This window comes from Zea mays, chromosome 5, assembly GCF_902167145.1.
Source record: "Zea mays cultivar B73 chromosome 5, Zm-B73-REFERENCE-NAM-5.0, whole genome shotgun sequence".
NCBI lineage: Eukaryota > Viridiplantae > Streptophyta > Magnoliopsida > Poales > Poaceae > Zea > Zea mays.
Window position 1 is genome coordinate 4,361,704 of NC_050100.1, and position 55,614 is coordinate 4,417,317.

The window sequence follows — 55,614 nt, forward strand, 5'->3', positions numbered from 1 at the left end:
GTTCGACAAGATGCTCAAGGATTCGTGCCCCTATCACAAGGGTCCCGTCAAGCACACCCTTGAAGAGTGCGACATGCTCCGGCGCTACTTCAATAAGGCTGGACCCTCGACAGAAGGGGGCAAGGACCAAGGCAACAACAAGAAGGGGGGCGACAAGGAAGAGGAGTTCCCGGAGGTCCACAACTGCTTCATGATCTACGATGGGCAAGTGGCGAATGTCTCGGCTCGACACAGCAAGCAGGAGCGCCGGGAGGTCTGCTCGGTGAAGGTAGCAACGCCAGTTTACCTAGACTGGTCCGACAAACCCATTACCTTCGACCAAGGCGACCACCCCGACTGCATACCGAGCCCAGGAAGGTACCCGCTTGTCGTCGACCCTGTCATCGGCAACACTAGGCTCACCAAGGTCCTCATGGACGGGGGCAGCAGCCTCAACATTATCTACGCCGAGACCCTAGGGCTCTTGGGGGTCGATCTGTCCACGATCCGGGCCGGCATAGCGCCTTTCCACGGGATTGTCCCCGACAAGCGCGTCCTGCCCCTTAGGCAACTTGATTTGTTCGTTTGCTTCAGAACTCCCTCCAACTTCCGAAAGGAAACCCTCACTTTCGAGGTGGTCGGGTTCCGAGGGACCTATCACGCGGTGCTGAGAAGACCGTGCTACGCCAAGTTCATGGTTGTCCCCAACTACACGTACCTCAAGCTCAAGATGTCAGGCCCCAGGGGAACCATCACCGTCGGTTTCACATACTGTCACGCTTACGAGTGCGATGTGGAATGTGTGGAGTACGCCGAAGCCCTAACCGAGTCCGAAGCCCTCATCGTCGACCTGGATTTCCTCTCCAAAGAGGCGCCCGACGCGAAGCGGCACACCGGCAACTTCGAAACAGCTGAGGCGGTTAAGTTCGTCCCTCTCGACCCCAGCAACGACGCCGACAAGAAAGTCAGGATTGGCTCCGAGCTCGACCCCAAATAGGAAGCAGTGCTCGTCGACTTTCTCCGCGCAAACACCGAAAATTTTGCGTGGAGTCCCTCGGACATGCCCGACATACCGAGGGATGTCACCGAGCACTCACTGGACATCCGAGCCGGTGCCCGACCCATGAAGCAGCACCTGCGCCGTTTTGATGAAGAAAAGCGCAGAGCCATAGGCGAGGAGGTCCACAAGCTAATGGCTGCAGGGTTCATCAAAGAGGTATTCCATCCAGAATGGTTAGCTAACCCTGTGCTTGTAAAGAAAAAAGTGGGAAATGGAGGTCGTGCGTAGTCTACACTGGGTTAAATAAAGCATGTCCAAAGGTTCCCTACCCTCTGCCTCGCATCGATCAAATTGTGGACTCCACTGCTGGGTGTGAAACCCTGTCTTTCCTCGATGCCTATTCAGGCTATCACCAAATCAAGATGAAAGAATCCGACCAGCTCGCGACTTCTTTTATCACACCTTTTGGCATGTATTGTTATACTACTATGCCATTTGGCTTGAGGAATGCAGGTGCAACATACCAAAGGTGCATGAACCATGTGTTCGGAGAACACATCGGCAGAACGGTCGAGGCTTACGTTGATGACATCGTTGTCAAGACAAGGAAAGCCTCCAACCTCCTCTCCGACCTTGAAGTAACATTCAGGTGTCTAAGAGTGAAGGGCGTAAAACTCAATCCCGAGAAGTGTGTCTTCGGAGTCCCCCGAGGCATGCTCCTAGGGTTCATCGTCTCCAAACGAGGCATCGAGGCCAACCCGGAGAAAATCGCAGCCATCACCAACATGGGACCTATCAAAGATTTAAAGTGAGGACAAAGGGTCATGGGATGCCTTGTGGCTCTGAGCCGCTTCATCTCGCGCCTTGGCGAGAAAGGATTGCCCTTGTACCGCCTCTTAAGGAAGGCCGAGCGCTTCACTTGGACTCCCGAGGCCAAAGAAGCCCTCGGAAACTTAAAGGCACTCCTTACTAATGCGCCCATCTTGGTGCCCCTCGCTGCGGGAGAAGCCCTCTTGATTTACGTAGCCGCAACCACTCAGGTGGTCAGCGCCGCGGTCGTAGTCGAGAGACGAGAAGAAGGGCATGCACTGCTCATCCAGAGGTCGGTCTACTTCATCAGCGAGGTGCTATCCGAGACCAAAATCCGCTACCCGCACATCCAGAAGCTATTGTACGGAGTGATTCTAACACGGCGAAAGCTGTGACACTACTTCGAGTCTCATCCGGTGACTGTGGTGCCATCCTTCCCCCTGGGAGAGATCATCCAGTGCCGAGAGGCCTCGGGTAGGATAGCAAAATGGGAAGTGGAACTCATGGGCGAAACACTTTCATTCGCTCCTCGGAAGGCCATAAAATCCCAAGTCTTGGCAGACTTCCTGGCTGGATGGGTCGACACCCAATTGCCAACAGCTCCAATCCAGGGCCGAACTTTGGACCATGTACTTCGATGGGTTGCTTATGAAAACCGAAGCAGGTGCTGGCTTGCTCTTCATCTCACCCCTCGGGAAACATGTGCGCTACGTGATACGCCTCCATTTTCCGGCGTCAAACAACGTGGCCGAGTACGAGGCTTTGGTACGATTAATGGGTTGCGCATCGCCGTCGAGCTAGGGGTTCGGCGCCTCGATGCTCGTGGCGACTCGCAGCTCGTTATTGACCAACTCATGAAGAATTCCCACTGCCGCGATCAAAAAATGGAGGCCTACTGCGACGAAGTTCGGCGCTTGGAAGATAAGTTCTACGGGCTGGAACTCAACCATATTGCTCGACGGTACAACGAGACTGCGGATGAGTTGGCTAAAATAGCCTCGGGGCGGACGTCGGTTCCCCCGGACGTCTTCTCTAGGGACATATATCAACCATCTGTCAAACTCGACGACGCGCCCGAACCCGCCGCCGAGGGTGAGGCCCTACGCGTTGAGGGAGAGCAGCACGGGGTTACGCCAAACCTAAATTGGCAGACCCCGTACCTGGAATATCTCCTCCGAGGAGAGCTGCCCCTCGACAAGGCCGATGCTCGTCGACTGGCTCGGCGCGCCAAGTCATTTGTTTTACTGGGTGATGAAAAAGAGTTATACCACCGCAGCCCCTCAGGCATTCTCCAACGATGCATATCTGTCGCCCAAGGACAAGAGCTGTTACAGGAAATACACTCAAGGTCTTGCGGTCACCATGCAGCACCTCGAGCCCTCGTAGGTAACGCTTTCCGACAAGGGTTCTACTGGCCGACCGCGGTGGCCGACGCCACTAGGATTGTGCACTCCTGCCGAGGGTGTCAATTCTACGCGAGACAGACTCACCTGCCCGCTCAGGCCCTGCAAACAATACCTATCACTTGGTTGTTTGCCGTATGGGGTCTGGACCTCGTCGGTCCCTTGCAGAAGGCACCCGGGGGCTTCACGCACCTGCTGGTCGCCATCGACAAATTCTCCAAGTGGATCGAGGTCCGACCCTTAACCAGCATCGGGTCCAAGCAGGCGGTGGTGTTCTTTACAAATATCATCCATCACTTTGGGGTCCCAAACTCTATCATCACCGACAATGGCACGCAGTTCACTGGGAAGAAGTTCCTGGACTTCTGCAAAGGCCACCACATCCGTGTGGACTGGGCCGTCGTAGCTCATCCAATGACAAATGGGCAGGTGGAGCGCACCAATGGCATGATTTTGCAGGGACTAAAACCGAGGATCTACAACGACCTCAACAAGTTTGGCAAGCGGTGGATAGAAGAATTACCCTCGGTGGTTTGGAGTCTGAGGACGACGACGAGCCGGGCCACGGGCTTCTCGCCATTTTTCCTAGTCTATGGGGCCGAGGCCATCTTACCCACGAACTTAGAATACGGTTCACCGAGGACAAAGGCATACGACAACCAAAACAACCAAACCAGCTGAGAAGATTCATTAGACCAGCTGGAAGAGGCTCGGGACGTAGCCTTACTACACTCGGCGCGATACCAGCAGTCTCTACGACGCTACCACGCCCGAAGATTCGGCCCCGAGGCTTCCAAGTGGGAGATTTGGTGCTTCGGCTACGACAAGACGCCCGAGGGCGCCACAAGCTTTCTCCTCCATGGGAAGGGCCGTTCATCATCGCCAAAATTTTGAAGCCCGGGACATACAAGCTGGCCAATGATCAAGGCGAGGTCTACATCAACTCTTGGAATATCGAATAGCTATGTCGCTTTTACCCTTAAAGTGTTTCAAGTCGTTCATGTATCTCACTTTCTTTACATGTATAAATAAAGTCTAACCATCAAGGAAGGATCAACCTTGCCTCGGCAAAGCCTGACCCTCCCTCGGGGGCTAGAAGGGGGGAACCCCCTCTGCGTCAAAATTTTCCTCGGAAACGTTTTCTACCAAAATGACTTTTGTGCTTTTCGACTATATCGATAACGGAATCCTAAAAACGACGAGAGGAACCTTAAATGGCAAGGCCGACCGAGCCGAGGGACTCCTACGCCTCCGGGATACGGATACCTCACTCATCACCTTCCGCGAAAAGTAACTCGCACTCGGATAAGTGATTCTACTACCGACGAACAAGTCCTAACGCACGAAACAAGAGAAAAGAAAACACAGCTTTATACTCTGACACTAAAAATGTTTTTGCCTCAGCGGCCACAAGAAACATACGCATACTTAAAACAAATTGTTCCCACAGGCTCAGGTGTCGGCAGGGGGAGGAGCAGCACCCTCGGCGGAATCTGGCCCGGCCTCGGACGGCGACACGGGCAGAAGGATCTCCACCTCAAAGGAGGAAGCCAGCGCCGCGCTTGGGCCCTCGACAGCCGCGTCAAGCCTCTGGACCTCGGCTAAGGCGGCCTCCTCTTTGTTGGGTAAGCAGTACCCCTCGCTGACCCGCTCCAGATCCACGTCATAGTGGGAAGCGAGGACAGCGAAGGCCCGCCTAACGCCGTGGTGCAGCGCCCCGTGGAGTCTGCTGCGCACATGGCCGCCCAAGGCCCGCAGGTGACTCTGAGGGGAGCTACCCGAGGGGACGTCGTCGAGGCCAAAGGCCCGACAGAAGGCCGAGATAGCCTCGGACATGGCCGTGCGCTCGGCCTCCTTCTGCTCAGCCGCCTGGGCAAGCGCCTTGCAGTTCTTGACGGACTCGTTAAGAGCCGTCTCGAACCCTGCAGACAGTCGGACAATGTTCTTCAGACACGAGGAGAAGAATGAAGACAAAAACAAAATCACAAAGCAGACAAAACATACCTGCGGCCCGGGCACGCTGCTCTAAGGCCATAGCTTGGGCATGCCTTTCGACTGCGTCGATAACGGAATCCTAAAGACGAGCGAGAGAGACCTTGAACGGCAAGGCCGACCGAGCCGATGGACTCCTACGCCTCCGGGATACGGATACCTCACTCATCACCTTCCGCGAAAGGTAGCTCACGCTCGGATAAGTGATTCTGCTACCGACAAACAAGTCCTAATGCTCGAAATAAGAGGAAAGAAGCACGACTTTATACTCAAATACCCAAATGTTCAGGCCTCAGTAGCCACAAAGAACAAACACACATACTTAGGGTAACTATGGTATCTAGACTTAGACGTCGGCAGCGCCCTCGGCGGTTTTCCCGACCTTCGGCAGATGTCTTAGTACTTGAAGCAGTTACATTTTGCTCTCAGGCAAATACCATTACAAACGGGACTCCAGCTCCATTCCCTAAGGAATGAACTACCTCCACACCAGAGGGGCTGCGAGATAACAAATTCCAAGCAGCTCGTCGGCGACCACAACACCAACAGCGACAACGACCTCCACCTCGGGCGGCTAGACAGCAGCAGCGATTGCCTCAGGGCAAACGCTACTGTGAAAAGGCCCTCGCCCACGTCCCCCGACGAGGGACGAGAACCAGCCATTAAAGCCAAAGAGCCGGAGGTCCGACCGTAGGTGGCACTGACGGTCTCGTCGGTCGCAACCGCTTTTGCAGGGGGAAGCCTCACCTATGGCGACCACCACCTCAGCACCAACGACAGCGGCCACCTGCGTGCCAATGCCACACCGGCGAACGGCGGCCGCCCCAATGCGCACTGGCAAGTCCTCACTCCCGTCCTCGCCACAGGAGCGAGGACGAGACTATCCCAGAACACGAACACCGCCCTCGCGGCGTACGACGTGTTGGGCGACCCCTCGGTGCGGCCGACAGCGCGGGAAGGGCCGTTGACATGGCTGGCCTGCGCACGGCGCGACCGTCGCCCGTGCGGTGGACGGACAGCCACACCTCGACCGGGCAGCAGGTGGCAGCTCGCCTCCTCCGTAAGGCTGGTGAACGCCCTTCTCCCCCGAATGCTGGAGGAAGAAGCGGGTCGCCAGCCCATGCGGAAGGCAGGGCCCCAACGCGGCTCGCCCTCCTCCACAGCACGGATGACGAACATCCTTGAAGCTGAGGGCAAGGGAGAGGCCACGGCCCGGCTCGCTCTTCCCCACCACAAGGCTGGCAGTCATCATCCTGGGTGACCACCGGTGGGGGACTGCAGTCGGGCTACATGATAAAAATCCTTTAAAGCCGAGCGATGACTGAAGAGCGCCAACCCCCACGAGGTCGCGCTCCTCCAACAGCAGCAAGAAGAAGGCAACACAGGTGCACCCCATCTGGGGCTCGGAAGGTGGAAAGACGCGACGAATGCGAGGAGTGCTAAGGCATGGCTACTGCCCGGGGGATCGATCCCTTTTTAAAGGCGGATCTCCCCACTCGCGCCCCAAAGCATCACGGGCAAAGTCCCCCCCCCCCCGACGCGCTCCAGGGTTTCCACCCTACAACACAGGGGCTAGGTCCCACATGTCATACAAACTGACCTGAAACGCGAGGAGGGCGAACCGCCGCACACGAAGCATGCAACTACCCCACGGAACCAGTGCAGCGACTCGAGGCAGCCTCGCGCGTGACCCAATAGTGCCAATTAAGTGCGACGATCACAGGTCAGGCAACCACGGGGATAGGCATGGCAGTTGATATGACCGAAGGCGGACCGGCAGTAATTGCAGCAACGGACGAAGGGAGGCAGCGGTCCAACCACCAACCAGGCCCTGGTCCCACCTCCGGGCTCGCATCCTCCCTGAAGCGGCAGAAGAGCCTCAGAGCCCTCTCCCACAGCATAAAGACGACGCACCTGTGTTCCGTTCCTCGAATGACTCGCGCACGCGCAACAGACACCCCGCGAATCGCCCGTCCCGTCGCATTAACTCCCTGGCAGGGCAAGCGACACCTCTGGAAGGCGAAGCGGGCGCCATTTCGTCTCCGTCATGATGATCGCCTCAAAAAAGGTGCGCCACATTGTTTAAATTTATATCCTTTTTCCTTTTTCCTCTCTCTCTCTCTCTTGCCACATGGATCGAGAAAAGGGATATTTCGAAAGGATCCTTCTCAATGAAAGAAACAGGCCCCGAGCCCTCCTACTGATCAGGGGTTCGACGATTGCGCCCTACGGGGTTCAGCAACCGCCCCAGAGCACCCGGGCTCTGAGCCCTTTACTGATTAGGGGATCGAAGGCTGGCCCCTCGGAAGGGTTCGACAGCCGCCCCAAAGCATGCAGAGTCAGGGATGACCCTGGGTTCGTCTGTTACATGGCCGAGGCTCGGGCTACGCTCTCGAGGTACCATAGGACATTTCTGAGACCAGCGGGAGCGATTTGTAATGGAATCCCACCGGAGGGAGGCACCGAGCCCTCGGACCCTATCAAATGGGTCCGGGTCCAGCAAATCACCTGCATGTACTTTTGGAGCGCGCCTTTGGGCCACTAGCCGACCCTTATCGAACGGGGCTCGGGCGTCCACTCGGATCACCCGATAGCAACTCACTGGAAACACCATGTTTGGCGCCCACCGAGGGTAACATGGCGCGTTCCCCCCACTCCTCCTTGCGGAAAGGCGACGAAGGGGCATACAATAAAAAGCCGAGACAGTCCTCGATCGTCCTCTCGCTCTGTGCAGAGGCTCGGAGGCTGCTCTCGCACCAGGCTACGACCAAATTGTTGACCACGTCAACAAAACAGCTTGAAAACTCGGAGCCTGACCATGCACCCGGGCTGCGGCCAGGCCGCATGAGGGAACAACAAGGCCGACCGAGGCATCACAAAAAGAATTAAGACCTCAGAGGAGTCAAACCACTCCTCCGAGGCCTTGGGGGCTACACCCGACGGGTGCGCTCGCGCGCACCCATCGGAACAAAATATAACCGAGAAAGGCTGGTCCCCTTGCAAAAAATCCGGCAGAACCTCCAAGCGAGTACCTACACTCCCTTCGAGGCTCGGGGGCTACTGTCGGGTACCGTAATTAGGGGTACCCCCAATACTCCTTAACATGGCCGGAAAACATCTTCAGAACAAACCGTAAAGACTGATAAGCGCGGTTCAAGTCAAGGCCTCTTCAGCCAAGGGACGCGAACTCGTCTCGCCCGAGCCTAGCCTCGGGCAAGAACAACAGTCCCGGATGGATTCACGCCTCGCCCGAGGACCTCCTCAGGCAGTAGGCGCACCCCCGGCTCGCCCGAGGCTAAGCTCGGGCAAACTTTGTCGTACAACGACCTCGGCCAAATCGCCTTACCAACCGACCGTATCGCATGCACATTTAATGCGTGGATCGCCTGACACCTTATCCTGACACGCGCGCCTCAGTCGGCAAGGTCGAAATGACCGCAGTCACTTCGCCCCTTTACTGATCGTTCTGACAGGAAAACAACACTATTCACCCTGTTCTGACTACTGTGCCAACCACCAGGGTAAGACTAACAACAGTAAGTCACGGCCTCTCCCGAGTTCAGCCTCGGGCGCAGCAGGGAACTCCGCCTCGCCCGACCCTAGGGCTCGGCCTCGGAGGAGGTCTCCGCCTTGCCCGACCTCAGGCCTCGGCCTCAGCCTCGGCCTCGGGAGGTGTCACAACCTCGCCCAACCTCAGCCTCGGATCGACCACACCATAGGGGATACATCATTACCCTACCCCTAGCTAGCTGCCTCAGGCTACGAAGGAACAAGACCGGTGTCCCATCTAGATTACTCCGGTAACAGGTAATGATGGTTCCCTGCGTGCGTCCATGACGTCGGTAGTTCTCAACTCTCTACGAAAGCAAAGAAACGTCAGCAGGACCCCTGCCGCACCGCCAGCTGCGCTTCTACAGGGCTCAAGTACTTCTCCGCCGACCACGTTACCACATAGCTACACCCCCATTGTACAGCTGGACCATCTCCTTGTATCTATAAAAGGGGATGTCCAGGTCCTTCCTAAAGTAGGCAGACAAGGTGGGAGAGACACATAGGAGGCTAACTCAGACACCTCACCTCAAGGCCGCACCCTCTCTCTCTCTCTCTCTCTCTCTCTCTCTCGCGCGCGACACTTGTAACCCCTACTACGAGCACCCCGGTGCAAGATAATATAAGCATCATCCTCTCTCTTGTGTTCCATCTTGCATCAACCCATCTGGACAGGGACACGCAGCGACAAATTCACTAGTCGGTTGAGGGTCCTCGCAGGTCCGAAACACCGACACTTTTCAAACTCTAACAATCTTTCTATATTTTGTTTGCACTGCAAAGAATCATTCATGTAAGCTATATTTGGCTAGCAAGAAACCGGAATAGAAGATGACTATATTTGATAGTCATTTAGATAGGTTGTTAGAGGGTATTTTAAAAATCTCTATTTTTATAGATTAGGAATAATTTTAGAGTTGCTCTGAACTAGAGATGGCAATGGGTTCCTGAAACCCGATGTGTTTTTACCCCATTAGGGTACGGGTTTGGGTCAATTTTCATACCTATGGGTTTGTTAATGGGCATAAATCTATACCCGGCGGGTTTATGGGTACGGGTTTGTTCCTATAGTACCCAAACCCGTGAACCCGTAGGTTTTTTAAACCCGACCAAACCTAGTGTATATTGTCATTTTATTTTATAAACGACCAACTGTAAGGAAAAATGGACCCCGGGCCATTTGGCTAAATGAGTTTTGGTGTTTGATGATTAACACAACCTGTGAACTAATGTGTTTGCTAGTGTTTATGTTTATAGTTCACAGGATGCGAAGAGGATTGGACTAAGACACTGAGGATGCAACACCTCAAATGAAGACATAAAAAGAGCTTAGAAGTCCAAGACTCAAGACCAAAGGAGCCCAAGAATAAAATACAGAAGACGTAGAAGATGGGCTGTCAGCTGGCGCACCGGTGGCACACAGTTGGCTCACCGGTGGCGCACAGTTGGCGCACCGGTGGCGCACAGTTGGCTCACTGGTGGCACACAGTTGGCGCACCGGTGGCACACAGTTGGCTCACCGGTGGCACACAGTTGGCGCACAGGACAACCAACAGAGTTTTCTGAGAGAAGGCACCGGACTGTCCGGTGTGCACCGGACAGTCACTATTCAGCACCTAACGGCTAGCTCAGAACTAGCCGTTGGCTGCACACCGGTGGCACACAGTTGGCTCACCGGTGGCACACAGTTGGCTCACCGTTGGCACACAGTTGGTGCACCGGACTGTCCGGTGTGTCAGAACTAGCCGTTGGCTGCACAGCGTTGGCGCACTGTTGGCGCACCGTTGGCTCACCGTTGGCGCACTGTTGGCACACAGTTGGCGCACCGTTGGCTGACAGGACTGTCCGGTGTGTCAGAACTAGCCGTTGGCTGCACAGCGTTGGCACACTGTTGGCGCACCGTTGGCGCACCGTTGGCTCACCGTTGGCGCACTGTTGGCACACAGTTGGCGCACCGTTGGCTGACAGGACTGTCCGGTGTGCCACCCTTACAACAGTCTGCTTTCCAACGGCTAGTTGAGTTGGGGCCTATATATACTTCATCCAATCAACCATTTGAAGTTGTGGGAGCCCAAGCAACATACCAAGGCATATAGTGCACATTTCCAAGAGCTCAAACACCCAAGTGCTTAATAGAATCACTCGGTGATTAGCGTAGGTGCTTTGCGAAGTGCTTAAGTTAGTTAGACCGCTCTAGCGCTTGCTCTAGGTGAACCCTAGTTAGTTGAGTGAGTTTAGACAAACCACACAACCCCTCGGCTCTTGCGTGAGTCGTTGTAATTGTACCGAGTGGGGCGAGAGTCTTGCGAGACCGTGACAACCGCGTTTGTGTCACGGCCGCCACTGTGTACCGGAGGGAACGAGGCCCGCGGCGTTTCGGCCGGAAGCTCGATAGTGGAGACGGCGGGGAGCGTCCGAGAGGAGCCGGAAGCGGAGCACCACTTGCGTGTGGAGAAGGCCCGTGGCTCTCTACGGAGTTACTCGACCGAAGGTGCTTGGCCCTCGCGTGGGCTTCCCTTTGCGTAGGGGCACCAACGAGGATTAGTCGGAACCTTGCTTGGTTCCGGATACCTCGGTAAAAATACCGGCGTCATCCACGAGAGTTTGCATCTCTACTTTGCTCTTTAATATTCCGCATTTATATTAAGCATTTAAGTTTCAATCGTGTATTCATACTTATATAGTGTAGATTGAAACTTAGCCTTTGCGGTAGAGATAGCAACACTTAGACAAAACCTAGTTTGCACATTCTAGTTTGTTTATTTGCATAGGTTTTGCTCTAGGGATTTAATTGTGGCCTAGTTTAGAGAAAGTTTTAGAAGTCCTAATTCACCCCCCCTCTTAGGCGTCACCCGTTTCCTACAAGTGGTATCAGAGCCTGGTTTGACTCATTTGAAACGTTTTAGCTTCACCGCTAAAAGAGCCGACGCCTTTTAGAGAAAGGGATGGATACCCATAGGCCACCACACTTCGACGACACTAACTTCCCATATTATAGTGCTAGAATGACTTGTTACCTAGAGGCCGTTGATTTAGGTGTTTGGAGAGTCACTCGTGACGGGATGAAACCCCTCAAGAATCCTGAGAAACCAACCACGACTGAGGAAAAAGAAATTCACTTAAATGCTAGAGCCAAAAATTGCTTGTATGAATCTCTTAGCATGGATATTTTTAATCAAGTATTTACCTTGAAAACTGCTAATGAGATTTGGCTAAAATTGCATGAGCTCCATGACGGCACATCCAATGTCCGTGAGCAAAAACATTGCCTAGTCTTAAATGAGTATAATTCTTTTGCTATGAAAGATGATGAGCTTGTTAGAGACATGTATTCTCGTTTGAATCTAATTATCAATGAGCTCAATTCTATTGGCATTAATAAGCTAGGTGATGCGGACATTGTGAGGAAGATTATCTCACTACTACCACAACGAAGATATGGGAGCATCATCACTATCCTTCACAACATGGAGGACTTGGGTAACATGACCCCAACCATTGTAATTGGAAAAATCGCGGCTTTTGAGATGTCGCGAAAAATGTGTCGGGGAGAGGAGCCAACTTCCTCAAGGCCATATGCTTTTGCATGTGATGAGAGGAAGGGTAAAAAGAAGGCTTCCACACCAAGTTCCTCAAGTGAAGAAGAGGAAGAAGAAGAAAGTGATGATGATGAAGATAATCAACCATGCACATCATCCTCCGAGGACGAAGAAACAATCCGACGCGTCGGAAAGGTAATGGGGATGATCCGCAAGATTAATCTAATGGGCGTGCCCCTGCAGGTCGAAGATATTCTCTTTAACATTGACAGGAAAAAGCAAAGAAAGAGAAGATGCTTCGCATGTGGGGAAAAGGGCCACTTCAGGGACAGTTGTCCAACTATGGCCAAACCCAAAAAGGAGAGGAGCAAAGGCAAGGCGCTAACAAGTGTTAGAACTTGGGATGACTCTTCAAGTGAAGATGAACCTCCAAGGACGCGCAGCCACCGGTCCTCATCACGCTCATCACGGTCATCACACAAATGCCTTATGGCAAGAGGTAACAAAAGCATTCCATCCTCTAGTGATGAAAGTAGTAGTGATGATGAAGGTGAGGGAAAGCCCTCCGTAGATGAGCTTGCGGAAGCCGTTGAATTTTTCCAGGATGTTTGCACTAAGCAAAAAGCTCAACTTAAAACTTTGAAAAATAAGTTGATTAGCTCCCAAAATGATTATAAAGGTTTGCTAGAAAAATTTGAAACTTTTGCAAACTTAAATAGTGAGCTGTCAACTAAAATTGAGCTATTAGAATCTAGTGCTCCATCCACTGCTACCGATGATAGCCTTATTAAAAAGAATGAAAAACTTAAGGCTAAGTTAGCTAGCTCCCAAGAAGCTATTGAAAATTTGCTAGAGAAAATGGAAATTCTTAGCATACACAATAATGAGCTAACTACTAAGCTAGAAAACATCGGTAGCACCCCAGCAGCATCTTTAGTTGAAATACCTGAAATAATTAAGAAAGATGCTTCTACTTCCTGCTTTGATTTAATTGATGATTCTAACTCCTGCAACCAAGTAGTTGTTGAGAATATTGTTGTAGAGAAATGTTCGGATGAGGTTGCAAAGGAAAATGAACAATTAAAGCAAGAAGTGGCTCGCCTTGGAAAGGCTTTGTATGACAAGAAAGGCAAAGCCAAACAAATCCGACCTCCACAGGATAACACCACTGCGGGAGTGAACAAGCCTGTAGAGGGAGAAACTGTGATTTGTAGGCTATGCCACATGGAAGGCCACAAGTCTTTCCAATGCAAGGTGATGACCAGGGATAATCAAAGGCAAAAGCTCAAGCAAAAGTCATCAAGCAAAATCTCCAGCACCTACATCAAAAAGGTGAACAAAAAGGATGCTACACCATATTTGATCAAGAAGAAAAAGAATGGAAAGGTGATAGCAATCAAGGCCAACAAGCAAGGCAACAAAGGAAAGGGGGCCAAACGCATCTGGGTGCCAAAGGAAATAATTTCAACCATGAAAAGCACCAAGAAGGTTTGGATCCCAAAAGGGAAGTGAGTGGACCGAAGGTCTGCGGGAAATTTGGAGACTTGGCAAAGTTGGGATGTATATCATGGGATACATCATATTGGATCAAGTTTATTGCCAAGTGGGTTAGTGAAAATTTTGGACCCAAATTTCCCACCCATGACTAAGGTAACTAGATTTATTGTATCTCTTGTTTTTAGATATGCGTATCTATTTACCTTGTATCTAGTTTACCTTTCTTGCCTAGTATTACATTTGTTATTTACCTTTGTTTTAAATTATGCATACTAGGTGAATCATATGGTAGGATTGCTTGTTTTAAATTCATACACTTAAGCAAACCTACATGGCTTAAAATATTTATTTAAGCACGACACATAGCTTCTATATCACTCCATAGTAAATGATGCATCAATTGAAAATTTTGATTTCTACAAGTTGTATCATTTAACTTATATGTGCCAAAGTTCGGATTATAGATAATTTGCCCCTCTTGATATCAAATCAAAGTGCATGTCTCCAACAAGTATTCAAAACTTGTATGCACATCTTCAGGGGGAGGTTACTCTATAATCTAATACTTTGAGACTAACACCTTTTCAAGTCTATTTCATGTGATAGTCTCATTGTAAGGAAAATGAGGTCCCCGGAGAAAGACAACAATCTTCCACTGCAAAATCTCCAAGAACTCTCATGTCTCTCAAGCTCGCCATTGAATTTCAATCGGTATCTTTTGAGACTACATCTAGTATCATTTACATGTCTTCTCCAATATTTGATTAGACTATATTTCATATCATATACTTCCATGTTGCTAAAAATGCATAAGTGGTTAACTCATATTCTGTTACCTATGCATAAGGGAAGTTAGTCTTTTCAAATCATGTCTTGCACCTCTAATTTTCACATGCTTTTTCCTAAGATCTCTATCAGGGGGAGCTTTTCTTCATCTCTAAAGAAGGAGAAAAACTCTTTCTAAAGGAGAATACTCATTTAGGGGGAGTAATCTTTTGAGGACAAGCTTTTATTTACTTCCTACATGCTTTTAATGTCTTCCTTTTCGGTGGTTGATGCCAAAGGGGGAGAAGTTTAGGGACCAAAGCAATGAAAACTATATCAAACAGCAAACACCACAAATTTAAAATTTTATATCTACAAATGGTATTTCAAGTGGTTTTGGTTATTTGGTCCTAAAATAGGAAGTAAGTGAATTATGGAGTTAGGGGGAGGCTTAAGTCCATAATATCACTAAGTGGGGATAAAACATGCATCCTAGCAAGTAGATTGCATATTTTCATTCAAATGTTTGTTATATTTGCTTGCTTTGGTTGTGTTGTCATCAATCACCAAAAAGGGGGAGATTGTAAGGAAAAATGGACCCCGGGCCATTTGGCTAAATGAGTTTTGGTGTTTGATGATTAACACAACCTGTGAACTAATGTGTTTGCTAGTGTTTATGTTTATAGTTCACAGGATGCGAAGAGGATTGGACTAAGACACTGAGGATGCAACACCTCAAATGAAGACATAAAAAGAGCTTAGAAGTCCAAGACTCAAGACCAAAGGAGCCCAAGAATAAAATACAGAAGACGTAGAAGATGGGCTGTCAGCTGGCGCACCGGTGGCACACAGTTGGCTCACCGGTGGCGCACAGTTGGCGCACCGGTGGCGCACAGTTGGCTCACTGGTGGCACACAGTTGGCGCACCGGTGGCACACAGTTGGCTCACCGGTGGCACACAGTTGGCGCACAGGACAACCAACAGAGTTTTCTGAGAGAAGGCACCGGACTGTCCGGTGTGCACCGGACAGTCACTATTCAGCACCTAACGGCTAGCTCAGAACTAGCCGTTGGCTGCACACCGGTGGCACACAGTTGGCTCACCGGTGGCACACAGTTGGCTCACCGTTGGCACACAGTTGGTGCACCGGACTGTCCGGTGTGTCAGAACTAGCCGTTGGCTGCACAGCGTTGGCGCACTGTTGGCGCACCGTTGGCTCACCGTTGGCGCACTGTTGGCACACAGTTGGCGCACCGTTGGCTGACAGGACTGTCCGGTGTGTCAGAACTAGCCGTTGGCTGCACAGCGTTGGCACACTGTTGGCGCACCGTTGGCGCACCGTTGGCTCACCGTTGGCGCACTGTTGGCACACAGTTGGCGCACCGTTGGCTGACAGGACTGTCCGGTGTGCCACCCTTACAACAATCTGCTTTCCAACGGCTAGTTGAGTTGGGGCCTATATATACTTCATCCAATCAACCATTTGAAGGTGTGGGAGCCCAAGCAACATACCAAGGCATATAGTGCACATTTCCAAGAGCTCAAACACCCAAGTGCTTAATAGAATCACTCGGTGATTAGCGTAGGTGCTTTGCGAAGTGCTTAAGTTAGTTAGACCGCTCTAGCGCTTGCTCTAGGTGAACCCTAGTTAGTTGAGTGGGTTTAGACAAACCACACAACCCCTCGGCTCTTGCGTGAGTCGTTGTAATTGTACCGAGTGGGGCGAGAGTCTTGCGAGACCGTGACAACCGCGTTTGTGTCACGGCCGCCACTGTGTACCGGAGGGAACGAGGCCCGCGGCGTTTCGGCCGGAAGCTCGATAGTGGAGACGGCGGGGAGCGTCCGAGAGGAGCCGGAAGCGGAGCACCACTTGCGTGTGGAGAAGGCCCGTGGCTCTCTACGGAGTTACTCGACCGAAGGTGCTTGGCCCTCGCGTGGGCTTCCCTTTGCGTAGGGGCACCAACGAGGATTAGTCGGAACCTTGCTTGGTTCCGGATACCTCGGTAAAAATACCGGCGTCATCCACGAGAGTTTGCATCTCTACTTTGCTCTTTAATATTCTGCATTTATATTAAGCATTTAAGTTTCAATCGTGTATTCATACTTATATAGTGTAGATTGAAACTTAGCCTTTGCGGTAGAGATAGCAACACTTAGACAAAACCTAGTTTGCACATTCTAGTTTGTTTATTTGCATAGGTTTTGCTCTAGGGATTTAATTGTGGCCTAGTTTAGAGAAAGTTTTAGAAGTCCTAATTCACCCCCCCCTCTTAGGCGTCACCCGTTTCCTACACCAACAAAGTTGTTATCCCTTATTTACTTCATATTTTTTATCAATTGGTGAATGTATCAGTAGTCGGTGAGAGTGTTGCTTGCTTGCTATTATAGTTTTTACTAGCGTTATATATGTGGTGGATGGATAACTTAGTGCAAGGTCACTTAATTATACAACTTATTATTTGTATTTCATTCTCTCTACTAATAATTTTTATACCAAATCATGAACTCGTTGTTCATTATATAGATTTTGGTTCATGATCTCATTAATCATTGCGATACTTATTGATTATGAGAAGAACAAGTATATTGGAGATGAAACCCGCGGGTAACCCATGGGTACCCGCTAACCCGATGGGTACGGGTTTGGGCAAAATCTCAAACCCGTCATGGGTACGGGTTTTTTAATGGGCATGGATATTTTTCACGGGTACAAGTTTGGGACGACAAAACCCAGCGGGTTTGTACCCATTGTCGTCTCTACTCTAAACCCATTATATGTATCACATGATGATCAGTCAGATATCCACTTCGGCTGCTTTGGAAAAAAAGTACCCTATATCAACACACCATACTTTCACGGTACTAAAATTATTGACTTCTTTATATACTAGAACATGGGGCGCCCTTCGGGCGCCTTATCAGGCAGTAAGTAACACCTAATTATACGACAATAGTCACACACACATAAGACATATTGAATAGTATATAGAATATAATGAGACATACAGTAAACCATTGTATACAATTAGGTTACATAAATGGTAGGCGGATCATAATCCAACCATCAAGACTTATGTCTAAGCTACACTAAGCGCTTGGTGTTCATGGCTGATAGAACACCACTGCTGCCATTTTTTGAGACAACATATGCAAAAGCAGCATACAAACATAATTCATTTATAATTTGAACGGATCCAAAAGTAGCATACACACATAGTTCATTACGAATCTAAGAAACACGTAAGCAAGTACTGCTTGCAAACAAAAGCGCATAATCTGTTTGTCGGGCAATGATATTAGTATCACAAGTGACATTTTCGATGTTCACTAAAGCGCCAAGTTTTCTCTTTTCTGACTAAACGCCATCTTCGCTAGACCTACGAAGAAAAGAAGCTCTTTAGGAATCCTTTAAAAATGACATACAAACGATAGATTGGTAATACTGTGAACAGGGTCCACTATTGAAAGAATCAAGAATAAATGACGCATATGGCATGTCTAGTGATTTTACATTGCAGAAGTTGATTTTGAAACCTATACTTGTCTCTATAGCTTAACTAACGCAGGACGTGATGAATTTTTGCTTGTTAGAGGCAATTCGGCAATCCAAAATTCACACACACTTGATCTAGGTCTAATACATGACTACAGAAAATGGCCCTTCTTTTGCAAATAGCACAGCTATGTTGGAATTAAATTGGTTTCTGGTTGCATAGGACATAAACATACACAAGTGAAATATTTCCCATAGTTCCATATCATAGGAAGATGTAAAGAAACAAACAGATAGTTCGAACCATGTTGAATGGGGCAAATTTTATTTTCGAGAGATCAGCTGCACACGGACACGAGCCAGAGGAGGGCCTACCAGAGCATAAGACAACAGGACGTGGATAAAAAGGTAAAATCTATATGCTATTGTGACATGATATTTTTTAGATGGTTGCTAATATTATTTGGGTCCAGGATGCTTAACGTTTTAAGTGCAAAGCACCCAGTCTGAGTCCAAATATTACTATGAAAATGAAAGGATATACACAACCATACTGAAAGAAAAGAAGGGCTTGGTTATACGGGCTCCAAGCTGCCAACCACTTACATGCGCTCTGACCTGTCCTTTTCCTGGTGGTAAGCTGTCGAAGGATGGTTTTCAGCTGTGTTTTTCTAATAGTTAGTTCACCACCACGGCAAGGAAAGGAAACAGAAGGATAGAAAACATAATAAAGATAGAAATTTGAGCGGTTTAAAACGATATTTGATCAAGAAATTTCAAGCAATACACACTCGAGTAAGCAAACAATATTAATCTCCAGCTTCCTATATAGAAAGTGAATGTTAATGTTACTAACCTCAGCTTCTAAAATCTCCAGGCTCAGAATCCCTCCAGAAAGTATTTCGAACCCAAGTTATTTCAAGCAATACACACTCGAGTAAGCAAACAATAAGCGAGAGAAGAGTCAACTTTATCTAAAAGCAATTATGGTACTATGGTAAAAAATAATGGATTGGTTTGAAATCAACACCAAAAATAGGCCTTTCAATTCTTGTCTTACATTCTTTTAAAGACCTAATGCTCCTCAATTAGTTATGCAAATTGAGAATCGCAGGAGGCAGCTGAAGCAGTTAGTAACAAAATACAAAACCAAAAAAATCCAGAACACAATGATTCATCCAAGACACCATAATCATCGTTCTCACAAGCATAAGTATAATTGTATGATCAGTGCCTTCAATAGTGTTGAGAAGAGGGTCATTTTTTGTTGCTAGATGGCCAGGTTCAACACATGCCCATGTATATTGATTATTGAATGATGCTTTGCTCGGGCATTGAAATAAATAGTTTCCACTACTCCTGAACATGAAGTATATTTCATTTGTTCTCAGCTTGATTTATGTACAAATTTCGTGCATGTACTGTTGAGAGTTTCCTATGTATTTAGCAATTTTCTTTATTTTGAACTACTCAAGAAAATATTATCTTATTGATGATGATTATTCGAATAGAAAGGCTTTCTAAAAGCTTGCCCAATTTGAGCACCTGCCAAGGGGTGCTTTTGGCCATTGTAATATACTACATATCATTGAAGTTAAAAATACCCTATGCAACCTCTGGTCGCGTATACATATTTCCACCACACAAATCTGGACCTTTTTAGCCAATCAAAACAAAAGGAACATAATCATAGATTGTCGCTCTTACATTACATCACGACGACTAAAACCATTAGCATTCTTGTCAGCTCCTATACACAAGATATGCAAGCTGAAACACGAATTGGATTGTATAAACTCTGACCTTGTCAGCAGCAGCCTGTAGAGTCTCATGGTCACCCCATTGACTGTTTCTGTTAGTTTATATACAAGAAAAATGTCATGTTAGAACAAGCATCCACATGCACTTATTCTAGGTTCCATTATAAAAATTGCTTGGCACGGTGTGGAACTAACCATGCACTTATTCTAGGTTCCATTATAAAAATGGACATACTGAGGACCACCTTTTTCCCGACTATAAAATCATGATAAATTTCAATGTTACTGTTGTGTTCATATAATTTCACCATGGTATATTACAGCTACACACATCTTAATCCTATCCACCATTCCTTTTATTTGATAAAATATCTTTAGGCATTATGCCTTGAGATTTGCTTGGAGGGCTAACCTTGTTTGTCACAATAAGTTAAGAGTGGAACCCAGTGAGACCACTGATAAACCAAAAGCAAATGAAACAATATGTCATGACTGCCAATGAAGATGGAGATTCTTTAATGGCTTTCCCCACTGAATAATGAGCCATATTCATGAGAAGCCTGATGCACAATCCACACATTGCACATACATAGATACAAAGCACTACCGTTGAAGAAACAAAATAGAAGTACCTGTAATTTTGCTGCAAAGGAAGACAAATGCAGATAAGCCTAGACTGTTTTGTAGGAACAGCTACCAGGTTGTATTCTAAAAAAATCCATAACTTGTTTCCTCTGAGAAAATAAAGAAATCAACATTACTAAGCTCTCCATTACATTACCCAACCCAAGGGCAGTGATGATCAAAGCGCTCCACATAGTTATCACATTTGGAGCAGTGTGAGCACCAAGGAGGTTGGTATACCATGCAAGTCTCGCAGTATTTCATCTTTCACATGAACGCCATTGACCATAACCTCTTTTACTCGAGGGAACTGAAGAGCATGTGGAGCTGAAGCACCATAAGAGACCTCTTCCACAGGTGGGTGTGAATTTTGTGGTACAATACATGGATCTTGAGATAAGGTAAGGAAGAGTAGTAACAGTACATAGCAATCAGGTTTTGTAGAGAAGGGTACTACAATTTTGGTGCCACGCATAAAAATAGTAGGAAATAAATAGTGGCATAACAAAGTGTACATTGCTCAAAGAAAACATAAAATCTGAAGAACGGGTGTTTATAGAACAGCAAGTTTACCTATTTTAGGCCTCCAGGAATCTTGACCTCTTGATGCCTGGAACTCATCTGAAGGGCCAAAAAAGTTTTGCAAGCAATTAAAATAGAATGAATTGTTGATGTATACCGTTAATATCCTAAGGACATGAGTGACTGTCTGGTTCAACGCCGTGACATGGATAAAAGTACTAAGTCAGGTTCAACAATCAAGCCCATTAAGACAGGCTTACCTTCATGGAGCCTGAATTATTCGTCATAGGAGGAATACACATGTCTGTCCACACACCTGGAAAAGCAATTTGTACTATTCATGGTTGCAAACATTATCACTACCAAAGAATAGGAAACAAGCATGCGTAAATTGTTCAATGCTTAATAGGCATGAGTTTATAACTATAGAGTCACGCTTATAACTGTTGACCGATTGAGCTGGACCTGAAGTGACAGTGTTGACCGATGCTACATTGTTAAGCTTTTTGTTGACTGGGTGATTATCATAACTAATCTATCAACCAATGCGTATGAAATGCAGTGGAGGAGAATCTCATGTGCTGGTTGCTGAGTATATCAAGTGGCTATCTTGCACACCTGGGTTGTGCGAACAATATTGGCATCTCTTTAAAACCCAGAAACAAGAGTAGCCATGGACTGACTAATCAAGGTTTAATATGAAGTTCAAAAGAAAGCAACCATAAAGTAGTAACAGTAGTAATACATGGATCTTGAGATAAGGTAAGGAAGAGTAGTAACAGTACATAGCAATCAGGTTTTGTAGAGAAGGGTACTACAATTTTGGTGCCACACATAAAAATAGTAGGAAATAAATAGTGGCATAACAAAGTGTACATTGCTCAAAGAAAACATAAAATCTGGAGAACATGTGTTTATAGAACAGCAAGTTTACCTATTTTAGGCCTCCTGGAATCTTGACCTCTTGATGCCTGGAACTCATCTGAAGGGCCAAAAAAGTTTTGCAAGCAATTAAAATAGAATGAATTGTTGATGTATACCGTTAATATCCTAAGGACATGAGTGATTGTCTGGTTCAATGCCGTGACATGGATAAAAGTACTAAGTCAGGTTTAACAATCAAGCCATTAAGACAGGCTTACCTTCATGGAGCCTGAATTATTCGTCATAGGAGGAATACACATGTCTCTCCACACACCTGGAAAAGCAATCTGTACTATTCATGGTTGCAAACATTATCACGACCAAAGAATAGGAAACAAGTATAGGTAAATTGCTCAATGCTTAATAGGCATGAGTTTATAACTATAGAGTCACGCGTATAAGTGTTGACCGATTGAGCTGGACTTGAAGTGACAGTGTTGACCGATGCTACATTGTTAAGCTTTTTGTTGACTGGGTGATTATCATAACTAATCTATCAACCAATGCGTATGAAATGCAGTGGAGGAGAAACAACAGTTGTTTAACAAACCAAAGCTATTTTATCAAACCTGTGGTCCCTATCTTGCACACATGTTTGCTAAACCAAGGCGCTATGGAATTGTGACACTATGAAAGTCATCAAACAAAAATAATACATTTAGTTATTAATGATATTTATGGTAATTAATTTTCTTTTAAGTGTTTGTTATTTATTTCATTTGGAATCATTTTTGGAATGCGCATGATTGATTTTGGTCACTGAACAGCATTTCTTGTTAAATGGAAATCCTAGTAAATTATAAATATAATTATTAGTCCCAAAAATAAATATTTTATAAATAGTTTTGGTTTAAACATTAAGAATTTTAGGGTTATTTAATATGTATTTCGAAATTTGAAAAGAAAAAAAATAAATAAAAAAAACTAACTAACCTAAGGCCCATTAGGCCCAACATCCTAACCCTAGCCGCCATTTTCCCTGTGGCCGCCGCCCCTGCCATCCTCCCAGCCGCCGCCTGCTCCCTCTTTTCCCTCTCTCCTCTGCTCCTCCCTCTCCCCCACCTTCCTCTCTCTGCTCTCTTCACCGCGCGAAGCCGCCAAGGACTGCGCCCCTGCCCGTCGAGCCGCTCGCCCAAGCCGCGCTAGGACCGCGCCCGAGTGAAGCCCCGACCCGCCCTGCCGTGCGCGCTCGACGCCGACCGCCCGACGACCCGACGCTCCAGGCGCCCTACGCGCCAGGCCCCGCCCGCGCGCGCTCGACGCCCGAGCAGGAAGCCGAGCCGCCTCGCGCCGAGCCCCTGCACGCGCCACGCGAGCCGCCAGCCGAAGACCTCGCGCCGCCGGTGGTCTCCGAGAACAGTGGGTCGAACTCGTCGTCCTTGTCGTCGTCGAGGGTGTCGCTCGGCTGCAGCGGTGGCGACACGGGCGCATCCACTTCTGGCAGCGTCGGTGGGTGTGGGGAGGGGTCATGGGGAAAGAACGGGCTGGACGTTAAGGTTTCGTCGCTCGATGTCGCCTACGCCAGCGGCGGTGTAGGCGGAGGTGGGGAGCCGACATGAGAGCTGGAGGTACTAGCGGTGGTTGGGAGTAGGATTTCTTGAAGTGAGGCGGTGAGGCTCGCGAGGGACGGTGGGAGCGCCAGGAGCTCCGCCTCGTCGAAGGGCTCCGTGTCCTCTCCTCCCGAGATCTCTGTGAGTGGTTGGTGGTGGGTCAGAGAGGTAGAGAGGAAGGCACGGACGTGAGCTCACGCACGGTCCTGGTTCGCTGAATTGTGATTTCGGGTCCGAGACGTGGGCCACGCGTCGCGTGCGCGTTTGTGGAGACTCCGTGGAGCGCGGGGAGGGTACGAATCACTCGCGTCTTTTAACTAGAAGTAATACATTTTATTCAAAAAATTATCATGACTTCTTGAATTTATTATTTGAAAAATGGATAAGGTAAACAGTCAAATGGGTGCATCTATGCCGCCCACTGGACAGCGATCAGGCACGGAAACGGAGATAGCCGTACCCGGAGTCCAGGACAGCACTGACAACGTTGGGCTGCAGTGCAGGGAAAGAAAAGGAGAGAAGTCGTTCTCGCTGCAGCGAAACCCAAGCAACAGCAAGATGACCAAACAAAAAGCGGTACGAGGTCAAAAGAGGAAAGTTTCACCGCCGCGGCAAGAGCACAGCCTGCCTAGGTTATACTCCTCGATACCTATTCTTTCTCTTCCCGCTCAAAGTAGAGAGAACTCTCGGCAAAAACCACGTGAACAAGGGAAATGATACGCAAATCACAATTCGCAGTACTACTTGACCTCATAAAGCCATGTAGGAAGACTATTATATCTGAAAGAAAACATGGGACGTACAGCAGAGGTACGAGGAAATGCAGGCTGCAACGTTGGAATTCAGATCTACAGGATCTTGCACCCGCACAAAACAGTCTGAACAATCGTTAAAAAGTAACTTTTTTTTATGGAAGCTTCAAAAGACATGCCTCTTCATTGTATTAGATTAGAAAAAAAGGATAATCCACAAGACCCAACACACATTGGAAAAGAAAACGAAAATACAAAAAACACTATCCACTGATATATCTAAGATAGACTAAAAGCTTCCAACTTGATCATTCACCAGTTACAGAAACACAACCACCAGTTTATAGTAGTAATAACACAGTCCTCCATCGCCACTAGCCTCAGCTATCGGTCTCGGATACTGAATGACCAGTGTACCCGAGCCTCTCCGATATCAAATTTACAGCATCGCGCCCCCCTTCTTGGCCGCTTTACTTCTTGGCCTTACGGGACGGCGCTTTCCGCACCGGGGTCGCCGCCTTCTTCGAGGGAGCGGCCTTCTTGGCAGGGGCCTTCTTCGCGGCAGCAGCGGACTTCTTGGCCACCGGCGCCTTCTTCCCTGGCGTGTCCTTGGCCGACGTCTTCGCCGCCTTGGCGGGGCGGCCGGCTTTCTTAGCAAGTGGCTTCGGCTTAGCGCCGGCGGTCTTGGGCTTCGCCTTGGCAGCTGGCTTGGCCTTGGGCTTGGCGGGTGTCTTCGGCTTCACTACGGCTTTCGGCTTCGCGGCGGGCTTGGGCTTTGTGGCGGGCTTCGCCTTGGCGGGGGTCTTAGCTTTGGTCTTGGCAGCGGCCTTGGGCTTCTTAGCGCCGGTCTTGGGCTTCTTCGGGGCGGCCTTGGGCTTGGGATTCGGCTTGGTGGCGGCGGACGACAGCTTGTACGAGTTCTTCACCTTGGTCAGCTTGCCGCCGGCGACGAGCTTCTTGAGCTGAACGTTCAGAAGCTTGCGGAAGTTGGGCGGGAGCTTGTCCTTGTGCTTGTCCTCCACGAACTTGGCAATCGCATAGCTGCTGGACCCCGTCCTCTCCTTGAGCGACGTGATCGCCTCCGAGACCATCTGCGCACCGACCATCCACTATTCAGTAAGATCCAGACGCGGCGGAGAGGCACGCACAGCACGGCACGGCAGAAGGATCAAAGGGAGGGCACCAATTACCTCGGCGTACGGCGGGTGGGTCGGGCTGGCGCGCTTCTTCGGCGCGGTGGCCTTCTTGGCCTTGGCCGGCTTCGCGTCGGCAGCAGGCGCCGCCGGGGCGTCGGCGGGCGCCTCTGGGGCCGCATCCACCAACGGCGCGGGAGTCTCAGCCACGTCGGTCGCCATCAAAGCAGGACTCGGACCTCGACGTGGAAGGAGGGAGCGAGCTCGGGTGTGCCGATGGGAGAGAGAAGGCGAGAGCTGTGTGCTGGTTATGTGTGGAGGTCGGGGCGGAGGAAGCCGTGCTTAAATCGTGGCGACGACACGATGACGAGGAGAACCCAACGCCGCGCGCTGATTGGTTCATACGGCCTCGCCTCGGATTGCCCCCATCAGCGCCACCAGATTGAACCTGGTCCGCTCGATCCAGCCACATCCAACGGTCGTCAAAACACCCCCCTAGGCGCCGGGGATTGCTGCCCGGCAGCCGGGCGAGCAGGGGCTCATGAACTGGGCTCGGAGTGTGCTTCTCCCTCCGATTGGCAATCGAACATCTCTTCGCCTGATCCACCGATCCGTCCCAAACTCTGCAGACACGTAGGAATGGGGCATAGCTTTCGAACGAGTGTACAGTCGTGGCATTTCGTTGAGTATACAGAGAGATACTGGCTCGAGAATCCGGACTGGTCCGGACGGCGCTACTGTGTGAGTTTGGACGGGATTTCCGGCCGGCGACACCGGGTGCACCGGCGAACAATGCCGCCTGCCGGCACGGCCGTGTAGCAGACTAGCAGAGGAATCCGGTGAGCTTCGGATCTCGTGAAACTGACGTCGTTTCGACGGTCTACGGCCGGACAGAACGCGATGCAACTGACACACCCTTGGGCATGCGTTGTGTGACCTGCGGCGACCTCTGTGCCGTGCAACGACGCGGTGGCCGACCGGCTTGCCGGAGGACCGCCGCGCTTCATCGGGCCCGTCCACGGGGAAGCTGCTCCCGCAGCTGCATTTGCGTCGTCACGCTTCATTCCATGGTTGATCGCTCGAAAGTGATCCGATCATCCGAGCTAGCTGCTGACGATATCGATTGCACGACGCACACTCGAGAGCCCAGCTCGAAATCTTTTGGAAACTGCTCGAGGCATGCATGATTCTGTTTGAATTTGATCTCACCATGGGGAAGTGAACGGAATAAAGTTTGACGAGTTTTTGTTACGGACGCGGCGGAAGAATTCGTCGTGAGACGTGATAGCAGTGGCATCCGCCGTACGTGCCTGATCTTGATGGAACGGGCCGCTCAAATTCACGCTCCAATACGTGGTAGTACATGCGCAAAAGGAATTTAGTTTTGCTGCCCCGCAGATGCGTACAATCTTCACGCCCAAAATTAAAGTTTGGGAGTTTAAACCGGTTTGCTCGCTAATCCTGTTGTTTTCACGAGAGGAGAGCATGGGGCCGATGTGTGGTCTCGGTTCACCATGAACCTGGAGGTCAAAAACATCACGCGAACGCGCTGCAAAATAGCAATATATTGGCGCCGGATCGTGAGCTGAGTGACCATGGTGGATGAGAACACACGGATGCATCCATTGGCACTCTGGCAGCAGATATCTAGGGCTCAGCGCGTGTGTCGTATACTCGGCCGCCGGGAAACAAAGTTATAAGGGTTAGCCGTAAATTAAATCCATTAACCATGCAAGGAAACTAATTAAGAGAGTGAACTAATCATAGATATTCATGACCATTCATGCATGGAAAGAAAATTTAAGAAATTGACATGCAACAAAAAAAAGGACATATATTTATGGGAAAAAAAGGAATTCTTACCAGATATGCAGGGAAAATAGTCAAAGGAAAGAGTCCAGGTTGACATGCAACAAAAAATGACATATATTTATGGGGGAAAGGAAAGTTCAATTAGCTACGCAAGGAAACTAGTGAGGTGGAAGAGGCTAGTAACTTAGTAAGTAAACATACATAAAATGTGGACATTCCTTGGGTTGGTTGGTCCATAAAATGAAAACGATAAAACCTGTAGGCACCAATCTTTACTATTCCTTAAGACCGTAAGGAGGGCGTCCGCCCTGACGCGGCTCCGCCCTCCACCACCCCGCCAATCTCGCGGGCGAGCCACGCCCGCTCCATCCCAGCAACGTCACCAGCGTGGTCCAAGCCCGGAGATCTGCACTCCCTCGTGCCCCCGCCTGCCACCACCGCCCGGTCCCGTGCCCTCCCTCTCACACAATCGAGACGAACGCCATCTCCGTCGCCCATCTTCCAACCTCCTCCCCACGCCGCCATTTGTGCCTCCTTCATCGCTAAGGTCAGTGTCGCCCTAGAAGATGGGTCCACGCCTAAACCGCTCGCCCCCGTCGTGCCCCCGCTCCCCCCACATGATTCTCGATCCTGGCCCACGACCGAGATCGCCGCCGAGAACCCCCTGACGAGACCGTTTGCAGCCGTCCTCTCCAAGACGAGATCGCCGTCGAGCCCCCTCCCCTCGAGCCCCGTACCCCGCCCAAGATTCCAGATCTACGCCCGATGTGGGCGTGTGGTTGCGTCGAGCGCGTGGCCGCGAGCCTCTTCGTCGTCCCCCACGCCGTTGGAACACCGCTGTCATCATCGGGGGTCACAGTCGTGGTGGGCCTCGCACTCATCTGTCGTCGCCCTCAACGCCGCATCGCCCTCTTCATCGAACCATAGCTCTTCGCCTACATCTCCGGCAGCAGATGAGTCCACCATCTCCTCAAATCTGATGGCCCTCGGCGACAGCGCCACCACGTCGTCGGTGGCCAAGCTCTCCATCTCCGGCGCGGACCTCACGGTGCTTCTACATAGTTGCCTCAGCTGCAACCAGCGACTGAAACAACCTCCTCTTCGACCATGCTTCGCACCTGCCCACGCCATCGGTCGCTCTCTCGGACTACACCGACACCGATGCCACGACGACCCCTCCTGCCCTCGTGCTCTCCTCGTCGTCCTCTTCCCGGTGCTTTCGCACCCATGGGTGCATGCATTCGTCTCTCTCATCATGTTCCCATGCTTTTTAGTTCCTCACATGGTTCATGCCCGTCGATTGATTCAATGTTCTTGTCTCTCTGATGCCATAGGAGGACGAGGAGGTGGCTGACGGGCTTCGATTGGCGGATGGCGCGCCGGATCAGAGCAGTCGAGCGAGCTTTGGGGATTTCCTAATGACACTTCAGATGAATCGACCAAAAGAATCTCCCTGTAGCAACTACATATTTATTTTTCTTAGACCCTCCTTACCTGTGATGCCCATTTTACTGGTTTGCCTACAATGAGCTCTGATGTCAATGGAGAATTTGTCATGGATACCAAATCTGTCCTGTCAGTAATGCCAGTGGTATCGCTTTACATCTTTTGGGATATGGTTTCAATGTTTATTATTAGGATTTATGAGTCAAAATGGTAATAATACTCCTCTTGTTCTGGGTTGCTCAGTTTGATTTCTGGATCCAAGTTGTTGAAGTCCCAAATGTCTCTTGGGAGGATATTGGTGGGCTGGAGAATGTCAAGAGAGAGCTCTAGGAGGTAATTAGATGCTCCTCATGTAGCTGCTCTAATGTAGCTGCTCTAATGTAGCTGAGATATTTGGTAACGTGAGATGTTAGGTAGCTGGAATGCCACCTCGGGGACGGCGCCGGGCGCCGGTGGCAGGCCGGGCTCGCGGGCGCACGGGGCGCCGCTGGGTGGCCTGGTGCTGGTCTCCAAGGATCCGGACAACATCCGTGAGATCGCTGCGTGAGTACACCGAGCTGAATCCAGTCTATCTGTATTTATTTTAAGCTTCTTACGGCCTTCCATGATTCCATCAGGTTCTTGCCACTTTTGTTACAACCATGTTCTTGGACAGAGCTGGGCAAGTCCAAGCAGGCCACCTGGGGGAGCTCCATCCGCCCCATATACACCTTCTCCACCATCGAGGAATTATGGGGGTGCGTTCACTCTCTCCAGATTCTTGCTCTTCTCAGATTCATTCTCTCCATATTCTTGCACTGTTAGTTGTACACAATTTGTTGCTGCAACAACTATTGTGTTTCACCAATACCCTCAGGACATGGGTTTTGATTTCTGGGGCTATAATAAACCAATAGATGATAAGGGATTTCTAGCAACCATTAATTTGCCATGTGGAAAACCTCATGATCGGAGTCTATTTTGGTGGTAGCAGTAGCAGAGAACCAATAGAGCTAGAAGCGTGCAGTTCTGATAAAGGGGACCGACCAAGAGGCAACATGCTATGCATTATTGATCCACATATCTATTATCACAACAAGAAAGAGTAACACAATAGTAAAAAAAAGTTCCTCGGTTGTAGCTATTAGTATTTAGTAGCATTATATTTCGACTGTAGATAGTTGTGATGAACTGTTGATCTATATAGCAAGAAAAAATGGGACTCTACTGTATATTTCATTTTAATTCTAACAGACAATAGATTCGAGGTACTTTGATAATTTGATTTAGCGATGATTTGCTTTAGTTCCTTCGATCGGCTGCTTTACCATTTTATTACCTCACCTCACTCTGTCATGTAGCTAAAAATGGGAACTAACTGATATGATGATTTCTGATGGTTTGAGCAGGATGAAGTTTGTTGTTGCCTACCTACATGTTGCCCTCGCTGGGAACCCAGTCCCTCCGCTAAGAAATCATCATCATTTTTTTGGCCTGAACTGGTATATTTGAAATGAACTTATTGTCTAAAAATTGTCTTGATTATTCATAATAAACAGTTAGAGATTCACCAGCTGTGTCACTGTCTTTACTGAGTTTAGTATGACGTCTATGGAGCAGACTTCCTATTGAAATGGAAGTGTTGGATCAATCCCCTAAAAAAGACTGAAATTCACACCATCTTGCCACAAGTTCAAATTTCCCATGTTGAGTGAGGATTCTCCAAACTGAATTTCACTGTGTGCTTTATTTGGAGAGTCGGTACTATGAATGTGGTGACAGCAAGCAGTGGCTGTGGGGGACAGATATCCCCCGGGTCCACTAAAAGAGTAAAAGACCTCACGAAAGGCCCAAGTGCCCAATAAATCGTAAGGCCATTCTTTCGTGGGCCTGGGGAGGAACAATCAGCAAAGAAGGTTGACACGAGGCCGGATTGGAGCAAACCCGGACGGCCCACAACGTCGAGCGAGCGGCCACAACGGAGGTCCAACTTTCCCGCGCTGGAGCCCCCATGCAACGGAGCCATGCGAGGATAGGTCGGCAGAACTACAGGGAGATAAACTCAAATAGTTCATTATCTTTTAGCTACACATTGTTATCATATCCACGTGTATTGCCCCACGGTCGAGTATATAAGGCCCAGGGGGCACCCCATCAGAACGATCGACCCTACTACTTAGCCGCCCACTTCGACTCTCGGCATTCTCAATTCAGAGAGCCCTCTTGTAACCTTATTCACTCAGCATACTCACCAGGACGTAGGGTGTTACGCATCTCTAAGCGGCCCGAACATGTAAACCTTGTCCACTGTCCCTCGTGCAATTGGCACGAACCATTTTGCTACAGTCGTTGACACCGTCCTACTCCTAAAAACACCTTGAGGGGCAACCTCGGGTGTGCGGTCGAACCCAAAACACCGACAGCTGGCGCGCCAGGTAGGGGGTGTGTCGGCGATCCAAGCTAGCTCAATGGCCGTCACCTTCCACAGCAAGATCACCCTCCGTCCCGGATCCGTATTCTGCTTCGGAACAATCTCATTCGTAGCAGATGAAGAGGGAACTCTACACCGCATTGCGGATCAGCCGGAAAAGAAGTCTCCTCCAACAAACTCCGAAAATCTCGGAGAAGCGCAACCTCCAACTCTCCGGAAAAAGATCGTCTCCGGAAGGTCAGGGGTCGAGGGCCCACTGACCCGGAGAACTCCACTGTCTACTTCCCCGACAAAAGAATGGACACAGATCGCGAGGAAGAAGGAGACCAAGGGGAAGCGAGTTGTTCTTTCCGTTCCTCCGCCCTCAAAGGAGAACGGAAAGAAGGTCGCCACGACAGCAGCGCCATTCTATCCTGACGTTCTCTTCATCGGGAGAGTGGAGTCGCCTACCGTCTCCGACGACGAGCCGACCGTACCCGGAGAAGAACTACCTCAATGAGAATCCCGTCGACGGAGAAACCGACGCAAAAACGTTCGACGACATCACGCGACCGGAGAACGGGATCCGGAGCAACCTGTCTCGTGGGACGAGGTCTCAGAGATAGGAGAAACTCTGGAGGAACGTGTCTTCAGAGAACTAAGGAACTCCCGACGACGTGATCGCCGTCGGGCTCAGGAACAAGCCGAGCAAGATGCAAGGCAACACCGGGAGAATCCCTTCTTCGGGCGCAACCTGAACCCCGACTTCGCCCGAGCCATGAACACGCCGAGCGAAGTTGGAGGAGTACTAGCTCGGATAGCTGATGGACTCCCTCGGACTCCCGACGCCGAGGGCTACCGACGACTGTTCACCCAGGCAGCCAACCATCTTCTACCGCTTGCTCACCTGTCGAACGATCTACGACACGCCATCAACAGTCGCCGAGACGCGTGAAGCTCCATCAATGCTTCGCGTGAACGGCGGCATGAGAACGAGATCCGCCGCCGGGAGGAGTACGACAGGGATCATGGCATCCCAGCTCGGAGCCAGGCCACCAGAACTGAGTCGGCAACGGCCTCAACTGGTGGCACTACCCGGGAACGATCGAGGAACCACAACAACTACTCCCCTCCCCGGGACAGACATCACCCCCGACGACAGGAGGACACGTGCGGAGTGTCTACTCTTACTCCGCGCCTTAGGGCCATCCAATGGCCTCCCAACTTCAAGGTATCCAATGTTGACAAATATGAACCTAAGCAGGATCCAGGGGGTTGGCTAGCCGTCTACACCACCGCTGCTCGAGCTGCCAGGGCGTCCGAAGACGTGATGACCGCGTACTTACCCATTGTCCTTGGGCAAGACGCGCTGCAATGGCTGCGACATCTACCCCGACACCGCATCGACGACTGGGGCGACTTCAGTCGGCGCTTCAACGCCAATTTCCAGTCCCTCTCCGACAAACCGGCGCAACAGTGGTACCTCAAATCCATCAAGCGCCGGGGAGACGAAACTCTCCGGTCGTACCTCAAAAGGTTCCAGACCATGAGAAATCGTATCCCCGAGGTCACGGAGGCGGCCGTGATCGAGGACTTCTACAGAGGACCCAATGACTCGGCCTTCGTCCGAGCCATATTACAAAAGGCACCGACTACCTCCGAGGAGCTGTTCCGGGAAGCCGACCTCTACATCACCGCCGACGAACGTGCCCAGGACCTCATCGGAGGAGCAAAGCCCGCACCGGCAGCACCACGACGCGACGCGAACCAGCAACCCGACAAACGCTGGGAGAAGAGGCCTCGCGAAGAAGTGCACGCCGCCGGACCACCTGCCTCTCGCGCCCGAGGAGGACCTCGCGGAGGCGAGCGCACACTGGACGACATCCTCGACGCCCAGTGCCCGTACCACAAGGACATGCGCCACACTCTTCGTAACTGCCGGGACTTCAAGCACTCCATCGGGCACGGTCGACCCTTCCAACCTCTACCTCCTCCTCCGCCGAGGGGAGGACCAGATGAACCACGACAACCCCATCAGCAGGAGGAGGGAGGAGGAGGAGCTTTCCCGTGCGTTGACAGGGAGGTCAACGTCATCTTCGGCGGACACGAGTCGCAGGAGAAAAAGAGACAACAAAAGCTCAACGACCGCCAGATACTGGTGGCGACCACCGGTCCTCCCGCCCCATACCGGTGGTCGGAGCACACGATCACTTTCACTCGGGAGGATCAATGGCTCAACTTCGACCATCCAGGCAAATACCCGCTCCTCGTCGATCCGGTGATCCGAGAAAGCCGGGTGAAGAAGGTGCTAGTGGACGGGGGAAGCAGCATCAACGTCACCTTCCCCCGGACACTCCAAGGCTTGGGAGTTCACCTCAAAGAGCTCCATGAGTCGGACACTCCCTTCTTCGGCATCGTGCCGACTGAGGGGGAATACCCGCTGGGCCACATCTACATGTCTGTCACCTTCGGAACTCCGAAGAACTACAGAACCGAGTTCCTGAGGTTCGAAGTGGCGAATTTCGATTGCGGGTACAACGCCATCATCGGAAGGCCGGGATTGGCCAAATTCATGGTCATTCCGCATTACACGTACATGATACTGAAGATGCCAGGGCCGCAAGGAATCATAACTGTGCGCGCCGACTTCCAAGGCGCCGCAGAGTGTTTCCGAGTGGCCATCCAAGCGGCCCTCACCACCAAGTCGCCGACGATTTCTTCGACACAGGCGAACTCTAAGCCTGAGGAAGACCTTGCAGTACCAGCAAATGAAGCTCAGCCGCGACCTCTATGCGACCGACTGAAGAAACTAAAAGGATCAACCTGGGGTTCGCTGATGAACGCAAGACTGTCATCATCAGCTCCAGCCTGGACGACAAATAGGAAAGCGCGCTCGTCCAGTTTCTGCAAGATAACCGAGACATATTCGCATGGCAACCTGCGGATATGCCGGGAGTCCCAAGAGAACTGGCCGAGCACAAACTGAAAGTCTATCCCCAGGCGAGGCCGATCCGACAAAAATTACGGCGTTTTACGCCTGACAAGAGAGAGGCCATTCGCGCCGAGTTAGCCCGCTTGGTCGCGGCTGGATTCATTAGAGAAGTGTTACATCCCGAGTGGTTAGCCAACCCTGTTCTTGTACTCAAAAAGAATAAAGTGGATTGGCGCATGTGCGTCGACTATACTTGTCGGCGTTTCGAGACCGGGGGGTCCCTAAGCCGACGAGTGAGTGTGCTACGTGCCCCAGCCCAGATGGGTCGAGCGCGTGGGCGAGCGCGAAGGGGGGAGAGGCGAGGTGACCGGAGACGGGCGTGAGAGAGGTGGAAGTCTCGCGGCCTTCGTGTTCGTCCCGCGCCCAGGTCGGGTGCGCTTGCAGTAGGGGGGTTACAAGCGTCCACGCGGGTGAGGGAAGCGAGCGGCCCCAAGAGAGCGCCTGTCCCGTCCTCGGTCCCGCGCGGCCAACCTCCTCTGAGAAGGCCCTGGTCCTTCCTTTTATAGGCGTAAGGAGAGGATCCAGGTGTACAATGGGGGTGTAGCAGGGTGCTACGTGTCTAGCGGAGAGAGAGCTAGCGCCCTAAGTACATGCCAATGTGGCAGCCGGAGAGATCTTGGCACCCTGCTGGTGTGATGTCGTGGCTGTCGGAGGAGCAATGGAGCTTGGCGGAGGGACAGCTGTCGGAGCGGTCGAGTCTTTGCTGACGTCCCCCTGCTTCCGTAAGGGAGCTGAGAGCCGCCGTCGTCACAGGGCACGCGGGGCGCCATCATTGCCTATCTGGCGGAGCGGGCCAGATGGGACACCGGTCTTGTTCTCCGCGACCCAAGTCGGCTCGGGGTGGAGTGATGATGGCGCTCCCTGTTGACGTGGGCGGGCCCGCGCCCGAAGCCGGGCGACGAGGGCGTTCCTCCGAAGCTGGGGTCGAATCTGCCTTCCGTTGCCGAGGCCGAGCCCGAGCCCCTGGGTCGGGCGAGGGGGAAGTTGTTCGGCAGAGGCCAGGGCGGAGTCCGAGCCCTGGGGTCGGGCGAGGCGGAGTTCGTCGTCTTCCGGGGCCGAGCCCGAGTCCGAGCCCTGGGGTCGGGCGGAGCGGAGTTCGCCGTCTTCCGGGTCTTAGCCCGAGTCCGAGCCCTGGGGTCGGGCGGAGCGGAGTTCGCCGTCTTCCAGGTCCTAGCCCGAGTCCGAGCCCTGGGGTCGGGCGGAGCGGAGTTCGCCGTCTTCCGGGTCTTTGCCCGAGTCCGAGCCCTGGGGTCGGGCGGAGCGGAGTTCGCCGTCTTCCGGGTCTTTGCCCGAGTCCGAGCCCTGGGGTCGGGCGGAGCGGAGTTCGCCGTCTTCTGGGTCTTAACCCGAGTCCGAGCCCTAGGGTCGGGCGGAGCGGAGTTCGCCGTCTTCCGGGTCTTAACCCGAGTCCGAGCCCAGGGGTCGGGCGGAGCGGAGTTCGCCGTCTTCCGGGTCTTAGCCTGAGTCCGAGCCCAGGGGTCGGGCGGAGCGGAGTTCGCCGTCTTCCGGGTCTTAGCCCGAGTCCGAGCCCTGGGGTCGGGCGGAGCGGAGTTCCCTATGGCGCCCCTGGCGAGGCCTGACTGCCTGTCAGACTCACTCTGTCGAGTGGCACTGCAGTCGGAGTGGCGCAGGCGGCGCTGTCCTTCTGTCAGACCGGTCAGTGGAGCAGCGGAGTGACGGCGGTCACTTCGGCTCTGCCGGGGGGCGCGCGTCAGGATAGAGGTGTCAGGCCACCTTTGCGTTAAATGCTCCTGCAACTTGGTCAGTCGGTGCGGCGATTTAGTCAGGGTTGCTTCTTAGCGAAACCAAGGCCTCGGGCGAGCCGGAGATGTGTCCGCCGTTAAAAGGGGGGCCTCGGGCGAGACAGAAGTCCCTCGAGGTCGGCTGCCCGAGTCTGAGGCTAGGCTCGGGTGAAGCGTGATCGAGTCACTCGTATGGACTGATCCCTGACTTAATCGCACCCATCAGGCCTCTGCAACTTTATGCTGATGGGGGTTACCAGCTGAGAATTAGGCGTCTTGAGGGTACCCCTAATTATGGTCCCCGACAGTAGCCCCCGAGCCTCGAAGGGAGTGTTAGCACTCGCTTGGAGGCTTTCGTCGCACTTTTTTGCAAGGGGACCAGCCTTCCTCGGTTGCATTTTATTCCGGTGGGTGCGCGCGAGCGCACCCGCCGGGTGTAGCCCCCGAGGCCTCAGAGGAGTGGTTTCACTCCTTCGAGGTCTTAATGCCTTGCGTAACGCTTCGGCTGGTCTGGTTGTTCCCTCATGCGAACTGGCCGTAGCCCGGGTGCACGGTCGGGGCCCAAGTTCTCGGGCTGGTATGTTGACGCTGTCAACGGTTCGGCCGGAGCCGGGTTTGCGAGAGCAGCCCCCGAGCCTCCGCATAGGGCGAGAGGACGATCAGGGACAGACTCGACTTTTTACATACGCCCCTACGTCGCCTTTCCGCAAGGAGGACGGGGGAGTGCGCCATGTTACCCTCGATGGGCACCGAACATGGTGTCTCCGGTGAGCTGCAAGCGGGTAATCTGAGTGGACGTCCGTGCCCCGTTCGTTGGGGGTCGGCTAGGGGCCCAGAGGCACGCCCAAAAGTACCTGCGGGTGATCTGCCGGATCCGGTCCCCTGGCGACGGGGTCCGAGGGCTCGATGCCTCCCTCCGATGGGATTCCGTTACAAGATCGCTCCCGCTGGTCTCGGAAATGTCCTAGGGTACCTCGGGAGCGCAGCTCGAGCCTCGGTTATGTATCGAACGTACCCCTGGTCATCCCTCGCTCGGTGTCTGAGGCGACTGTGAACCCTTCGGGGGCCAGCCTTCGAACCTCTGATCAGTAATGGGCGCGGAGCCCGAGTAGCCTGAGGCGGCCATAGAGCCCTTCGGGGGGCTGGCCTTCGAACCCCTGACCAGTAGTGGGTGTCGGGCCCACACGATCTGAGGCGAGTGTTGAACCCTTCGGAGGGCCAGCCTTTGAACCTCTGATCAGTAGGGGGGGCTCGGAGCCCGGTTCCTTCACAGGGAAGGATCCTTTTCGGGGTATCCCCCTTTCCCGGTCCCTGTTGCAAGAGATAGAGAAAGAGGAAAAAAGGAAAAGGATACGAAATCGAACGACGTGGCGTACCTTTTTTGGCGCGGTTATTACGGCGAAGGCGAAGCGTCGTCCGCTTCTCCTGCCGGAAGCGCCGTCTGTCCCGCCGCGGAGTTAATGCGACGGGGCGAGTGGTTGGCGGGGCGGCCGTTGCGCGTGCGCGAGCCGTTCGAGGAACGGATCACGGGCGCACCGTCTTCGCGCCGTGGGAGGAGGCTCTCTCGCTGTCCCGGGACGTGAGCCTGGCTGACGATGTGACTGCTGCTCCCGTCCGCCTGCCACCGTCATTACTGCCGACCCACTTTCGACCGCATTGACCGTCGCGCCAGGCTGGCGCCGCTGGGTCGTGCGCTGGGTCGCCTCGAGTCGCGGCATAGGCTCCGCAACCGAAGAGGCGCGACGGTGGCACAAGTGGCGGTGCGGTTGCTTGCATGCAGCAACTGGCGCGCTGGTTGCGTGACACGTGGGCCTGGGCCTCCAAGCTGGCGTGTCAGAAGTCGGAGAAGCGCGTCCACCTGGTGCGGTTGCATGCCGCCTGCATGGCTGCCCGTCCCTTTCGCCCGTTGGTCTGGGCAAAAGTGGGGGGTCGCTTGTAACCGCTGGGCGGTTGTGCGCACCACGCGCGGCGGTTTGGCTTCTTCTGCTCTGAGCCGGTTTGCATGACATGCGGGACCCAGCCCCCGAGTCGCAGGGGAGGGCCTTGGAGCGTGTTGGAGAAGACTCAGCCCGTGGCGTTTGGGGGCGCACGTAGGGAGAGTTGCCTTTAAAAGGAGGGCGACCCCTTTCGGAAGGCAACCATGTCTTCTTCCTCCCTCATGCGTCGTGTCTTTCCATCTTCCAAGCCCCCGGATGGGGGGTATCCGCCGTCTTCCCGCCTCCTCATTGGAGGAACGCAACTCCGTGGGAGTTGGTACCTTTCAGCCATCGTTCGGCTTCAAGGATTTTCACCATGCAGCCCGGCCGCACCCCTCCACCGGCGGTCGCCTGAGATGGCGACCTCCGGCTTGATGGTGGGGGAAAGCGAGCCGGGCTGCGGCCTCTGCCCCTCCCTCAGCCTCAAGGATTTTCATCACCAAGGCTGGGGAGGGGAGAGTGCCGAGTTGGGGTCGGCCCCTGCGCGGGCGATGGCCCGCTCCTTCACTCAGTGATGGGGGGAGGAGCAGGTGTTGCCCGTGGCGCTGGCAGCTGCAGCGTGCCCGGTCTTCAGACGCGAGTGGCTTCGGAGCCGCTCGCGGCGCCGGCGTCCACCACGACAGCTGGAAGAGGTTCTTCCGCCGGCGCGATAGCCGGGGCCGGCCACGGGCTGACCTCCAACTCTACGGCCTTCTGCCTGTCCTTGCCTCACGAGTTTTGGCGCGGGCGGGGGCCTCCTGGCAGCGGCATCCACCCTGAGGTCAGCGTTGCCGCTGTTCGGCCCCCCGGAGCAGAAGTCGTCGTCGTCGCCGCTGCTGGAGCAGGTGACGGCGCGCTGTTCGTCGGCCTTCCGTTGCTCCGCAGGCCTTCCCCTCGGAGTGGGGTTGTTCGTACCTGTGGAGGGGGAACCGGAGTTCCGTTTGTAATGGCATTTCGATTGCCAGTGTTTTTGTTCATTGCGGCTGTCGAGGCCTGAACATGTATGTAATTTCGGCACGGAGCCGTGTTTTTTCCTTATTTTCGAGCACTAAGTCTCGCCTGTTGATTATCTGAATCGCTTCACCAAGCATGAGTCGCCCCGTGTCAAGGTGACGAGTGAGGTATCCGTATCCCGGAGGCGTAGGAATCCCTCGGCTCGATCGACCTTGTTGTCTGAGGCTCCTCCAGCTTAGTTAAAGAGACCCCTCGGCCGCTCTTCGATGAGCCGAGGCCGGGGGTAGCGATATCAGTACGAACAGAGGCGGAGTTGGCTCGAAAATGGGAACCTGGTTGGCCGGAGCCTAGCCGGGTTGTCCGTCGGCGGAGCCGACGCCGGAGTCGATCAGCCGAGGACTCGGGTCGGGCTGGCGCCCTTGGAAGATGGTCGGTCGAGGCCCCAGGGGTAACCGGCTGAGCCGCCTGCTCGGGCCGGATTCCCGGAGAAGTCCTCGGATCGCGTCGCCGTCCGAGGCTGGGTCGTACCTTGCTGAAGATGTCGTCGATGCCGAGGGTGCTACGGCCCCCTTCAGCGTGAAGACCCGAGCCTGCAGGATCAGATTATCTTGTAGCGTGCGCCTTCGGCGGCCGCTGAGGCCAGAAAACACACCCTCGCCGCGCTTGTAAAGTTGCGTCTCTTTTCCTCTTATTCCGAGCATCTGGACTTTTTCGTCGGTAACAGGGATGTTTGTGCGGGCGAGAGTTGCTTCTCGCGGAAGGTGACGAGTGAGGTATCCGTATCCCGGAGGCGTAGGAGTCCCTCGGCTCGGTCGGCCTTGCCGCTTACGCGTACTTTCACCCGTCCATGAGGCCATGTCTCCGATTTAGTCGAGAAAGCTTGAAGGACCGCTTCGGCAGAAGAGCTTCCGAATGTAAAGACTTGTCCGGTCCACGGAGTCACTTTATCCGAACGCAAGTTACTTATCGCAGAAGGTGATGAGTGAGGTATCCATATCCCGGAGGCATAGGAGTCCCTCGGCTCAGTCAGCCTTGGCTGCTTACGTGTACTCCGTTGTTTCCAGGATTCGCTTTTCGAAGTAGTCAAAAAGCACGAAAGAAATTCTGCTAAAAAGAGATCTTTTTTCGAGGAAAAATTCGACGCAGAGGGGGTCTCCCCCCTTTTAGCCCCCGAGGGAGGGTCGGGCTTTGCCGAGGCGAGGCCGACCCTTCCTTGATGACTAAACTTTTGTGTGGGTGCGAGGTATATGAACAACTTGAAAACATCTTAAGGGTAGAAGCGACGTAGCTGTTTGATGTTCCAAGCGTTGTCGTAGACCTCGCCTTGATTGTTGGCCAGCTTGTATGTTCCGGGCTTCAGGACTTTGGCGATGACGAATGGCCCCTCCCAGGGGGGCGTGAGCTTGTGCCTCCCTCGGGCGTCTTGCCGCAGTCAAAGTACCAGATCGCCCACCTGGAGGTCTCGGGACCGGACCCCCCGGGCGTGGTAGCGTCGCTGGGACTGCTGGTACCGCGCCGAGTGTAGTAAGGCCTTGTCCCGAGCCTCTTCCAGCTGGTCCAGTGAGTCTTCTCGGCTAGCTTGGTTGCTTTGTTCGTTGTAGGCCCTCGCCCTCGGGGAGCCGTACTCCAGGTCAGTGGGCAAGATGGCCTCGGCCCCGTAGACCAGGAAGAACGGCGTGAAACCCGTGGCTCGGCTTGGCGTTGTCCTCAGGCTCCAGACCACCGAGGGGAGTTCCTTCATCCATCGCTTGCCGAACTTGTTGAGGCCGTTGTAGATCCGGGGCTTGAGCCCTTGTAGAATCATGCCGTTGGCACGCTCTACTTGCCCATTCGTCATGGGATGAGCCACGGCAGCCCAGTCCACCCGGATGTGGTGGTCTTCGCAAAAATCCAAGAATTTTTTGCCGGTGAACTGGGTACCGTTGTCGGTGATGATGGAGTTTGGGACCCCGAAGCGATGGATGATGTTGGTGAAGAACGCCACCGCCTGCTCAGACCTGATGCTGTTTAGGGGTCGGACCTCGATCCACTTGGAGAATTTGTCGATGGCGACCAGCAGGTGCGTGTAGCCCCTGGGCGCCTTCTGCAAGGGACCGACGAGGTCCAGACCCCATACAGCAAAGGGCCAGGTGATGGGTATCGTCTGCAGAGCCTGAGCGGGCAGGTGGGTCTGCTTCGCATAGAATTGGCACCCTTCGCAGGTGCGAACAATTCTAGTGGCGTCCGCCATCGCCGTTGGCCAGTAGAAGCCTTGCCGGAAAGCATTCCCGACAAGGGCTCGGGGTGCTGCATGATGGCCGCAAGCCCTTGAGTGTATTTCTTGCAGGAGTTCCTGACCTTCGGTGATGGAGATGCATCGCTGGAGGACGCCCGAGGGGCTGCGGTGGTAGAGCTCCTCCTCATCGCCCAGCAAGACGAACGACTTGGCGCGTCGAGCTACCCGTCGAGCCTTGGCTTGGTCGAGGGGTAGCTCTCCCTGGCAGAGATATCGCAGGTACGGGGCCTGCCAATTTCGATCAGGCGTGGCCCCGCTCTGCTCTTCCTCGACGTGCAGCGCCTCGCCTTCGGGGGCCGAGGGTACCTCGGGCTGAGCCGAGGGTGCCTCGGGCTGTGCCGAGGGTGCCTCGGGCTGTGCCGAGGGTGCCTCGGGCTGTGCCGAGGGTGCCTCAGGCTCGGGAGCATCGTTGATCTTGACGGAGGGTTGATGCAGATCCCGGGAGAAGACGTCCGGGGGGACCGTCGTTCGCCCCGAGGCTATTTTAGCCAGCTCGTCTGCAGTCTCGTTGTAGCGCCGAGCGATCTGGTTGAGCTCGAGCCCGAAGAACTTGTCTTCCAGGCGCCGAACCTCATCGCAGTAGGCCTCCATCTTCGGGTCGCGGCAGTGGGAGTTCTTCATGACTTGGTCAATGACGAGCTGTAAGTCACCGCGGGCGTCGAGGCGTCTGACCCCTAGCTCGATGGCGATCCGCAACCCGTTGACCAGAGCTTCGTACTCGGCCACATTGTTGGATGCCGGGAAATGGAGGCGTAGCACGTAGCGTAGGTGCTTCCCGAGGGGCGAGATGAAGAGCAGGCCCGCGCCGGCTCCCGTCTTCATCAGCGACCCGTCGAAAAACATGGTCCAGAGCTCCGGTTGGATCGGAGCTGTCGGCAGCTGGGTGTCGACCCATTCGGCCACGAAGTCCGCCAACACCTGGGACTTGATGGCCTTCCGAGGGGCGAACGAGATTGTTTCGCCCATGATTTCCACCGCCCACTTTGCGATCCTGCCCGAGGCCTCTCGGCACTGGATGATCTCCCCCAGGGGGAAGGATGACACCACAGTTACCGGATGAGACTCGAAGTAGTGTCGTAACTTCCGCCTTGTCAGGATCACAGCATACAGCAGCTTCTGAACTTGTGGGTAGCGGATCTTGGTCTCGGACAGTACTTCGCTGACGAAGTAGACTGGCCTCTGAACGGGCAATGCATGCCCTTCTTCTTGCCTCTCGACTACAATCGCGGCGCTAACCACCTGAGTGGTAGCGGCGACGTAGACCAAGAGGGCTTCTCCATCAGCTGGGGGCACCAAGACAGGCGCCTTCGTAAGGAGCGCCTTCAGGTTCCCGAGGGCTTCCTCGGCCTCAGGGGTCCAAGCGAAACACTCGGCCTTCCTTAAGAGGCGGTACAGAGGCAGACCTCTTTCGCCGAGGCGTGAGATGAAGCGGCTCAGGGCCGTAAGACATCCCATGACCCTCTGTACGCCTTTTAAGTCCTTGATGGGTCCCATGCTGGTGATGGCTGCGATCTTCTCCGGGTTGGCTTCGATGCCTCGCTCGGAGACGATGAACCCCAGGAGCATGCCTCGGGGCACCCCGAAGACACACTTCTCTGGATTGAGTTTGACTCATTTCGCCTTGAGACATCGGAATGTCACTTCAAGGTCGGAGAGGAGGTCGGAAGCCTTCCTTGTCTTGACTACGATGTCATCGACGTAGGCCTCGACTGTGCGACCGATGTGTTCGCCGAACACATGGTTCATGCACCGCTGGTACGTCGCGCCCGCATTCCTCAAACCGAACGGCATGGTGACATAGCAGTACATGCCGAACGACGTGATGAAAGAAGTCGCGAGCTGGTCGGACTCTTTCATCCGGATTTGGTGATACCCTGAGTAGGCATCGAGGAAGGACAGGGTTTCGCACCCAGCAGTGGAATCCACGATTTGATCGATGCGAGGCAGTGGGTAGGGAACCTTCGGACATGCTTTGTTGAGACTAGTGTAGTCTACGCACATCCGCCATCTCCCCCCTTTCTTCCTCACAAGCACAGGGTTGGCAAGCCATTCGGGATGGAATACCTCTTTGATGAACCCTGCTGCCATTAGCTTGTGGATCTCTTCGCCAATCACTCTGCGCTTCTCCTCGTCGAATCGGCGCAGAGGCTGCCTGACGGGTCGGGCTCCGGCCCGAATATCCAGCGAGTGCTCGGCGACATCACTCGGTATGCCGGGCATGTCCGAGGGACTCCACGCAAAGACGTCGGCGTTTGCGCGGAGAAAGTCGACGGGCACTGCTTCCTATTTGGGGTCGAGCCCGGAACCGATCCAGATCTGCTTGGAGGCGTCGCCACTGGGGTCGAGTGGGACGGCCTTAACCGTCTCCGCTGGCTCGAAGTTGCCGGCATGACGCTTCACATCTGGCACCTCTTTGGAGAGGTTCTCCAGGTCGGCGATGAGGGCCTCGGACTCGGCGAGGGCCTCGGCGTACTCCACGCACTCCACGTCGCATTCGAACGCGTGTTTGTACGTGGGGCCGACGGTGATGACCCCGTTGGGGCCCGACATCTTCAGCTTCAGGTAGGTGTAGTTGGGGACGACCATGAACTTCGCGTAGCATGGCCTTCCCAGTACCGCGTGGTAGGTTCCTCGGAACCCGACCACCTTGAACGTCAAGGTCTCCCTTCGGAAGTTGGAGGGCGTTCCGAAGCAGACGGGGAGGTTGAGTCGTCCGAGGGGCTGGACGCGCTTCCCAGGGATGATCCCGTGGAAGGGCGCAACGCCTGCTCGGACGGAGGACAGACCGACGCGCAAGAGCTTGAGGGTCTCGGCGTAGATGATGTTGAGGCAGCTGCCCCCATCCATCAGGACCTTGGTGAGCCTGACGTCGCCGATGACGGGGTCGACGACGAGCGGGTATTTCCCCGGGCTCGGCACGTGGTCGGGGTGGTCAGCCTGGTCGAAGGTGATGGGCTTGTCGGACCAGTCTAGGTAGACTGGCGCCGCCACCTTCACCGAGCAGACCTCCCGGCGCTCTTGCTTGCGATGCCGAGCCGAGGCATTCGCCGCATGCCCACCGTAGATCATGAAGCAGTCGCGGACCTCGGGGTATTCTCCTGCTTAGTGATCTTCTTTCTTGTCGTCGTCGTGGGCCCTACCACCCTCCGCGGGTGGCCCGACCCTGTGGAAGTGGCGCCGAAGCATGGCGCACTCCTCGAGAGTGTGCTTGACGGGCCCCTGATGATAGGGGCACGGCTCCTTGAGCATCTTGTCGAAAAGGTTAGCACCTCCGGGGGGCTTCCGAGGGTTCTTGTACTCGGCGGCGGAGACAAGGTCCGCGTCGGCGGCGTCGCGTTTCGATTGCGACTTCTTCTTGCCCTTCTTCTTGGCGCCGCGCGGAGTAGACGCCTCGGGAGCCTCTTCCGATGGGCGGCCCTGGGGCTGCTTGTCCTTTCGGAAGATAGCCTCGACCGCCTCCTGGCCAGAGGCGAACTTGGTGGCGATGTCCATCAGCTCGCTCGCCCTGGTGGGGGTTTTGCGACCCAACTTGCTCACCAGGTCACGGCAAGTAGTGCCGGCAAGGAACGCGCCGATGACATCCGAGTCGGTGATGTTGGGCAGCTCGGTGCGCTGCTTCGAGAATCGCCGGATGTAGTCCCGGAGCGACTCTCCCGGCTGTTGCCGGCAGCTTCGAAGGTCCCAGGAATTCCCGGGGCGCACGTATGTGCCCTGGAAATTGCCGGCGAAGGCTTGGACCAAGTCGTCCCAGCTGGAGATCTGCCCCGGAGGCAGGTGCTCCATCCAGGCGCGAGCAGTGTCGGAGAGGAACAGGGGGAGGTTTCGGATGATGAGGTTGTCGTCGTCCGTTCCACCCAGTTGGCAGGCCAGGCGGTAGTCCGCGAGCCACAGTTCCGGTCTCGTTTCCCCCGAGTACTTCGTGATAGTAGTCGGGGGTCGGAACCGGGTCGGGAACGGCGCCCGTCGGATGGCCCGACTGAAGGCCTGCGGACCGGGTGGTTCGGGCGAGGGACTCCGATCCTCCCCGCTGTCGTAGCGCCCCCCACGCCTGGGGTGGTAGCCTCGGCGCACCCTTTCGTCGAGGTGGGCCCGACGGTCGCGTCGATGGTGCTCGTTGCCGAGGTGGCCCGGGGCCGCAGGGGCGGTGTTGCGCGTGCGCCCAGTGTAGACCGAGGCTTCCCGCATGAATCGGGAAGTCGCGGCATGAGGTTCTGAGGGGTATCCCGGCCTTCGGGAGGCAGTGCTCTCAGCCCGTCGGGCCGCAGCGCCTTCCAGGAGATTCTTGAGCTCTCCCTTTTGGTCGACGAGGAGCGACATAGTCACATCGGGGACTGGTTGCACCGTCGTCCTAGGTACGAGGGCGACGTCCTGCAAGCTTTCCGCGAGCGCGCTGGCGCCGTCTTCTTGCTTGGGATCAGCGTGTCGCGGGGGGACGGCGCTTGCCTTCGTCTCGAACGCGAGGTCGACGCCCGGCGTGCCTTCCGTCGGGGCGTCGGGGGCGTCGATTCGCTCGACGGCCGACGAAGCGCGGCCTCCCGCTTGGCCTTGGTTGCCCCGCCTTCTCCTCCGTTGGCGGGGGAGAGGACGGAGCGAGCTCGAATGTTGTTCTTCCACCACGCGGGGAAGATGTCGTCGATTCCGCCGCCGGCGGGCGGGTTGTCAGCCGCCATTGTCGTTGTCGCGCGGCGGTGGAAGGAGTATCATGTCGTAGCTGCCGTCGAAGGACATGAACTCAAGACTCCCGAAACGGAGCACCGTCCCGGGCCGGAGAGGTTGCTGGAGACTGCCCATCTGGAGCTTGACGGGAAGCTGTTCGTCAGCACGCAGCAGGCCCCTACCTGGCGCGCCAACTGTCGGCGTTTCGAGACCGGGGGGTCCCTAAGCCGACGAGTGAGTGTGCTGCGTGCCCCAGCCCAGATGGGTCGAGCGCGTGGGCGAGCGCGAAGGGGGGAGAGGCGAGGTGGCCGGAGACAGGCGTGAGAGAGGTGGAAGTCTCGCGGCCTTCGTGTTCGTCCCGCGCCCAGGTCGAGTGCGCTTGCAGTAGGGGGGTTACAAGCGTCCACGCGGGTGAGGGAAGCGAGCGGCCCCAAGAGAGCGCCTGTCCCGTCCTCGGTCCCGCGCGGCCAACCTCCTCTGAGAAGGCCCTGGTCCTTCCTTTTATAGGCGTAAGGAGAGGATCCAGGTGTACAATGGGGTTGTAGCAGGGTGCTACGTGTCTAGCGGAGAGAGAGCTAGCGCCCTAAGTACATGCCAATGTGGCAGCCGGAGAGATCTTGGCACCCTGCTGGTGTGATGTCGTGGCTGTCGGAGGAGCAATGGAGCTTGGCGGAGGGACAACTGTCGGAGCGGTCGAGTCTTTGCTGACGTCCCCCTGCTTCCGTAAGGGAGCTGAGAGCCGCCGTCGTCACAGGGCACGCGGGGCGCCATCATTGCCTATCTGGCGGAGCGGGCCAGATGGGACACCGGTCTTGTTCTCCGCGGCCCGAGTCGGCTCGGGGTGGAGTGATGATGGCGCTCCCTGTTGACGTGGGCGGGCCCGCGCCCGAGGCCGGGCGACGCGGGCGTTCCTCCGAAGCTGGGGTCGAATCTGCCTTCCGTTGCCGAGGCCGAGCCCGAGCCCCTGGGTCGGGCGAGGCGGAAGTCGTTCGGCAGAGGCCAGGGCGGAGTCCGAGCCCTGGGGTCGGGCGAGGCGGAGTTCGTCGTCTTCCGGGGCCGAGCCCGAGTCCGAGCCCTGGGGTCGGGCGGAGCGGAGTTCGCCGTCTTCCGGGTCTTAGCCCGAGTCCGAGCCCTGGGGTCGGGCGGAGCGGAGTTCGTCGTCTTCCGGGTCCTAGCCCGAGTCCGAGCCCTGGGGTCGGGCGGAGCGGAGTTCGCCGTCTTCCGGGTCTTTGCCCGAGTCCGAGCCCTAGGGTCGGGCGGAGCGGAGTTCGCCGTCTTCCGGGTCTTTGCCCGAGTCCGAGCCCTGGGGTCGGGCGGAGCGGAGTTCGCCGTCTTCCGGGTCTTAACCCGAGTCCGAGCCCTGGGGTCGGGCGGAGCGGAGTTTGCCGTCTTCCGGGTCTTAACCCGAGTCCGAGCCCAGGGGTCGGGCGGAGCGGAGTTCGCCGTCTTCCGGGTCTTAGCCCGAGTCCGAGCCCTGGGGTCGGGCGGAGCGGAGTTCCCTATGGCGCCCCTGGCGAGGCCTGACTGCCTGTCAGACTCACTCTGTCGAGTGGCACTGCAGTCGGAGTGGCGCAGGCGGCGCTGTCCTTCTGTCAGACCGGTCAGTGGAGCAGCGGAGTGACGGCGGTCACTTCGGCTCTGCCGGGGGGCGCGCGTCAGGATAGAGGTGTCAGGCCACCTTTGCGTTAAATGCTCCTGCAACTTGGTCAGTCGGTGCGGCGATTTAGTCAGGGTTGCTTCTTAGCGAAACCAAGGCCTCGGGCGAGCCGGAGATGTGTCCGCCGTTAAAAGGGGGGCCTCGGGCGAGACGGAAGTCCCTCGAGGTCGGCTGCCCGAGTCCGAGGCTAGGCTCGGGTGAAGCGTGATCGAGTCACTCGTATGGACTGATCCCTGACTTAATCGCACCCATCAGGCCTCTGCAGCTTTATGCTGATGGGGGTTACCAGCTGAGAATTAGGCGTCTTGAGGGTACCCCTAATTATGGTCCCCGACAATACTGATCTCAACAAACACTGTCCGAAGGATCCCTTCGGGCTCCCGAGGATAGATCAGGTGGTGGACTCCACCGCCGGATGTTCTGTGTTGTCTTTCCTGGATTGCTATTCCGGGTACCACCAGATTAGCTTGGCAAAGGAAGACGAAGAAAAAACAGCGTTCATTACTCCGTTTGGTGCTTTCTGTTATACCTCCATGTCGTTCGGCCTCAAAAACGCTGGAGCGACTTATCACAGAGCCATTCAAACATGCTTAGCCGATCACTGGGGCAAGCGTGTGGAAGCCTACGTAGATGATGTGGTAATCAAAACAGAGAACTCAGAAAACTTCATCGAAGACTTACAGCTGGTTTTCAACAGTCTGAGACGGTATAGATGGAAGCTTAATCCCGAAAAATGTGTTTTCGGGGTGCCAGCGGGAAAGTTACTCGGGTTTATTGTCAGCCACCGAGGAATTGAGGCTAATCCGGATAAGATTGAAGCTATCATGAAGATGGAAGCGCCTCGATCACAAAAGAAGGTTCATCGACTTACTGGATGTATGGCAGCTCTGAGCAGATTTATATCCAGGCTGGGGGAAAAAGGTTTACCATTTTACAAGCTACTCAAGAAGGTAGATAAGTTTCAATGGACTTCAGAGGCACAGGAAGCTCTAGATGCACTGAAGAAATTCTTGACAACACCACCAGTACTGAAGCCACCACGACGAGCTACGTCAACTCAACCAGCTGAAGATCTGCTACTGTATATCTCTTGCACGACTCACGTGGTAAGCACCGCGTTGGTAGTCGAGCGAGCAGAAGAAGGACATGCCTACCCAGTACAACATCCTGTTTACTTCATCAGTGAAGTTCTGGGCCCCTCAAAGAAAAAGTATCCTCAGGTTCAGAAGCTATTATATGCAGTACTTCTAACTGCCCGCAAGCTACGTCACTACTTTGATGGCCACAAAGTCATAGTAGTCACTGGTTTTCCGATAGGGGATATTCTTCACAACAAGGAAGCCATTGGCCGAATAGCCAAGTGGGCTTGTGAGCTGGGATCTCATGACATCGAGTTCTGACCTCGCACTGCCATCAAAACTCAAGCACTGGTTGATTTCGTATCAGAGTGGACTGAACAGCAAGTACCAGATAACCCAGAGACTGCAGAAGTGTGGCGAATGTATTTTGATGGCTCGCTGAAGTTGCAGGGAGCAGGAGCGGGAATTCTCTTCACCGCACCTGGAGGCGAGCACCTCAAATATGCCCTCCAGTTGCTATTTCCGGCCTCCAACAATGCAGCCGAGTATGAAGCTCTGATCCATGGATTGAACATCGCCATCTCATTGGGCATCAAGAGACTGATGGTGTACGGAGACTCTCTGATAGTCATTAGCCAGATAAACAAAGAGTGGGATTGTTCAAGCGATTCAATGGGAAAATACTGCACTGCCGTCCGAAAGCTGGAGGACAAATTTGAGGGCCTGGAATTTCATCATGTAGAAAGAGATCGGAACACAGCAGCCGATGTGTTGTCCAAGCTAGGATCCAGTCGAACTCAGGTCCCACCTGGAGTCTTTGTGCAAGAAATACTACAGCCGAGCATCTCAACGGATCAAACAGAAGAGTGTAATATTATAGATCAACCCGAGTCAGACTCTGATTACTGGAGAAGGCCAATCATCAAGTATATAAAGAACGAAGAGGAACCAGATAACAAGAATTCAGCCGAGCGCATCGCCAGACAGTCGGCTCACTACACACTCATTGGGGAGACATTGTACAGAAGGGGTGCATCAGGCGTCCTCATGAAGTGCATTCTCCCATCTACTGGGAAGCGACTTCTGGAGGAGGTCCATGCTGGGCAATGTGGAATACATGCAGCATCCAGAACACTAGTCGGGAAGGTCTTCAGGTCAGGATTCTATTGGCCAACAGCGAAGAGTGATGCAGCCGAGTTAGTTCAGAGGTGTGATGCTTGCCAATACCTGTCAAAACAACAACATCTGCCGGCACAGCAACTGCAGATCATACCAGTAACTTGGCCTTTTGCATGCTGGGGACTGGATATGATTGGACCTTTCAAGAAAGCTCAAGGAGAATACACTCATGTATTGGTAGCAATCGACAAATTCACTAAATGGATAGAGTTCAAGCCCATTGTTTCTTTAACCTCAGCTAAAGCCGTGGAATTCATACAAGACATAATATTCAGATTCAGGATACCAAACAGCATCATAACTGACCTAGGATCCAACTTCACAAGTTCAGAGTTCTTCGACTTCTGCGAGCAAAAAAGCATTCAAATCAAGTATGCATCTGTAGCACATCCAAGAGCCAACGTGCAGGTTGAGCGAGCCAACGGGATGATACTGGAGGTACTCAGGAAAAAGGTTTTCGATAAGAATGAAAAATTTGCAGGAAAATGGATAAGGGAATTGCCCTATGTCGTTTGGAGCCTAAGAACCCAACCTAGCCGAGCTCTGCATGGAAACACTCCTTTCTTCATGGTCTATGGGTCGGAGGCAGTGCTACCCGCCGATCTCAAGTTCGGGGCGCCAAGGTTGATCTTCGAAAACATAGCAGAAGTCGAGGCCACCAGGCTAGAGGACATTGATATACTTGAAGAAGAACGGCTGAATGCGGTAATCCAATCAGCACGGTACCAACAGACTCTAAGGCGCTATCACGACAAGGCTGTGCGACAGCGATCCTTCTCAATAGGAGATCTCGTCCTCCGCCGAATTCTAACGGGGGAGAGACGGCACAAGTTATCGCCCTTATGGGAAGGACCCTTCATAGTAGCGGAAGCCACTCGACCCGGATCATATCGTCTCACTCAGATGGATGGCACAAAAGTCAGGAACTCCTGGAACATAGAACACCTCAGAAAGTTTTATCCCTAGCTGAATTTCAAAAGCTATCGGGACGACGATGTACTCTGTAAAATGGAAATATGTCATCAATAAAAAAGGGCTTCAAAGATACTCAGTTTGTTCATGATTGACTTGCATTCTTACTTAACTCGGGGTGACCACTATGCCCTGCTAACGGAGCAATCGGCTTAAGTCGGCAACGACTTAAGGCGGTGCAACATGCTCACGCTTACTTAACTCGGGGTGACCACTATGCCCTGCTAACGGAGCAATCGGCTTAAGTCGGCAATGACTTAAGGCGGTGCAACATGCTCACGCTTACTTAACTCGGGGTGACCACTATGCCCTGCTAACGGAGCAATCGGCTTAAGTCGGCAACGACTTAAGGCGGTGCAACATGCTCACGCTTACTTAACTCGGGGTGACCACTATGCCCTACTAACGGAGCAATCGGCTTAAGTCGGCAACGACTTAAGGCGGTGCAACATGCTCACGCTTACTTAACTCGGGGTGACCACTATGCCCTGCTAACGGAGCAATCGGCTTAAGTCGGCAATGACTTAAGGTGGTGCAACATGCTCACGCTTACTTAACTCGGGGTGACCACTATGCCTTGCTAACGGAGCAATCGGCTTAAGTCGGCAATGACTTAAGGCGGTGCAACATGCTCACGCTTACTTAACTCGGGGTGACCACTATGCCCTGCTGACGGAGCAATCGACTAAAGTCAGCAGCGACTTAAGCCGGTGCAACATGCTCACGCCTACGCAATTCAGGGTGACCACTACGCCCTATTAACAGAAGCAATCGACTTAAGTCAGCAGCGACTTAAGGTGGTCTGGCGTGATTACAATTACTCATATAAGGATGACTTCTATATCCCGCAAACAAATTTCAAAACCATCGCATATCATTTTACTACTGCAAATTTACGAACTGATGAATTCTAAAACAATATGAAAATAACACTATCTTCCAAGTACTGAAATGACGTCCTCTAACAAATGTCTGACCATGCTAACCGCGCACTCGAAGCACGCAAAATGTCTCTCTATTTTGTGATATTTTTCTCAGGAGCAATCGATGAGGAAGGACGACTCGAGGAATCAGGGGCAGCATTCACATCAGCCCTTATATCTTCGGGAACAACCACGCCGGGTCTCCTCATCAAGATTCGCCCCGCCCGAATAGCCTTGTCCATGGCTCTATCGCGCTGGGCTCTGAGAGTAACAGAAGTTTCTTCGGCAACCTTGGCAGCCAGCTGAGCAGTTTCTAACTCTTGGGCGATGGATTTCTTGGAAGCTCGGAGTTCTTTGATAGTAACATCCTTCGCTGATATCAACTGCTTGAGCCGGGTCACTTCATCCGTGGATTCCTGCAGCTTACAGCGCTGGTTGTCTAACTCTTCCATGGTGAAGCGATGACTCCTCTCCAGGATGGTCATCGAGTTGCTAGAATCACGATACAATCTGTCGAGACTGTCACGAGAAACAGCAAGGATACGTTTTTCTTCCTGCAAACAAAAGTCAACTCCCTCAAAAACCAAGCAAGTAATAGGAGCACAACAGGGCAAAGCACAGTTTCAAAAATCACCTTTTCAGAATTGAGCTGAGCGTGAAGAGAAGAACTCAGTGCATTGGCATCATCTAAGGCAGCAGAGACTTGAGCTAGTTCAGTCTGACTTTGAGAGTACTTTTCCTCGAAGTCAGCGCACCGCTGGACCAATTCAGCCTGATCTCGAGAATGTTTTTCCTCAAGAGCGGAAATCTGCCGAGTCATACCTAACAGGAGACAATCAAACAAAAAGGGGTTAGAATGTAAAGCAATCTACAGTGAAGACAAAGAGAAGCAAGAAAGCACTAACCAGCGTTGGTCGCCTCCAATTCAGAGACACGATGTTGAAGTGACACTGGATTCCAACATGCAAGAGATGAAGCTACTTCTGGGACAGAAGCACCCTGTAACCTCAGCTGGCTAGCCATCCCATCCACCAAAGCCTGATGAGGAGAACAGATGAGTGTAATGACAGCAGTTCATGCAATGAAAAAACCAAGCTAAAATACATCACAGTACCTGGAGGTTGGAAAAGAACGAAGGGATCCCCAAATCAGGAGAGATCAATTGATAACCAGGCGTAAGACCACCACCCGAAGCAGCTTGCAACGAACCAGCAGGAATCAGCTCGGTACCATCAACAGAGCCCAACACTCGGTCAGCGGGGACGCTACCCTCTAAAGCGACTCCCTGGTCCAAGGCTTGGGCTACCACCATACAGCCGGAGTGTGGAGGCGATCCAGCATGAACGTCCATGGAAGTACAGGAGGGAGACCCCGCTCGGACACCCTCGGGGGCTGGGTCATAGTTTGCACTGCCCACTTGAGCCGGATCATCCCCGGCAGCACCCTCGGGGGCTGGGCAGTGGCTTACACTTCCCACCCGAACCAAGTCATCCCCGGCGACATCCTCGGGGGTTGGGCATGTGTCAACACCACCCTGGGGGTCCAAGTCCTCTGCGGTAGTCACTTCTAAGGCCGATGGGCCCTCAGTTACTTCCATGGGACCAGGACGATCCAAGTCAGTCTCCCGACCCTCGAGATCGCGCTCTAAGGTCGACGAGGCACGGGATGACCTCAACCCATCATCAAGCACATCAGCACAAACCTCCATCACACCATCATCCACTGGCTCCGATAACAAATCCTCTGGAACCATATCCTCAAGAGTCTGATCAAAGTTGGCCAGGGACAGTTCTTGCAGACCAATGAGAACAGACAAGGCAGGAGAAGGAACTCCACTACTTTCACCGCTAGCGATGAACTGCCGACTGTTTTTCCGAGTCAAAGGAACTTCATCTTCTTCCTCCTCGTCGTCCACATTAGCAACACAAGCAGCACCCCCCATTGGGGTCAGCAACAGATGGAGCACCCACATTGGGATCAGCAACAGAAGGGGCACACCCATTGGGATCAGCAGCAGATTGGGTACACCCATTGGGGTCAGTGTCAACAAATTCAGTTACAGGCATTTCTTCAGCAGCAGGAACCGAAGTACCAGCGTCCCGATCCAAACTGGATACTCGCCGGAGGCGCCTCCTTTTCTTTTTCTGCTCGTCAGCAGAAGAATCAGGCTGATTGGCTCGGCAAGGGCGCCTCAGGCGAGTACTGGCAGGCTTCTGAGTATCCAAAGTGGTATCAGCCTCTGGGAGGGGCGCTACTACCGATGCCCCAGCAGGAGCAGCGTCAGAAGAGTCTTCAGCCAGCAAATCAAGCATAGCGCTTATCTCTGCATCACTAGGGTTCAGGGGCACCTCAAAATGGACCTGTCGTTCATCATCAGGAATCTCCCCGAGCGAGACAACCAAGGCAGTAACTTCTTCAGCAGAGGGCCGCACTCTAAGGCCCAAACCGCCATCAGTAACAGGAGGATTCGACACAAAAAGAGTGAAGGCTTTGGGAGGAGGCAAGTTCCAGGCTGAGAATGCCACTGGGGCACCAACATTTGACACCTTGCCTCTAAGGATCATCTCAAGTCGGTTCACCAAGTCTGCAGAGGGAATTCTTCTGTTGGTAACCCGAGTTGAGTCGGCTAGGCCTCGATACAGATAAGCCGGGTGCGCCCTGTCTTTCAACGGCTGAATATTCTTAAAGACAAAATCAGCAACAACAGCTTTAGCAGTCAGACCCCTCTCCTTCAGCAATCCAACTTCAGCCAGCAAAGCACCTGCCTCAGCTACCTCCCGATCTGTGGGGGACTCGGTCCAGCTTGGGGTGCGAACATCCGGCTGTCTTCCCGACCGAGGGGGGAGAGAGTTTCCATAATTCTCAACTATGAACCACTCCAAGCGCCATCCCTTGATACTGTCTTTGAGAGGGATTTCGAGATACTCAGTCTTCCTGCCGCGACGCATCTCCAAGCTAGCACCCCCAACCAACTGATGTTGTCCCCCGGCCATCCTAGGGCGACAATGGTACAAATACTTCCACAACCCGAAATGTGGCAGCACACCAAGAAATGCTTCACATAAATGAACGAAAATGGAGATTTGCAGGATAGAATTGGGATTCAGATGGGTCAAGTTAAGATGGTAGAAATCAAGGAGGCCGCGGAAAAAGGGAGAAATGGGAAGACCGAGGCCGCGGAGAAGGAAAGGAGCATAAATCACGGACTCATAGGTATCCTCAGTTGGGACAGTAACCCCATGGCAAATCCGCCAAGAACAGAGTTCCCTCGTAGGGAGAACCCCGATGGACACGAGGTGGAGAAGTTTGGGCTCAGAGATGATGGACATGTGGTTACCTGCGAAAGACAACTGACTGTTGGGGTCGATTGGAGGAATCACCACGGCAGACGAACTCGAGGCTTTCCTCTTAGGCGCCATCTCGATTCTACCAGCGAGCAGAGTAGGAGGCGAATTGCGGAGAGGATTCGGAAGCAAGAAAGCAAGAACTAGGGCACGGAAAGCAGAGGCGGCTAAAAGCGCAGCACTTATGGGATATTCCCGAGCTAGATACCGTTTCAAAAAGCGCCCAGTCAGCACCCGGTGGTTATTTCCAAAACACCGGCGTGCCACGTCATCACCCGGCAGTTATTTCCAAAACACCGGTGCGCCACATCATCACTCGGCTATTATCCTCAAAGTGGCCCACGTAGCCTGCTATCACTCGGCATTACCTCTAAAACACCGACGTCGTCTTTAAGTCACTCAGCATTACCTCTAAAATGCTGACGTCGCCCTCAAGTCGCTCGGCAGTTGACTCTAAAACTCCGACATAGTATTAAGTCGCTCGGCATTACCTCTAAAATGCTGACGTCACCCTCAAGTCGCTCGGCAGTTGACTCTAAAACTCCGACATAGTATTAAGTCGCTCGGCATTACCTCTAAAATGCTGACGTCGCCCTCAAGTCGCTCGGCAGTTGACTCTAAAACTCTGACATAATGTTAAGTCGCTCGGCATTACCTCTAAAATGCTAACATCGCCCTCAAGCCGCTCGGCAGTTGACTCTAAAACTCCGACATAATGTTAAGTCGCTCGGCATTACCTCTAAAATGCTGACAGCGCCCTCAAGTCGCTCGGTAGTTGACTCTAAAACTCTGACATCGTGTTCAGTCACTCGGCGTCGCCTCTAAAACGCTGACGCTGTCTTCACGTCATTCGGCGCTACCTCTAAAACGCTGACGTGGTCTTCAGTCGCTTGGCAGTTACCTCTAAAACTCCGACATCATCTACAAGTCGCTCAGCGGCTACCTC

At 53.2% G+C, this 55,614-nt stretch overlaps 2 protein-coding genes and 1 pseudogene across 3 annotated transcripts; 1 reads left to right on the plus strand and 2 right to left on the minus strand.

The window, feature by feature from the left end:
- Positions 1-17,756: 17,756 nt before the first annotated feature.
- LOC100383678 (Protein S-acyltransferase pseudogene) lies at positions 17,757-24,202 on the minus strand (annotated as a pseudogene). Its single transcript, NR_159473.1, has 8 exons — positions 22,077-24,202; positions 21,869-21,916; positions 21,195-21,250; positions 20,986-21,033; positions 20,421-20,431; positions 20,201-20,319; positions 18,635-19,880; positions 17,757-17,912 (listed from the first exon to the last, which is right to left on the minus strand). The product of NR_159473.1 is annotated as a Protein S-acyltransferase pseudogene (transcript).
- Positions 24,203-24,297: 95 nt separating this feature from the next.
- On the minus strand, positions 24,298-25,648 carry LOC542385 (histone I). The gene is made up of 2 exons (NM_001111960.2): positions 25,351-25,648; positions 24,298-25,251 (listed from the first exon to the last, which is right to left on the minus strand). The coding sequence occupies exons 1-2, from the start codon at positions 25,513-25,515 to the stop codon at positions 24,631-24,633; spliced, it is 786 nt and encodes a 261-aa protein (NP_001105430.2). The 5' UTR covers positions 25,516-25,648; the 3' UTR covers positions 24,298-24,630.
- Positions 25,649-26,888: 1,240 nt separating this feature from the next.
- On the plus strand, positions 26,889-28,878 carry LOC111589280 (COPII coat assembly protein sec16-like). Its single transcript, XM_023300073.1, has 3 exons — positions 26,889-26,961; positions 27,393-28,696; positions 28,795-28,878. Exons 1-2 carry the CDS (start codon positions 26,889-26,891, stop codon positions 28,457-28,459), a joined length of 1,140 nt encoding a protein of 379 aa, XP_023155841.1. The 3' UTR covers positions 28,460-28,696; positions 28,795-28,878.
- The last annotated feature ends 26,736 nt before the right edge of the window (positions 28,879-55,614 follow it).

Excerpts from the sequence above, each read along its gene's own strand:
- LOC111589280 (XM_023300073.1), top strand. The coding sequence starts at position 26,889 with ATGGTGGATGAGAACACACGGATGCATCCATTGGCACTCTGGCAGCAG. Across the intron at positions 26,962-27,392 it reads TAGGGCTCAGCGCGTGTGTC|ACCGTAAGGAGGGCGTCCGC; the intron begins GTATACTCGGCC and ends CTATTCCTTAAG.
- LOC542385 (NM_001111960.2), bottom strand. The coding sequence starts at position 25,515 with ATGGCGACCGACGTGGCTGAGACTCCCGCGCCGTTGGTGGATGCGGCC. Across the intron at positions 25,252-25,350 it reads CCCACCCGCCGTACGCCGAG|ATGGTCTCGGAGGCGATCAC; the intron begins GTAATTGGTGCC and ends GTCGGTGCGCAG.